This window comes from Miscanthus floridulus, chromosome 14 (assembly GCF_019320115.1).
Source record: "Miscanthus floridulus cultivar M001 chromosome 14, ASM1932011v1, whole genome shotgun sequence".
NCBI lineage: Eukaryota > Viridiplantae > Streptophyta > Magnoliopsida > Poales > Poaceae > Miscanthus > Miscanthus floridulus.
In genome coordinates, this window is record NC_089593.1 from 3873997 (window position 1) to 3946085 (window position 72089).

The window sequence follows — 72089 nt, forward strand, 5'->3', positions numbered from 1 at the left end:
ACTGGCTCACCGGCATGTCCTCCTCTGAAACCTCCTCCACCGCATGTTTGCCTCAGTTGTCCTCGCTGGCCATAGGGTTGATTGGATCTATGAGAAGGGGAAGAAAACTGCTATAGAGTTTGCAAGGGTGGAGAAGTGCAAAGGAGCATGAACAATTGCGAGTATAGATGTGTTCGAGGCCGGAGCCCTCGGCTAGTATTTGTAGCCACAAAGCAAAGTGGGGATGTCTCGGGACATACAAAAGGCAACTGCAATTAATAGGAGGCAAAGCGCCACCGCAGTAATGCGAAAGAGCATGCGGCTAAGGATAGAAGATTGAGGGGTTCTCTTAATAGAAGCTGTGTTTTCAGACTTAATTGGATTAAGGTTAGAAGTCTGGAATCGGCTATTTTCAAATCGTCTCTTTAGCCGAGACAACAAATACAATAAGGCGACAGGAAATATGATTATCACTAGATCTACACAAAACACATGTTGGTTTGCATATTACAAGTTTAGAACATCCTGGATTGCTTTCAATGCTTCTAGCCAGATAGCGATTTGGTGCTTGTCTTCTTCGGCTGATCCAGGAATATCCTCAAGACTGCTATAGATGGCCCTACCTTCTCTAACCTTGGCCAGCAGTTCTTGTTTCTTCTACTTAATGGCATCGGGTATTTGAGCCAGATTGGACTTGTGGCGATCAATGGCAGCCTTCACATTCTCTAGTTCCTTCTCAAGTTCTACACGTCTGGCTTCCAGTTGGGTCAGCTCTAGATCAATCTTGAGAGAGGAGTTCTTTAAATCATCAATTAGCTGTGTCAGCTCTTTGGCCTCTTGCCTATTGAAGTTCTTCTTGGCCAGTAAGGCTTCATGGTTAGACAGTCTCCTTTGAGCCTTCTTCACCTTTGGAGCTTGATCTTCAATGACGGACAAAGATGACAAGACCTTGGTAAGAACCAGGGATGAATTATCCTTAAAGGTCAAGGAGACTCTTTGCATTAAATCCGCATCTTGGACCAAATCAGCTATATTCTTCTCAAGCATTGGTAATATATCCCTTAGCCGATTTCTGGTCTCTTCTGATAGAGCTTCTTTAGAAGAGGTGGCTGATGAGCTGATTTCATCTTCATCTAGATACTCTTCAAGATTGAAAGAGTAGCTCGGAGCTAGAAGATTAAGTACCTATATATAAGAAAATCTTGTTAAGAGGATTGAATCAGTTGATAATAAGATAAATAATGAAGTAAATACGGTACCTTCTTTGAGATAGCTTTCATCTGAGAAGAAAGAACGGCTGATGATGCACCAATGGTATCTGGTTGAATCAGCTCTAAACTCTCAATATTGGTATCTGCAAATATCAAGGAAGATTTTTAGTTCATGATTGTTGCAGAAGCATAAAATGGCTATATTATTTTCTTACCATCAGTTGTGTGCTGAACTGGGGAATCGACAGTCTAGGTGTCGACAACAGCAGGATCATTTTCAATGCTAACATGATCATTTTAATAGGAAGACTGTCAGACTCCTGCTCTTGCGTGAATGTATCCTCAAGGAGTGTCTGGCAAGGTAAATAGTCAGAGAAAGGTGAATATTGAATAAAATTAAGAATCATGAGAAAATACCTTGGCAGCATCAGGGGATGAAATGGAAAGACTCACATCTTCTGTTGTTTCAATCGAAATCGGCTCCTTTTGAGGATCAGCCAATGAAGGATTAGTTGACGCTGACTTAAACACCTAGGATGACAGTTCCGCACCCAGAGCAGGTTGAGATGCAATGGTCGATAACTGCAAGGAAAGAATCAGAATTAGAGATTGAATATCATTTTGGAAAGAGGACGAATTGTTTTACCTGAGCAGTCGATGGTCTCATTTTATGAAGTCTTTTCCCAGTAACGATTTTCTGGGTTGTCCCTTGGGCTGCCTTGCACTTTGAAGATTGATACGTTACAATTGTAGAGGCAGCATGAGTTTTCATCAGCTTCTTTAGTGGAGGTGCAGCTGATCATATTCTTTAGGCTGGGCATGGTGGCTGATAATCTATAGGATGTCCCTTCCTGTCCAAGCTTGGGGGATCGAATTCGGTATCTAAAAATGTCTGTTAGAATAGTTGGCAGGAGAATTCATTGAATAATTTTTCTAAAAAAGAAATAGTAAGTTACCTCTCTGTCGGAACAAATTCTCCATCCAGAGCTATGCATCTAGGATGAACCAACCCACAAAAGAGATGGGAGTGCTATTCTTGCCACCAGGAGTCAAAAAGGTTGTAAGAGAAGTTGACTCTTGTCCAGTCATGTAAGCAAAAAGAAGGAAGATCTGATCCTAATTGGAAGACTCTGGAGGCTTCCATTACTTCACTAATACCTTCCCTTGGCATCAGCATGTTCTTGAAGAACAGTTGAGGGGCAGTTGACCAAGACCAAATTGACGAGCCATGAAAGAGGGGTTGTAAAACTCATAGGTTGGAAGGTTGCCTGGAAGGAAGGAACCCGTAGACATTTTGCCACGACCATGATGAAATTCGGCCGGAAGAACACAAGGTTTGATGAAGGAATTGAATATTGCAGCCGCCGTTTCATCTGAGCAGCCTGATTCAAATCTAAATTTGAATGAGAAGACCAACTCATTGCTCTCATCTTTATCATAGGGTAGCCAAGTTAGGATATCTGCATCAAACCCTCTAAAATTTCTTGAAGAGATGGCCAACATCGATAGCAATTGTTATGGCCGATGCAGCTTCACCATAGTTCATGCACTGACGGGTTCTTCCTTCTTCGCCTCTGTATTCCTCATCAAAGTTGGAGGAGGGAAAGCTCAAATTCTAGAGATTTGGCCTTATAATCTTATGCATATACAAGTTTAACCACATTTGTATTTGCCACCAAGGGCCACTGACGGTGTGCACTGCTTTATTCTTCAGCAGCTGAGTGGCCACCTGATGCATCAAATGGTAAGCTGATCCCAATAGATATTTGTCAAGAGGAATTTCAATGCCTACTGCCAGATGCTCTGCCATGAGTTTATGATTGTAAGTCAGACCACAAGATGACCCATAGAAGATGAATCTTTCTAACCACATGTTCAGGAAGGCAACATATTCTCTTTCGCTAACAGTTGACCCATCTCCAATATGGTTCAGAATGTAGCTTGCCCATCCTGTGTAGTATGATATTTTAGCTAATTTCTTGGATCCGGCACTTAAAAAGTCATAAGGTTGCACTAATCCTGTTATTCTAAGGCCGGTCAACATATAAACATCGGCCAAAGTGATGGTCATTGGGCCTTGACCAAAAACAAAAGCATTTAGGGTGTTAGACCAGAAATAAGATGCATAAATCAGGAGTGAATCATTCCGCTCCATCTCAGACAACGAGAGTGTCAATCATTGATTCAAGTCATAAACCTCTCAATCTCTAGCCTTTTTCTCTGATACCCTGTGGAACCAATCCCTCCATCCCCTAGGCATTTTGGGCCAGTTTCTGAAGGGAGTTTTATTGTTCTAGGAGAACAAATCCACTACAGACTGTTTGAAGGGGATTCGGTTGGTTTCTTGATGGATAAAGTCAGATGGATCAGGATCACCCATAGGCCCAAGAAAATAGACATTGGGAGCAACAGCCGATGGAATCAAGATTTCGTTCCTCATTTCCTAGAAACTAGATAAAATAAATTTGAGAAGAAAGGAAATGCAGGGTAGCGGCTGGTACTTGGAAAACGAGAACTTGGAAGCATACCTCAGGGACGTGGTCATTGGTTGCCATTGCAGCCAACATAGATCTGAACCTAGGAAGGGTTACTTGAAGAACAACTTGATGAAGTAGAGGATTTGCTAGGGTTGAGGACTTAGCGATGGCGGCTTTGGTTGTTAAGATTTGCTCAAGAAAGAAGGGGAAAGCAAATGAGTCGAGTGAGTTGGAAAAGATACTGCTGGGATACTATATAAGACTCGGACTGGGAAGTCAGGAGTCACGCGTATATTTCAGAATAAAACGATTGCGACGTGGTAAACAGGTAAATAGGAATTTTGGAATAAAATCATTTTTATCCCAAAATTAGGGTGCATGTGTTTACACCAAAATTTGGGAAGAAGAACGCGGGAACTCAAAGCTTCCAAGATTGTGTCAATCAAGGAATCGATTGCATAAGGATCGATATTAGCTAATTCAGATGCGGCACTGGAATCGGCTCTCTTCGAATGACGTCAGCCGATAACAACAATGAGCTACGGTTGGCATCGGGAAATACATATCGGACTCTACAAAAGGGAAAGATTAGGGTCCAAGTTATCTTAAGTTAGGAATATTTTCTTTTATACCAAAGATTGTAACGAGTCGTACTTGAGTAGGATTCATGCTTAGGCTCCGGGTATAAATATTGGACCCAGGCTATTGTAAAAAGGACATCCAATCAATCAATGCAAGTTACTTTTTTGTCCATGTTAAATAGTCGATTGTTCACATGATGTAGTCCCTTTTCGACCTGAACCGGCTATTTTAGCCGATTCGCTTGTGCTTTCACACATATAGCATGTCTTTCAGAAAACCTGTCAATGTATAGATGGTTTTACGGATTCTTCGGTTTTAGTTTGTTATTATCATCATAACCACCATCGATCCGATCGAACCTCATTGTTGATGGTAACAGATTATATTTAGAGCGTTTGTAGATCCGTTTGTATTAGACAGTCGATTTGTTCGCATGTTATATCCTTTCTCGTTAGATTCATTGGCTCAATGCTTTACACTGGTAATATCCACCTAGCTGGTGATTTTACTCATATCTGCGTGTATTGTACCTGTCATCATAAAATCAATCGTCGCCCATGAGCTTTACAGTCCTGAATAGCCGATTTCTTCGTGTATCGGCTATTTAGTCAATTTCTCCCGTCTGGCTGCTCCTAAAGCGGCACACTTGGAACTGTCTGGTAAAAACTAGCATGTTCCACCTTAAATTACTGATAAACTTTCTCTCCTTGTCAATTATAGGTCAAATTAACTGACACGCCTCGGGAGGAATTCGTAGGGTCAATGAGTCCTGTGATTGAAGCCAAGCGGATCTCCAGCCTTGCTCCATCAAGCAAATCCTTCTGGCTTGCCGTGTGCTCAGCTCACCCTGGGCATTCGATTAACCAAAACCGATCAATTTGGTTCTTCAGTTTCTTGACAAATTCGGTTCCTTAAGAAATAGTAACCGATCGGTTCTTTTGAAATCTGGGAACCGACCAAATTTGGTTTTGGTTAATTTGGTTTGGTTCCAGTTATGACCAAACTAACCGAGGTGCTAGGAACAGACAAAAAAATTCATAGAATCACACATCCAAGTTACTTGAGCAACACAAATCACTAATTCCAGCAACGATGAAGAACAAAGCATCGGTTTCTAGGTTACAGATCAAAAAACATGTCTCCTTGCTCGCCCATGCCTACTGCCCTATGTGGTGTGCACCACCTCACCTGCAGTCCGCGCCTCACCCTACTCGCCGCTGCGCCGCTTGCCTAGCTCACCGTCGCACGGCTTGCCTAGCCCTACTCGCCACCACGTGGCTCCCTATCTCACGTGCTGCCGTCGAATGCATGACGAAAGAGAGGGAGGCACGGGGCCTTGCCGGAGCCACCGGATCTGAGAGTTGAGAGAAGGAGAGGAAGGGAGATTGGCTGCGCCATGGCCAAGCCGCCCGAGCGCTTCGCCTCCCTGTCCGTGTGATGCGCAGCCGAGGAGCACCACCTCCGCGTGATGCGCCACCGCCATGGCTAGCCTTCGTGCCTTCACAGGCAGGGGAGGGGAGTGGGGAGCGGTGGGATTGGGGGCAGCGAGGAGGGGAGTGGGGAGCGGCATGGCAGTGAGGAGGGGAGTAGGGAGCGGCGTGTTTGGGAGTGGGGAGGGATGCAAGCGGGGTGGGATGTGAGGGGCAGCGGGTGAGGGGAGTAGGAATTTATACCTAGGGTTGTACCTCTGTATTGGGCTAGGCCATATTCTTATGGGCCTTTAGACTTAGTTCGGTTATTTTGGGTATTTCGGTTAACCGAGCACTGGAACCGAAATAACCGTAGTAATTTTGATTCTTCAGAACCTAGAACCGAATCTGGGACCGAATATTTTGGTTTTGGTTACTTCGGTTTTGGTTCTGGTTATTTTGGTTCGGTTCTCGGTTCTTGGTTCTTGGTTATTTTGCCTAGATTGATGCTCCGCACATCGATGCGATTTTGTGCCGACAAGAGGTTTTGCTATGGTTGTAGCCAAACCAGTCACTTCATAGCCGATTGTCCTAATAATAAGAAGAAGCACAAGCATGACAAGGATGAAGACAAGAAGAACAAAGGCAAGAAGAGAGGTGAAGCTCATCTTGGTGAAGAGTGGGAGTCAAATGATAGTGACTCAAGTGATATTGAGAAGAAGAAGGGAGCCACAAACATCGCCATCCACCACTCTTCGTCACCGACCATGATCTTCCCCGACTCAACTTCACCACCAAAACTCTTCCCCAACTTATCTTCATCACCAAGGCTCTTCTCCAACCTCATCGACAACGACTACTACACTCTAACTTGCCTCATGGCTAAGGGGGAGAAGGTACATGTCTCATCCGATCCCTCTAGTGATGAGTATGATAGTTATGATGAGAACATAGAAGAACTTGAAGCAACCATGATAAAGAAATTTGGTAAAAAGGCCTACACTAAAATAAAAACGCTAATGAAGAAATTAGAGAAGAGGGATAGATGCTTGGAGATGCAAGGAGACATAATCACACAAGAGAGAGACAAGAACCTTGCACTTAAAGCATCTATCGCCGAGGAAAAGATGAAGGTTGAAAAGTTAACTATTGAATTGTCTTTAGCCAATGACTCAATTGGGAAATTGACTAAGGAACATTCCTCAGTTAATGATCTAGTAGCTAGCCTCAAGAATGAGAAGAGTATAGCTCAAGAAAGCCTCACAAGCTTGGAAGAAAAATACCAAAATCTTGAGCTAAACTATAGTACTCTTTGGGCTAGCACTTCAACTTCTCCTAAAGCAACCGAAGACTCTAATGTCTCCACTAGTAATGGTTGTAAAAGATGCTATAAAATTGATGTAAATGCATATGCAACTAACCTTATTGAGCTAGAGAAGAAAGACAAGGAGATTCATAGGTTCAAGAAGATCTTAAAGAATGGGTGCAAGTGTCAAGAGCAATCCAACAAGACTATATACAAGTCATCAAGGAACCTATCAATCAAGGAAGGCATTGGCTACAATAGGTATGATCAAAAGGCCAATGGAAGGAACATGATCAATGGCGTGCCTTATGTGAAGTTCAACAAGGGCGTTGCTCTTGATGAGCTTATATGCAAGGCCAACAACAAGGTCTACATTCCCAAGATTCAACCTACAAGTAACAAGACAATCAAGACAAAGTAATCCGAGGCCCTAAGCCACAAGCACCACTTCCACGGTGCTATGCTAGTGACTATATGTGTTGTTGGGGTAAGGATGACAAGATTGTAGTCAAGTATGTTGGTGCCCAAAAGAGGAACAAGATTACGAGGAGTGTTTGAGTGCCTAAGTTTTATGTGACTAACCCCATAGGATCCAAATCTATTTGGGTACCTAAAACAAAAGCTTGATTTGTCTTTGTAGGAATATTCCTCTGGTGGAACAAGTTGGGTGGTGGATGGTGGTTGCACCAATCATATGACTGGAGAGAAGGACATGTTCGCATCATTCCAACCTAGTCATGACCATAAGTGGGAACATTGTGTTCGGTGACAATGGAAAAGGAGAAGTTCTCAGTTTGGGTAAAATTGCTATCTCAAATGATAATTCCATTTTCAATGTTTTACTTGTGAATTTGTTGAGATACAATTTATTGTCCGTTTTGCAACTTTGTGAGATGGGCTACAATTGTCTCTTTATGGATAAGGGTGTGGAAGTCTATAGAAGGGAGGATTCCTCTATTGCATTCATGGGTCATTTAAAAGGGAAACTCTATCTAGTTGATTTCACATCAAATAGAGTAAATCTCGAGACTTGTTTAATGGCAAAATCTAGCATGGGTTGGTTATGGCATCGCTGACTTGCCCATGTTGGGATGAGGAGCTTGGCCAAACTTCAAAAAGGAGAACTCATCCTTGGACTAACAAATATTTCTTTTGAAAAAGATAGGATTTATAGCGCATGCCAAGCGGGAAAGTAAGTTGGAGCTAAACATCCCATCAAGAATGTTGTGACAACTGAAAGGCCATTGGAATTGCTTCACATGGACATATTTGGACCCATTGCTTATATAAGCCTTGGTGGTAACAAATATGGTTTTGTGATTGTTGATGATTATTCTCGTTTCACTTGGGTATTCTTTTTGCGTGACAAGAGTGAAGTATATGGCATCTTCAAGAAGTTTGCAAAAAGAGCCCAAAATGAGTTTGATGTCAAGATCAAGAGAGTTAGAAGTGACAATAGGACAGAGTTCAAGAACACCAACATTGAAGAGTTTCTTGATGAAGAAGGAATCAAGCATGAATTTTTGGTCCCATACACTCCACAACAAAATAGTGTTGTGGAGAGGAAGAACCGAACGCTCATTGAAGCCGCAAGAGTAATGTTGGATGAATACAAGACTCCAACCAACTATTGGGCGGAAGCGGTTAGCACGGCATGTCATGCTATCAACTGCTTATATCTTCACAAGAAAAGGGACAAGATTGCCTATGAACTTCTAACCAGTAAAAAGCCTAAGGTGCACTACTTTAGAGTTTTTGGATCCAAGTGTTTCATACTTAACAAGAAATCCAAAAGCCCAAAGTTTGCACCAAAGGTTGATGAAGGTTTCATGCTTGGTTATGATACTAATGAACATGGATATTGTGTTTTTAATAAAACCACCGGTTTCATTGAAATCGCGGTAGACGTGACTTTTGATGAAACCGACAGCTCTCAAAGGGAGCAAGTCAATGTTGAGATTGTAGGTAATGAAGAAGCTCCACATAAAGCCATCAAGAAGCTTGCAATTGATGAAGTAAAGCCCATCGAAGATGAACATGATGACAATATTGTGCATGTTGATCTTGATCCAACCACTCATCATGTTTCATCCAATGAACATGGTGAAGCTTTCGCAACAAGAAATGATCAAGATGGGAGATCAAATGAAACACAATGTCATTCTCAAGAAGTTTGTGTCAACAATAAGCAAGATCAACCTCAACTCAACAATGAAGAAAGAAGTGAAGACAACACTTCAATCGATCATGACCATGATGAAGAAGATGATGGCCCCATCTAAAGAACAACTCAAGTGCCACATCCTAGAGTGCATCAATCCATTTAATGGGATCATCCCATTGATAACATATTGGGGAGCATCCGACGAGGGGTAATGACACATTCTCGCTTAGCAAGTTTTTGTGAACATTACTCGTTTGTTTCTCCTTTGGAACCTCGTAGGGTGGAAGAGGCACTGGATGATCCAGATTGGATGATAGCCATGCAAGAGGAGTTGAACAACTTCACACGGAATGAAGTCTGGTCCTTAGTGGAAAGGCCCAAGAAAAATGTGATTGGAACCAAGTGGGTCTTCCGCAACAAGCAAGATGAGCATGGCGTGGTGACAAGGAACAAGGCAAGGTTGATGGCTCAAGGATTCACTCAAATTGAAGGCTTAGATTTTGGGGAAACTTATGCACCGGTGGCTAGGCTAGAATCGATTTGTATTCTACTTGCCTATGCCACTCATCATGATTTCAAGCTATATCAAATGGACGTGAAGAGTGTATTTCTCAATGCCCCCCTATCCGAGTTGGTGTATGTAGAGCATCCACCGGGCTTTGAAGACCCCAAGTATCCCAACCACGTCTACAAGCTCAACAAGGCGCTCTTTGGGCTCAAACAAGCCCCTAGAGCTTGGTATGATTGCTTAAAGGTTTTCCTACTCAAACAAGGGTTTGAGATAGGAAAGGCCAATGCTACTTTATTTACTCATAAAGTCAATAATGATATCTTTGTTTGCCAAATATATATCGATGACATAATATTTGGTAGTACTAATGTGGCTTTTTGTGAGAAATTCAGTAGGATTATGACAAATAGGTCCGAGATGTCCTTGATGGGAGAGTTGAAGTTCTTTTTTGGATTTCAAATCAAGCAACTCAAGGATGGCACGCTCATAAGTCAAACCAAGTACACCAACAACATGTTGAAGAAGTTTCACATGGACAAGGCCAAGCCCATCAAGACACCTATGCCAACCAATGGACATCTTGACCTTGATCAAGGAGGAAAGAACGCCGATCAAAAGGTATATCGCTCCATGATTGGATCCCTCCTTTACCTTTGTGCATCTAGGTCTGATATTATGCTTAGTATGTGCATGTGTGAAAGATTTCAAGCTAGTCCGAAAGAATGTCATTTGATGGCCGTTAAGAGAATTTTTTGATATTTAGTCCACACTCCTAATCTTGGCTTGTGGCATCCTAAAGGTTCCACTTTCAAGTTACTTGGCTATTCCGATTCGGATTATGCCGGTTGTAAAGTAAACCAAAAGAGTACCACCAGGACTTGTTGATTTATTGGTAGGTCTTTGGTGTCTTGGAGCTCTAAGAAGCAAAACTCCGTTGCTTTGTCCACCACCGAAGCCGTGTATGTGGCGGCCGGTACATGTTGTGCCCAACTACTTTGGATGAAGCAAACTCTCAAAGACTTTGGTTGTAAGCTAACCAAGATTCCCATTTTGTGTGACAATGAGAGTGCCATTAAGTTGGCAAACAACCCCGTAAGCCACTCTCGAACAAAGCACATAGACATCCGGCATCACTTTTTGAGAGACCACGAAGCCAAAGGAGATATCGCAATTCATCATGTGAGCACCGAAAAGCAACTAGCAGATATCTTCACAAAGCCCCTAGATGAGTCAAGATTTTGTGCTTTGAGGAGTGAGCTAAATATCATTGATTCTCATAACATGGCTTGATGTCTTGCACATACTTTGTTTGAACTAGCTAGGAGAAAAGAATTGAGAAAATATTGTGTGACACTTTCAAAATCTAATTTATAGTTTTCATATGTGACTATTGCTTTGTGTTGAATGTTTGAAACCAAGTCACATGTGAAAATGATGTGTCCATCATTTTTTTGCCCCATATGGCATGGTGAGCTCGAGCTAAGAAGTTTCTAAAGTTTCCTGCATCGGAAGTCCTGGCGTTCGTCGGAAGTTCCGATAGCCGAAAGTCCCGGCTCAGGCCGAAACTCCCGACGTAGATCTGAGTCGATGCCCCTTTGACCGATGTTTGACCTAGGGGTTCACCTTTTTTTACTCAGCCTAGCCCAGTTATCGCCCGGTAACTCCTCATTCCCCACCGCCCCACCCGTCCCACACCGTCGCCCTAGCACCCTCTGTCAGCGCCGCCATCGCCCCAGCACCTCCGGCGGCCGGTGGTCTCACCGGTGGTCCCACCGCTCCTCGGCACCACCACCTCCCTGACCCTCCTCCTCCATTTTCTCGGCATCACCCTTCCTCTCCTCATCGTCGTGTGGCCGTTAAGGTGTGGTGCGTGGTTTTCGTCGATCTGCCCATGGATTTGATTCAAGGATGTCATGCTTGCTACGGTTTTAGACATTTCTTCATTCTCTTCTCTTTCTCAAGGTACAACTTCCATGGCTATGCCTAACCCTAATTCTAATGTACCTTTGTTTTCGTCTCTTTTCTTCCTCTCTCATCCTCTACCTTCCTTGTGTGAATGGTTACGTAGATTTGGAGCCCCATGTATGGATTGCCCACCAAAGTGCGCCGAAAGTCCTGGCTCCAGGGCCAGAACTCCTGACCACCAGGAGTCTCGGTGATAGCCAGAACTTCTAAACCCTTGGTCGCCACTCCATCCATGTTTCTCCATCTCTATGGTCTCATTCAACTTTCTTCTGCCTTGATTCTTAGTTTCTCCTTGTTTTTCTCCATAGCGATGGCTTCTAGTAGTGATGACACTCCTCCGCATCATAGCGAGAAGCGTTCTAAGAAGAATAATGACCCCGCCGTATCCTCTCGGCCGATTGGATGCACCAAGGTGTCCGTCCCTCATGATGCAGCAGGTGGTTGTGGTGCTCGTGCTGCTCATGCTCAAACCCAAGCTCCAGCTCCACCCGTTGGCGCTGCTGCTCGGGAGTTCATTCCTAGTCTTGGTGATGTGCCCGCTGTTGATCCTAATGAGGAAGCTCTTGATCAAGAAGGACGAACTATTGCTGATGATGTGTGCACCATGACCCCTTCATCTTTGGGTTCCTTTGGGATTAGTCGGTTGATTTCGTTCGATGGTCCTACTCCTACCATCCGAGAACCATAGCCCACTCCCAATCTAGCTAGAGGTTACACACCTCATCTGATGGTTGATTATCATCACCATGTGGCTGAGATTCATTGTCGGTGCGCCCAACCTCTCAATGATGAGCCCAAGGATTTGTGGATTGAGTATAGGTTCTGGGAACCGTTCCACTTTGACTTCTATCATCATTTGGTCTATCTTCGCTACATCAACAAGAGAGAGGCCCTAGTGATTCAGATGAAGGCCATTGACACTTTTGAGCTTAGCAAGCTGCCTGGCTTGGACATGATGCAGCTCCTCCGTGACTTGAGGAGGATGGGGTTGTAGCCACTGATGGAGTTCTGTAAGCCATGGAACAACAAGATTATCTGTTAGTTCTATGCCTCCTATCACTTGGACACTTGGGCAGATACACATGTCATTCATTGGACCACCAAAGGCAAGCACTACAAGGTTGATTTCATTACCTTTTCTCATTTTCTTGGCTTGGACCGCAGGGATCGCACCTCCACTGCCATCACTGAGATTTCAGCTCTTGCTATGGATGAGTATCAGTACATGTATTTGGATGGTCATCGTGCTAATGGGAAGACCGTTTGGCTGAAGCCCTATACTATGTGCTCAACAACATTCTTCATCAGATCTTGTATCCCAAGATAGGTGACTCTACTAATCTCCGTGAGGATTCCTAGGTTGTACTTGATTGCTTTGGAGATGAGTTCACCAAGTTATCCATCAGTCGTTATATTTTAGACAAAATCTTCGTGGCTAGTGAGGATGTGGTAAAGCACTACCCCTATGCTTCATTCATCATGCATATCATTGAGCATGTGTCAGGCATTCACTTCCCTTCAGATGCCCCTCACAAAGTTCTCAAGCTGTCCAACAAGACGTCGCTTCAGGCAAAGAGGGAGTTAGAGGAGGCCGCTAAGGGAAAAGGCAAAGGTGCCTTGGGCTCCTTCTCACGTGCCTCTCCACCGCATGCTTCATGCTCTCGCCATGCTCATAGTGAGAAGCCTCAGTCCTCCTCCTCCTCCGGTGGTAAGCCCCAGCAAGTTCAAGTTCTTCATGAAGTATCTGTTTGGAGCTTGTTGTGCGAGTGCTGAGCGTGAGCAAGAGATGCTAGTGAGGATGCATCGCATTGAGCAGAAGCTTGACATCCCCTCAACACCACCTCTAGACTTGGAGCAACTTCGTGATCCTTTCGAGCTTTATGATGAGGATTGCAAGGAATACTATGGAGAGTCGTCCGATCAGCCCTGTCTCCATGGCAAGTCGTAAATGGATATCGACGATGAGGAGTACCATGAGGAAGATGATGACGACGACAATGATGGTGGTGGTGACTGTGATGATGATGATGACTACGACGATGAGTAGTCGTTTCTTTCACACGCCCTACCCCTTTTTTGCAATTGTTGACAAAGGGGGAGTGTTAGGCTTTGATCTATCTATGTAATAAGTTAGTTGGCTTGTGAGACTTTAAAACTTTTAGCTTGTATGAACTATGCCATGTGGTGGCACTATGTGATGGACAACTATATTTGTGTGTGTGATGGGTGATTGTAGGACAAGTAATGTTCATCTACATATCTATTAGTTATATTGCTTGTCTCTACATGTGATTGGTGGATGTTACTTTGGATGGCCATGTGTTGCTTCGAGTTCTACCTTGAGATCTTGGTCATCATATTCTTTTTACTTGTTGAGTGAATATGACATGCCATATTGCATTCTCTTTTTCACGGATATTCACTTGTTCACATACACTCGTTGCACCCCACGGATTGCAAAAATTAGGAGGAGTTTCTACCTTAATATATGCAAGTGATGTGTTGATGATCATCATTGAAATTCAAATTCATTGCATATATTAAGGGGGAGCTCCCTATAAATTTTGGGGTTCAAAAGCTTTAAATTCTTACATTCTTATGAAAGCCTAAGTTGGTTGTCATCAATTACCAAAAAGGGGGAGATTAAAAGTGCATTTGCCCCCTTTGTGGGTTTTGGTGTATTGATGACATGCAAATTAGGGACTAATGAGATCTTAATGAGATATACTGCAACTTTAGTCCCTTGAAAGCTTTAAAAGAGTTGATCTAAGATGAAATGGTATCCCTCAATTCTTCAAGTGCAAAAAGCGGACGAACCCAAAGCGCTCTCCAAAGCCTTTTTATTTTGTTTTGGGTTTAGGCAAGTCGTACTATAAAGAGGGATGCAAGTTTTGGTGATCTGAGGAAGATAGAGTGCTCAAGCATAAAAATAAAATCAAAAGAGACACAAAATCACCTCACGAACACTTGGACATAGTTTGTGGACTTTTGGTAGTCGGAAGTCCCAACGTTTGGTGCTGGAAGTCCTGGTGCTTGCTGACTTAGCCGCAGCCCTCCTGCGCATCTTCGCCCATCGGAAGTCCCGACGAAAGTCGGGAGTTTCGGGTGCCAGAAGTTCTGGCTCCCTCCGGAAGTCCCGACACTACACGATTTAGCCGCTTGCGCATCTTCGCCTGTCGGAAGTCCCAACGGGAGTCAGGAGTTCCGGGTGTCAGAAGTCCCGACACTTTGGGACTTAGTCACCTGGCTCGTCATGTCTGTCGAGAGTCCCAACAGAAGCCAGAAGTCCCGACAGAAGCCGTAAGTCCCGACGACTATCGAGAGTTTCGACGATATGCGAGCAAGCCTAGTGGACTGTCTGTGTGAACGGTGTTTTTGCGTTGAGCCGAAAGTTCTGGCGATCTGTATCAGAACTTCCGACTCAGATCTGAATGGTTGGATTTGCCTTTGAGTATAAATAGCTCTCTCCTCTCTTCTAACCGGGGACTACTCATTCATTGCCCACCAACCTTCGTCCAAAATAGCTCCCAAGCATTCAAGGCACCCCTCTCCTCTCCCCTTTGCTCCAATCTTTGATTCCCCTAGGGTCTTGAGTGAAAAGAGAGTGGATTGAGTGAGAGAATCACTTTGGCAAGCTTGAGCACTTGATTTCTTCATCAAGCCAGTTGGATTTGCGTCTATTACTCTTAGGTTCTTGGAACCCTAGCCGGCTAGGCATCGTCCAAGAGCTTCCATCTTGTGGAAGAGCCTTGAGAAGTTTGTATTACCCTTGATTTCTTAGTGGAAAGCTCGAGTGACCTTTGTGGTTGCTTTGAGAGAGGCAAGGAGGTGGAAGAGACTCCGACCTTTGTGGTCACCTCAACAACGAGGACGTAGGAGCTCCTTTGTGGGGTTGTCGAACCTCGAGATAAATTCTTGTGTCCCGCGTGCTTGTTGTTGTTGTGATTTGTGCTATCATATTTGTTCTTGTTGGTTTGTCTTCCTCCCCAACTCTCCTCGTAGGGTTTGGACTCGATCTACGAAGTGGTGACCTTCCAGCGTCAAAGAAGCAACCCCAACACTTCACCTTACCGCTAGGGAGTGGGGTTGTAAGATATCTTTCACTCAAAGTTCGTTTTAGCACTTGTAGTGCAATTCTCGTAGGTGCCGGAACTCTCGGCTGTTTGCATCGGAACTTTCGGGTGTCGGAAGTTCCGGCCCAAACTGTCGGGACTCTCGACTGTCACTGACATTTGACTTTGAGATTACGCAGAAATTTTTAGATACGCCTATTCACCCCCTCTAGACATTGTTTGGATCCTTTCACTTTCATTCTCTTTATTTTTTATTTTATAAGAGTAACTAAATTGACCTTTAAATCTATCAAAGTTTAACTCATTTTTAAGAGCCAGCCTCACTAAAGAAAGAAAGCAGCGATGCCCTCTCGAAGGAAAACGTTTGGGCCGATTAGAGCTTGACACGGAGAAAAATGTAGATGATCTCAGCAAATGGGCGAGGTAGGAGGACGTCGTGTCAAGCCCATGGGATCAAGAGGGAGTCACACAAAGCTACTATTTTCAGCTCCTCTCTCTCTCTCCTGGCTCCTCTTAGCGCGACTCGGAACTTCTTCGGCGAAGCGGAGCGGTGGGGGGCCATTTGGTTGCCGCTAACATGAAGCTGCTCACGGAGTTTACCAAAGGCGCCCTAGCAAGTTGCATTTGAAGAAAATTGTGACATTTTTTTTATTTTGCACACAATAATAATTAATCTTTGTGAACCCGTTCCCAATCAACAAAAAGTAGAAGGCTCAACTCAAATTCTTGGATGACAAGGATAGTGTTGGTTGGTAGCTAAAGAAAAGTAACAGGTCCTGCTGTTAATAAATCTGTATATTTGTAATGGTCTCACGGTGAATGGTGATGATGGTCCTTCCTACAAACAAATGTGGAATGGAAAAGTCCCGCCAAGATTAAAATATTTTTGTGGCTGATGATGGCTAAGAAATGCCGTGTTGATCGAAGATGATATAATCTTCTCAAAAGTAAGTGGGAGGGCAACCCCACGTGCTACTTTTGTGATTAGGACGAAAATATCCCTCACTTTGTTCTTTTCATGCCCAGTTGCCAAAGGTGTATGGTCCATCGTTGCATTATTGCATACAACCTTGGCCCTACTGATAGAGATGACCATGCAGTTTGACTCAGGTTTAGGAATATGCCAATGAACTGCCTCAAACTCTAACAAAGTTCATGTTTTTGGGACTACAACAGTATGTCGGGAAATTTGGAAAACAAGAAACAAGTCTTGTTTTGAGAGGAAGTGGTGAAGCAGCCTACTGAAATCACCAGCCTCGCCGCGCTCACACACACACGGCCGGCCGGCACACATCTTGAACGCACGCACTTCGGCCCTGGGGTGCCAGCAGGTACCCGCGCCGCGCCGGACATCGCCACAGCCACGCGCGCGGCCAGCGCACCACGGACGCGCCGTGGCCGTAGGACATGGTGATCACGCCGAACCATCGCAGCACACACCCACACAAGCGCGTGCTCATGCCCCGCGGCTGCGAGACGCGCGCCAGGCACGTACGCCGCCGATGCCGGCATTTTGCCGAATGGCTGGTATGCCCCCTAACGCTCGTTTTCATGGCCTGGACCGCGCCACAAGCCGGAGCTAGAGCTACCAGTGAGCGGCCTGGTCACGTATCCGGGGTAGGCTAGCCCAACCCAGGCCATGGCCCTACCATTGCTTGCTCTGGTTCAACATAGGCGAATCCAATCAACATTGACCCTTGACTAGTCAACATAGACTGTTGACCAAAGACCCTATCTGACATCCTCTCTGGAGCAGCTCCAGTGTTGTGTTGCTCACAAATGAACCGAGGGAAGAAGAGAACGAACCATGAACATTAAGGCCCCGTTCGCGTGCCCTTAAACCCGGCTTGATCTGCTTCTTTTTTCATCCGGAACAGTGTTTTTCTCTCACAAATTCCTCCAGCATTCCTCCAAACCATCCAAATTTCTCCAAAATTTCTCCAAGTGAACAGCATTCCGGACTTTGTCAGAACCAAAAGCGGTTTTTGCAGATGAGCCACACCGTACCGAGAGTGGTGGCTCCTGGTTAAGTCAGCTCTTTAATTATTTTCTCAAATTTGAAAAAATGATTGTTTATCTTTAAAAATCATAAGGAATTCACATGGGCTCCGAAAATCATTGTATCAATTTTTTCCCTAAAAATGAGTTCTACACAAATAAAATATGGTTATACTGGTGCCATGGATCATGTGATGTGATGATTGCATAGTGTAGACTTGTTTGTATGTGGAGTAGGCATGCACTTGATGCCGATGAAATATGGTTATACTGGTTGAAAGATTCCAAGCACACTCCTGGTTGCTTCGTGAGAGCGTTTTGGCCAGGTAGGACAGTGTGACTAGTTTTCAAAGAGAACCGGGAAGGTGTGACTTGAGTGCCTTCTAAGGGTACCTATGGCAGGTTCGATGATTACACGAGTTTGTGGCATGGAGCTCTGTGTGTGGGTGGAGTCCCAGGTGTAAGGAACTAGGATGGATAGAGAAGACTGAGTAGCCTATAAAAATTTCTCCTTCAAAGACAAAGACACTAGGCAAGAATGATTAACAAAATAAACAATCCTAATAGACATTACTTTACCTAGACTATTTCACCACAAAACAAGTCTAGCCTACACAAGTCCAGTAGCAAGAGATACACTACTACCAGAGCACACAATCTACTTGAGGCAAGCTAGTACTAGTCGAGCTAAACGAGTTATACTACTCGAAGTACTCTACTCGACAAGAGAGCTGCTGCTACTACTACAACTATGCAAGAACAAGTAAGCGAATGTAAATACACGAGTGTAGGGAGGGAAACCACAAAGGACAAGAGATGCAATGATTTACCTGAGAGGTTCGGTTGCTTGCCGGCACCTATGTCTCTGTTGAGGTGAGGTAAGTCTTTGGACTGCTGCTCCTCCACAAGCCTAGCAACTCCTCAAGCTTGGCCTCGACATGGGCGCTTGTATATGAGCCGGCTAAGTCAACAAAGCACCCCAACTCACGAATGTAGTTTCAAATGGAGAAGGTACCTACAATGGGTGTGCCGACAACCCTATTAAGCAGACATACAATTCTCATTTTGAGGAGTCAAACAGTTTAAACTTTAACTAAAGTTATATAAAAAAATACTAACACTCATAAGACAAAATAAGTACCATTAGATTAGTTATAGAAATATATTTTTATAATAAATTTATTTAAAAACATAAATGCTAATATTGTTTACTATAATCTTGATCAAACTTAAACTAATTTGACTGGCATGGTTCCATTGCATTCTTCTGTGGCCGGAGGGACAGCCTGGAGAAGTGACTGATTGTAGCGTATCAAGGAGTGCGTTAAAACCACTTGTTTTGCAAAACAAAAAGGGCAGAGGCTTTACAATATTTCTATCCAATTAGTATGGGCAGATGCATACGTACCCAAATCTATATCTTTATAACCTATATATATATCGGAAATATTGGGCTACAACCGTGTGTAGCTGCGCACGCACTGGATGCCGTTGGATGTGATGCTCTGTAGCAACACTGTGCTGCCGGCAGCGTCCAATTCCGAAGTGTATTAGCTGCTAATCCACTGCGCGTGCCGTACCTTTTTTTGACACCCGAACAGGAGCAAACAGCGCCCTTTGTCAGGGCAACTCGTTCACCGAGGCGTTCACGTTAAAAATGTTCACCAAGGCGTGGGGACTGGGGAGGTAACCAGACTACTAGTACATGGGATATTTAACTTTTTACTGTCATAACGGATGACGCCTCGTTAAATAGCAGCTTTAGTTTGACGTTATGCTTTTAGCAGCAGAGAGAGAAACGATACACATTTACTATTTTTACTCACGCGGCACACTAGCTCCGCTGTCCAGCTTAGATCCGAGTCAGCAGGCTCAGGTAAAAAGACCTCCCCTGCCCCTGGCGTCTTTATCCTCCCAGCGCGGCTCGGTCCACTCCACTCTCCCTCCCTCCTCCGTCTTTCTCTGCTCCGCGCAACGCCCGCCCGTCACCGCCGCCGCCCGCCCCCCACCTCGAGCTATGTCCCAGTCGCCCCCGAGCACTTTTGCGATGGAGTAAAGGTATGTGCCTGCTTCGAGCCCTATCCGCGGTCTGCATTCCACTGTGTTTTTTGGATTAGGGTTAGGGTTCGTCGATCTGATTCGGTTTTTCTCCATCTGTGCTATGTAGTACTACTCCTTGCAATGGATTCTAGCGGGTGCCCCATTTGGTAAGTTCAATCTTTGACTGCACTGAAAATAGTAGACTTGTTTAGAACCGTGCCGTATAGGATATTTGTTCTAACTCGTTGGTTGTTTTGTTGTTGATTTATTCTGTCAGGATTGATCCTGGCAATGCGTTTAGATCGAGTAGTTCGTCTCCGGTCCCTGCAGTCTCCGTATTGCTTTATTTCTTCATTCGAGGAGATGAGGATCGTACGTCCAGTCATCTGTAGTGCAGCTAGTAGATCGATCGAGTTGTAATGCTAATGCATGACATCTTCTTGCTTGCGCTTGCAGGTGGTGTCCGTGACCTTCATCAGATCGCCACGAAGCTTCCAATGGCAGGTGATAGAAGGGCAGGCCGCCGTGGGGCGGTGCACGGCAGCCGTCGACTGCATGAGATGAGGCCGGTTACGCCCACCGTCAACAACAAGGTGCTACACGGCGACGCCAAGGTGGTGGCCAAGAGCAAGATCGGGGAAAGCTGCTAGATTTAGGATTCGAGTTGGCCTGTTATTAGTTGGTGATTAAATGCCATGTTATAAAAATGGCTCATGAAATTTATGAGGACGTAGAAATGATTTATTTTTCAAAAAAAAAGAGATGAACAAAATGAATGAACCCTCTAAATGTGGGTACATATCAACGATCATGGGTAGAACATGAGTAATTATTGCTATTGAGATGCATGCATGAGGCCTGGCCAAGAGTTCGTCTAAAACTAATAGCCAAATTTCTTATTTTAGGCATTGTGTAAAATAGAAAAGTCTAAAAAAAAGACTCTACAACAGGCTAGCTATTTTGCCTCTTGTATAATTGAAAAGATGCTATTTCTAGATAGCAAGAACAGAAATTCATGCAGAAAGGTGACCACCGAACAAAAATCGACACATACATGGAAGAGGAATAGCGAGCGGCCACGGCGTGCTATTTCTAGATAACGGCTTCTTATTTTGAATTACGGGATACAGTACCTGTCGGAGTCCTGTTTTTCTAAAACAATCTAAATTTAGACTCGAAGACAAATATACATCATCTGTTAGAGCCGAACGTCGCGTCCGTCTAGCTGCACTGCATGCACGGGATCGGATCGGAGCCGACGATCGAGTCCAGCGAAACTCGCTCCTCTATCTCCTCGCTCATGCGCTAAAATAAATGTGAGCCTGCCTGCCCTGTTCAGGACAGTCAACAGTGAGAGAAGAAAACGGTTAGCAGGCCACGCCACGACGGCCACCCCATCGAACCTACGTACGCCTCGTGAAGACATGCATGCTCAACTACCCCAACTACCGCCGGGCAGGCGGCAGCCGGCGGCGCGTTATATATCCTCCGTGGCCAACACCTTAGCCTATCCAATCCCATCTCCTCTCGCGCTACTATACGTACTAGCTAGACATCTGAGCAACATTAGCCTATCCCATCTCCTCTCGCGCTACTACTAGACATCTGAGCGAGCAACATGGCCGATGCTACTTTTCTCCTCTTCCTTCCAAGCCAGATATGTCAATCGCCCTAGCGGCCAGGCCTCACCCCTGTTCTTCATAGGGACGGCGATCTCATCACCCCACTCCACATCCCCAACCAGCCGTCAACCCACCTCCTGTCAACCGTTGCATCTTTCGTCTGGCGAGGTACCAAATTTCAATGCTGCTTGGCCCCCACCACATGCCTACACTAGGTCACCAGCTCGGAGCGATTCATCTCTGTGCTCTGGCCTCCACGACTCTTTCTCCTCCACCGACTCGCTGCGGCCTCGCAGGGCGGCGAGAAGGGCGAGGTTCAATCCCTAATAGGGAAGTGCGGTGGCATCGGCCTTCTAGCGGGCCCGAGGAGCGAAAACTCTAGCGGGCGCATCCCGACACAGCCTTTAGAAGATGATCTGCCGTGGAGGTTGAGAGCAATCGTGCAAAGAGCGCCTCCCAAAAATCTTATTCGTCCTCTTCCAGTGCAGGATCACAAGGACGAGGGTTCCGAAGACCTTCTCTTCCGAACGCTGGTGCACGCAAACGCTGGAATGGGCAAGCTTCCGAATGCCGGTGCACATAGACGCTGGAATGGACAAGCTTCCTAACGCCGGTGCACACAGACGCTGGAATGGACAAGTTACGATGGCAACTGCATCAGCGAGAAGAGAAAAATACTAATTGACTACCTTATGATTTTCATTCATAACTAGAAACCCCCAATAGTAGTTCCTGATTTGTCTTTCCCAAGAGGATTTGTGTGTGTGTGTGTATATATATATATAGAGGGAGGAAAACCCCTACCTCCACCTCAACTAGCAATGGGCTTAAGAAAACTAAACCATATTCGGCATGTTCGCTGGTTGGTTTCTGGGCTGGTTTGGGCTGGCTGGTGCTGGTTTATTGTGAGAGGAAAACACTGTTGGCTGGCTGGTTTGGGCTGGCTGAAACCAACAAGCGAACAGGGTGATTAAATTCTAACATGCTAGCTTGGCTTATATTAATTACCTCCGCATGTAAATATTGGTGCCAAGCAACACGGAGTCGAGGACCGTAGCGACGATGAGGGGGAACCTGGGAGTGTAGATGTGCCCATTTCGGCTGATGGCCCATGAGTACGAACGTGACGCCTGTATTATTCATCACACTCGATCTGGAAGTCTGAAGTCTGAACGTACGTACGTATGTACTGTACGTATTAATGCATGTATGGAAGACACAAAGGACATGGGAGTAACAACTTTTTTTTCCTAGCTTGCATTGTTACCCACCGATCGCGTAGATAACGGTTAGGAGCTGGAGGTCCCGGCCACTTGATCAGCATCCATTATTCTGCAAGGTCGTCATGGCTGACGCACATGCCCACAACAAATTAAAGGACTGATGCATGCTTCCTACCAGGCAGATCAGCATCAAGAAGCTGACGAGTCGGTGACCCATGCTGCTGCTGTGGTGACCCATGTAAGATGGTTCGGTTACAGACAGAGAGAGCGTGCACAGAAGCTGACGAGTCCAGTACTACTGAGCCTCAGTGTCACTATAAATATGCTGCATCGGAGCCGCATCTCATCTTCATATCTCCTCACACTGCTAGTGCTAGACCATCTGAGTAACATCATGCTCTTTCTCCTTTGAAGCCCGATGGCAATTGCCATCCACATCCATAAGATTCATCATCGGCCGGAGCGCCACGTATAAAAGCACATCGAAATTCATAAAGAGATTGAATATTTTTTCTCAAATTAAAAGTGATGGAATAGAGAAAGGTTGTACATCTACATGCATGTATGCGCGTGTCGTGGGATCTCGGACGGAGGAGGTCCAAAAGACATAGAAAAAAAACGCGACTGGTGGGCTGACCACAATCCCTGGCTGCTGAGCACGTGCTTGTTTCACTGCAGTAGTTAGTAGTATGCAAGGAAATCAGAAGCCGTAACAGAGAGATCTCAAGTGCACAACGCACGGCCCAGCACCCTCGCACGCGGCCTTTGAGGGTGTCGACGCAGAGCTCCGCCGCCACGCACCACATCCACATGACCCCCGTGGGCCAGTGGTGGGCCTAGCGCCTGCCGGCCCACATCACCTCGCCTCCATGCGAGCACGGCAGCAGAAGCGCCGAAGGCCGAACCCGTCCGCCATGCCGCCACGACCGGCCCACGCCTCCAAAGGGCTTAAAGAAACCCGGCTTAAAAATGGGACATCAACTAGTACAATTCCTCCATACAACTCGTAGCAAGAGAAGAGGAAATAAACCTAATCTCAAAGAAACCAATTTTCCTTTTGTACTATTTGTGGTAGCTCCTTAGAACTAGGTGACATGTGTTTTTGAGCGGTGCTGTGCATAAAAAAAAACTGCCTAAGAGAAGGGCATACCCGCCTAGCTCTTCTCCGTGTGTGTATGTGTTGGGTGGGGGACCGAAACGGTCGGAAACGGTATTACAATAAAAAAAAAGGGAACGGTGGAGATGTTTTCTACATTGTAATAATTAAAGAGTAAAAAAATGGTTGAAAACAATTGTGAAAAACCAATTGAAAATGATAATTTTTTATGTTTAGCTAAATTTGGAAACAGTGTCATAATATAGAAAACGGAAACCGCCCGAACTTGATTTTTTTTCCATCCATTTTCATCTCCCACTGTGTTAGCCACTATGTTTGTGTTTGTGGTTTCGATTTTGTTGCTGTGAGCAGTCGTTTGCTGGTTGATAGAGGCTCCGTTCGGATTACCCCATATTCGACTTGTTCGGCTTATTTTTTCAGTCGTAACAGTGTTTTTCTCTCACAACAATTCAGCCAGAACAGTGTTTTCAGCCAGTTTCAGCCAAGATTCAGACCAGCGAACGGGGCCAGAGTTGTCTTAATTAGGCCCTGTTTGTTTTCCATAGCAAATCTTTTGCTCTGCACTTTTAGTCTATTTTTTGGCAAATGGATCCAAACAGGTAAGCTAAAAGTGAGCAAAAGGGGAGGCTAAAGTTTAGTCCATTTACACCTCAAAAAGTGCAAAACTGAGCTAAAAGCATTTAGGGGTGTGAATGACACCTCATTTTGCACTTTTAGCCCTTTTTTTTTTTGCCATGGATCCAAACAGACCTAGCAAGGATTAAAATTTAGCAGCAAAAGTTTAGGGGCTAAGGTGGTGTTTAAATCCAGGGGCTAAAGTTTAGGGGTGTCACATCGGAGTGTTCGGATAGTAATAATAAGTCCCCAGTAATCCGCGAGACTAATTTATTACGCCTAATTAATTCATCATTAGCACATGTTTACGGTAGCACTACGTTGTCAAATCATAGACTAATTATGTTTAAAAAATTCGTCTCGCAAATTAGTCGCAATATGTACGATTAATTATTTTTTAATATATATTTAATACTCCATACACTTTTGCCATGATCAGTCTCCGTAGGTGTGATCTCCTTTTGCAAATCTCTCGTGGGGTTAGGTTAGGCCCCGTTCGCTTGGAGAAATTTAGAGGAATCTGGAGGAATTTGTGAAAGGGAAACACTGTTCCAGATAAAAAAAGAATTGGATCAAGTCGGATTTAAGGGCACGCGAACGGGGCCTTACAATCTGCAGCTATCATGCTCGGCCCGTTTAAAAACTTCACTAAAAAAAGGGAAATTAGAGAACCCCTAGATCACAGATGTGCCGAAAAAGGAAAGAGAAGAACTCTCCTGTCCGGTGGCCAACGTGACAACCGACAAGAACCCCCCGTTGCCTTCTCCACTTCCCCCTTTCCCTGCTCAGCTCAGCTCAGCTCAGCTCTGCTCCTCCCTTCCCTTCGCCTCCCCAGCCAAGCAAAGCGAAAAAGCACAGCAAAGCAAAGCCGATCCCCACCCCAGTCAGGAATCGCCACCGGCGGAAGCAAGCCAAGCATCACCCCCCCCCCCCCCCCCCCCCCCCCCCCCCCCCCCGGATCACCCACCCGTCCATGGATCCGGCGGCCGAGCCGCCAGCGGCGGCGTGGCCGCCATGGACATCACTCCTTCTGCGGGCGCTAAGACGGCGTCGGACCTGGGTAGCGCTCTTCCTCGCCGTGTACGCGGCGCTGCTCTCCTCCTCCTGGTCCCTACTCGCCTCCGTCCGCGCCTGGTACTACTCCTCCGCCTCGGCGCCCGCGTGGCCCGCCGCGCTGTACGCCTCGGTCATGTACGGCGCGGTGTTCGGGCTGCTCTCCATGGGGGCGGCGCTGGCCGTGGCCGCGCCCGCCATGCTCGTCACCTGGACCACCGTCCTCGTGCTGCTCGCCTTCGCGGGCCGCCCGCCCCGGTCGCTCGTCGCCGAGGGCCGACGCGCCACCAGGGACATCGCGGGGCTCGCGCTCCGCGTGCTACTACGCGAGGGCAACGCCGTCGCCGCGCTCTGCGCCGCCGCCAGCTTCGCCGCGCTCCTACTCGGCCGCCGCGACGACGACGCTTCCTAATCAGTAGCTGTAGCTGTAGCCCGTCCCCCTCTTCTTCTTCTGAAGCTAGATTTCCCCACCTCCACTCGACAGTCCTGTCCTGTCCTTCTCCGTCTGGACGCAGTCGCCTGCGCAAGCCAAGATTGTGATGTGATATGATTTGGGGGCGGGCGTCTCGGCGTGGTGTTTTCCGGTCTCTCTTCTTGGCCTGCGCTGATTTGTTTACTACTCCACTTACTAGGTGTAAATTAGTATCACACCAAGTTGTTTCAGTTACTCCACAAATTGGACAGTGATGGCATCTGTAATGAATGTAGCTTGTCTTTAGCTCTTGGCCATGAAATTGATTCGGGGGATCATATATACAGTACCGAAATTGGTTCTTGTACCTATGTGCTCAAGTTAAAAAGATTGTTTGGATGACAGAATTGATTTCAAGGCTAAGGCCCTGTTTAGTTCCATCCAAAAGCCAAAAATTTTTGCATAGTAACCGTCACATCGAATCTTGCGGCACATGCATGGAGTACTAAATGTAGACGAAAAAAAAAACTAATTACACAGTTAGTCGAGAAATCGTGAGACGAATCTTTTAAGCCTAAATAGTCCATAATTGGACAATTTTTACCAAATACAAACGAAAGTGCTACAGTAGCCAAAAGCCAAAAATTTTCGGAACTAAACACGCCCTAACTAAGCTTGCAGAAGGCATACAACATCTGTTAGCGCAACAAATCTTCGAGTAGCGCTTTCTTTCAGATGATGTCATCTTTTGGTAGGGAGAATATTGGCCGCTCTGGTGGAAGCCATCTCTACAAAATGGGCACGCATCTGTGAAGGTCCAGTTGGACCCAGCTATTACAGATGAAACTGTAAGTGTTCTTTTCTTCCTTTCTTTCACAGACTCCATGATTTTAATTAGCACAACAAATATTTGATTCGACTAGCACTTTATTCGAAATGATGAGTTGTATCTTTGTGAAATTTCTTAGTTCTTAGCTAATTGTGTGGCTTATCTGTCATGCACAATATTTATCCTCGAAATATTTTATTTAACTTGTATTGTTGTGTTACTATCTGAGTTGTGCCTCGAAATTGTGAAATGGCAGTTCCCTTAGAGTTGTCAGTCACTGTACAATTATGATGCATGCCCATTACTACTTCATTTAGCTTGGAAACAAAATTAGGAGGGGCCAACACAATGGCAATGGTGACAAATTTGAAGACTGATCAAGACAATGACATAAACATTCCGACTTTAAATATAGGGTTATTCTCAATCTTTTTATGGGCTCAACCGTACATAGAAAATGTGTGAGCTCCCCTTTGTTACGAGTACCATCATAAAGCCCCTGCCCGGGATATTGAATGAAGATTCCTCATATGCTGATTTGGTGGGGAAAAGCATGTTAAATTGGCTTGATGCAACCATCTCTTGTCCGTCATCCAGCCTCCAACCTGAGGAAAGTACCAGTGCAAGGTAGGCTTCATTGTAATTCTAGGTAGATAACTCTGGTATAATATTGCCTTTACTATGTGTTCGAGAAAAAAAATGCCTTTGCAGTCATGTAATATGATCGATTACTTTGTCAGGTATTGAGGACTTTATGCAAGTGGCACTGGCATGTTTCCCATTGAGCATGACTGGAAGAATTTAAACAGATGAGTGAGAGATCAGTGATGCAGAAAGATCATTAGTGTTGGCTCTCTTCAGAAATGCCAGATTTTCTAATGGCGCAGCTTTGTCATTGTCCAGTACTGAAACTCTGATATTTAAGTATTTTTAGTCACCTGTTTTACTAGTGGAAGAAATGACAGATGGCATAAATGATTCAGTAAAGATGACTGACCAAGGGTTCAGTTAGTGGACTGTATTTGATTCTTGTCTCCTCACAAGTCACAGCCAATATTTCACGTACAGTTTACCGCCCTATTTCCCAGCCCTTCTGTCAATTTTCATTGGTCAAAGATTCTTCTTTGGGAGAGAATTGCTCATCTGCTCAATATGACACAATCCAAAGTGCTGAGTTGATGCCAGATTCAGAGCAGGCCTTATGTCTCAGAGATGAACTCTCAGCCTTAATTGAGTCTCCAAATTTCAACTCCTGAAAACAGAGCTGACAGCATGAGATAAGGTATAGTATATTTACAACAACAACAACAACAAAGCCTTAAGTCCCAAACAAGTTGGGGTAGGCTAGAGTTGAAACCCAGCAGAAGCCATCAAGGTTCAGGCACGTGAATAGCTGTTTTCCAAGCACTCCTATCAAGGTTAAGTCTCTTTGGGTATATTCCATCCTTTCAAGTCTCCTTTTATTGCCTCTACCCAAGTCAACTTCGGTCTTCATCTGCCTCTCTTCACGTTACTATCCTGGCTTAGGATTCCACTGCGCACTAGTGCCTCTGGAGGTCTCCGTTGGACATGTCCAAACCATCTCAACCGGTGTTGGACAAGCTTTTTTTCAATTGGTGCTACCCCTAATCTATCACGTATATCTCGTTCCGAATTCGATCCCTTCTTGTATGACAGCAAATCCAACGCAACATACGCATTTCCGCAACACTTATCTGTTGAACATGTCGTCTTTTCGTAGGCCAACATTCTGCACCATACAACATAGCAGGTCTAATCGTCGTCCTATAAAACTGTCCTTTTAGCTTCTGTGGTACCCTTTTGTCACATATGACGTCAGATGCTTGGCGCCACTTCATCCACCCTGCTTTGATTCTATGGCTAACATCTTTATCAATATCCTCGTCTCTCTGTAGCATTGATCCTAAATATCGAAAGGTATCCTTCCTAGGCACTACTTGACCTTCCAAACTAATATCTTCCTCCTCCCGAGTAGTAGTGCCGAAGTCACGTCATATACTCAGTTTTAGTTCTACCAAGTCTAAAACCTTTGGACTCCAAAGTCTCCCGCCATAACTCCAATTTCTGATTCACTCCTGTCCGACTTTCATCAACTAGCACTACATCGTCCGCGAAAAGCATACACCAAGGGATGTCCCCTTGTATATCCCTTGTGACCTCATCCATCGCTAAGGCAAACAGATAAGGGCTCAAAGCTGACCCTTGATGTAGTCCTATCATAATCGGAAAGTCATCCGTGTTTCCATCACTTGTTCGAACACTAGTTACAACATTGTTGTACATGTCCTTAATGAGCCCGACATACTTTGTTGGGACTTTATGTTTGTCCAAAGCCTACCACATAACATTCATTGGTATTTTATCATAAGCCTTCTCCAAGTCAATAAAAACCATGTGTAGGTCCTTCTTCTTCTCCTTATACCGCTCCATAACTTGTCTTATTAAGAAAATGGCTTTCATGGTTGGTCTTCCGGGCATGAAACCAAATTGGTTCATAAAGACTCGTGTTTTCCTTGTCTTATGCGTAATGGTTCTTTGGTGTTTTCTCATAGAGGTTGACGTCTTAGTTACATAAGAATTGTTGTTGTCACACCTGCAATCACTATCATCATCTTCCATTATTAGGGAAATTGTAGTTATCAATATATATACAAGAGAAGGTCAGCCCATGCATATTGGATTGCATTTTTCAAAACATCCTAGTACGAAAAATGCCGCATCTAGTGGGGAGAAAAAGGATGCTGAAATACCCTGTGAAAGCATTTCTCATAGAGGTTGATGTCTGAATGTTTATGTATTCAGCACTTGTTTTACTAGTATTCAGTCATGTGTTACGATATAAGATGAGAAAGAGAGCAGAGTAATGGGTGGATTAGCCAATGTATGGCTTTTATGGTCTCCTGTAATCATTTTTAATTAATTAATTTTAGCAAACAAGTGATTATACTAGTTATAGTTGTACTATGTATCCTCTGAAATACCCTGTGAAAGCAATATGATCAAGCCTGTCCATATATCCTTTTAAATTGCAATATGTAAATTTATTTAGTTCGTGTAATGTCAATACTTTTCTCATGCTATTATTGCTTCCATTTTAAATACAACTAGCTCCTGAACTGAAATATAATTCGTCCCAAATGTATGGATTGCTATGTGTTATAAGATGCACACTGAAAACTACAATAATGTACTGTTTTGAAAAACCACATTTGGTCATCTCTTTATGTTTTGCTAAATCTTGTTTGTATTTCAGCCATTGGACAAGTTGTAAGCAAAGAAACTGATGATACAATCATGCCAATGAAGAAGCGCAAGTTGAATATTAGAATAGATTGGCTATACAAGCAAATTACGTGGTTGTAAAGTCTATCTGTTTACTTATCTATTATATGAAATGAAACTAGTAGCTATATGCTTCAGTAATAGCTATATCTATCAGGCACACTGACCTGAGATTGAGAAAAGGGCATGGTTTCTTGGTTCATATAGTTTCAGAGAACACAACAACTCTTCAGGTTTTCGGTGGATTTGTTGTATTGGCCATTCAGTTTCAGCACTCAACACTTATCTAGTTATCATCTTTATCTCTGTTGTTGTTTGCATGGAGTTACAGTTTATCATACAAACCAATGTGGTCTTAAGTTGTTGAAAAAAACAGTACTAGCAAAGCTTTGAATTTCTTGTACATGAGTTTTTTTTCCTTTGAAGAGGTCTGCACGTTCCACTTACATTTGCTTTTTCTTGCATTGGCGTCGGCGTTGCACCGTTGTTTTGCATTAGATATGGTATTCCCAGACTCCCAGTGACTATCCGCCACCACTACACCACTACAGAGCTACCCATATCCACTGATTATTACTCCCTCCATTCCAAATTATAACACATTTTGGCTTTTCTACATTCATAATCTTTACTATGCATTTAGATATATATTATATCTAGATACATAGTAAAAGCTATGAATTTAGAAATACTAAAACGGCTTATAATTTATGATAGAGGAAGTACACATTACTCATTGGATATGGATAATTAAAACACATTGGATAGGGATATAATTAAAATTTGAATGGGTTGGATATAATTAAAACGTGGACAAACGGTAATGCTCTCAATGCTCGCTTGCTGGGCACGTGGATCAGCCCGGGCGACCGGCCTGTCTTCTTTGCTTCGGTGCAGTTGCTCTCCCAAATCTCTCTACTATGCATCAGCCATTCAGAATATTCCCCACTCAGCTCTGACCGTCGTGGCGGCCACCGCACCATCCACCTGCCGTAGCCGCCTCCACCGAGCCGGCGAGCCTCCACGACGGATGCTCCAACAAGCAAGCGAGGGGAGGAGCTTCGTGTGACGCCGCCCCGCTAGCGAGTTGCCCGCGTCGTTGCCACATCGGTGAGCTCTGCGCCATCACCGACCTCCACGCTGCTGTCGAGCTTTGCAACGACGAGTCTCCATTTGTCCAAGCAGGAAGGTGACATTGCGCTGAAAATCGCATGTTGCAAGCGTATGTTTTAACTGTTTTAGATGTTTCAGAGGTCAGGTATGTTGCAAGTGTTTTATATCGATGTTGCAAAAGTAGATCAAGATGTTGCACATGTTGCAATGGCTAAACATGTATGTTTCAAGTGTATATTTCCAAATGTTTTATTTGTTTCAGATGTATGTTGTAAGTGTTTCATCTGGATGTTGCAAAAGTAAATCTGAATGTTGCATATACAAGCATGTTGCAAGGGTATGTTCTAAGTGTTTCAGGTGCTTCATATGTATGTTGTATGTGTTTCATCTTGATGTTGCATATATTTGCAATGGCTACACGTGTTTTCATGTTTTTCTGGTGTTTTTCAAATGTTTCAGATGTATGTTGCAATTGTTTCATTAGTTTTGGACATATGTTGCAAGTGTTTCATTTGAATGTTGCAAAAGTAGACCGAGTGTTGCACATATACGTCAGAGCGGCGCGTGCCCTGTGTGGGCGCGCAAAATGGGGTGTAGGCGTGGGTACCATCCGATGGATCGATATTCGATCGGACGTCCGGGCGCTAGTAATTGCCTCGGACAAAGCATGGGTGTGCCCAAACTTTGCCAACGGCATCGTTTGATGTGTGAAAATGCTAAAATACCGTAGGTTTTTAAAATGACTTGTGTGCAGTTTGCGCTTGCCGTGTATCTGTTGGAATTGTCAGAGAAAAGCACCAAGACATATGTAGTCCGCACGACAAAAAACTACAACAGTAGACATATGTAGTCCTCACGACAAAAACTAACAGTACTTTGATAACCAACGACAACAGTTAACACAAGGTAAGTACATAAAAAGCAAAGTCACTGCAGCATTTGTCGTCCAATTTAACCCCTAATAAGCACCTCTGAACCTACTTCTGAAAAAGCATGGATAAATTAGAATTGGAATCGATGGGCTCAGCTCAGAGCACAGCCTCGAATTCAGTTCTGAAACGCTTGGACTTGTGCTTGACCATGCGGATCACCGGGCAGCACCTCCACGCCGGTGAAGACAGTCACCGGGATCCAGGGACGTCTTACCTCACCAAAGTTAAGAACGAACTTATTGGCAATGCAAAACCTCCCTGAGCCAAGGTTCACCAGGGCGTGCACTAACTGCGACCAGTTCTCCGGCAGCTCAGATTCCTCCTCCCCAATGTGCTGCATCGTCGGTGGCGGAGAGCCCGCGGCAGTGGAGAGGATGTCCAGCGTGCTGCGTGCACAAGTCATAGGGGCCTGAATCTGGTAATAAGCCGAGCCACAGGCCCAGCTCAGGGATGTACTCAGCTCTGAAGGGCAGCACCCAGTCGCCCACCTTGTTCCACTCATGGGTCACCGTGTCGAATGAGTAGGTTGATGTGGTGGTTGACACACATATCCTGGTGCCGTCGACCACCGTGGAGTCAGTCATGAGAGGGACCTCGTACTCTCGGTCCTCCAAGAATGGCGGCGGTGGGAGCTCACTCCAGCGCCACTTCCCCATAGAGTCGTAGCCAAGAACCTCGAAACAGGACGTGCAACGGTGCATATCCAACACGAACAGGTTGTCCCAGTGATCGTCTGAGTCAGGCATGGCACGGGCAGCAGCAGCACCTGGGATGGAGACCGCCACACAATAGGAATCCTTGAGCGAATTCAGGATGGGTGTTGGAGTCAGGGAGCACAGCTCAGTGTTGTAGATGCTGGTGTTGCCGGCCTCGTCCGAGAAGAGGACCTTGTTCTTGCACTTGCCAAGGAGAGCGAGCACACCAATGGAACGATCAGGTTCAATTGGCAGAAATGATTGGTAGTGAATGCTCGGTGTAGGCATTCGGCTGATCTTCAACTTACTGATGCAAGTCTTCTTCTTCATCTTAGCTTGAGCCTCTGCGTCCAGTGCTTCACCTGTTGACGGGTAGAAGAGCTTCGACACGTCCATGAGCCTCAGCGAGGAAATTTTTTAAATGATTAACTGCGAATCTAGAAGCTGTTATAGGAGATTATACATATAGCACCCTGCAGGTCATCGTGGCCATGATGTGGCAGCCGACGATCGCCAGATGGAGCTGTCGGCGGCGATAGGGGGACTGTCGGTCTCTTGAACGCCGACAGGGGCAATCGGCATCTGGACAGCCGTCTAGGCCTGTCGGCTTCCCGGTTACCGACATGGACGTCGCCCAGAAGCTGACTGGTTTATTCCATGTGTCATCCTGCAATGTCGCGACCAACCTTCATCACCCAACAATATATATATATATATATATATATATATATATATATATATATATATATAACTTTATAAAAACTTTTGAAGGAATAAACACGTTCTTATTAACCGAGCGCTACATGAATATTACTTGCAACAATAAATGACATGTGTGGAGCTCTAGGTAGCTAAGATAAATAGTCCAACAACTAATCCTAACATGCCTTAGGGAATTTAACTAAAGCATGACATGCAATGGCATATGTAGACTCTATGTTACTAAATAGGTTCAGAACTCCATCGCTAATCCTAAAATGCCTTAGAGAATTTAACTTGCTGGGTATATTACATTTCGTCTACTGGGTGTAGTGTGGCTATTTGCCCTTTCTCTTGCACCCAGAAGATGGTTCCGCTACATCCTTTTTCCTGTCACTTTTGGACTTGAGGGCTGCCCCACCAGCTTGAAGCTCTTCCTCCTAACGCTTGATGGCTGCCTCACGCACAACTAACTGCTCCCGCCTCCTTTGTAGCTCATCCTCCTTGCCCTTCAGACAATTTGATCCGCCCTCAAGCATTGCTCTTGCTCGAGTCGCATCTGTCATTTCACTTCGCGAGCTTGATGCATCTTCACAAAGTATTGACCTTTGGTTTCCCTATCGCTTGGCCATCGTTGTGGCCATGTAGACACTACCCAATCCACCCATTTGATGAACTTGCAAGGCTATGTGTAGAGTGGTAGATGTCATGGATTATGTAGAAAAATGAGAATGAGAAACAAATGATTTAGTTGTCGTTGTTACCATAAAGTCGTTATCCAGGTCTGGACACTTGGAGAATCTACGGTCATAGTTGGCTCAAGGCACTTGATCCATCCAGACGCACAACATCGTCCGCCAGCCACAATGGCACTTTGGACGCTCATGCCACTCAGGCACTCCTATTGGGTCCGACATCCCTGAAGACATTGTTGTCTAGTAGAAGTGTGATGGCTTGAGGAGGAGATGTGGTATGGAATACATAGGAGGCATATTTGTAGGCAGGTTATTTGGTGCAGTGGGCATGGTCCATGGAGAGGACGATATGAAAAGCTTCTTTTCAAGATTCGAGTTGAGCAATAAAAGTCCCTACATGTAGCCTTTTCAGAGCTTGAAGTCTTGTAATAAATTACTAGTTCGTGGCCTTTCAAATCTTCGTTTGCAGGCAACAGTATGTTCCATGAATTAAATGTTACAACAAAGCCTTCTCAGAGGTAACTCATCATAATTTCTGAAACAACAACATACGGTACATTGTAGGAATAAAAGAAACACAAACTACATACTATGGATTCAAAGGCATACGATACAATTGTATTTAAGCTTAAACCATCACATATGTTAGGTCCTAATCAAACTCCCATCCAGAGAACATAGAATACAACGAGGAATATTGTGATGAACCTTGTCCATAGTATGATCCACCACTGTACGGAGGAGAAGGACCCATGTTCCCATGGCAGGGTGCACTTGCAATACGAATCAGTGCATACCAGTGTATCTTCCATTGGAGCAGGTAACACTTCTTCTTCTTGAGTATTTTCATCTTTGGGTGTGGGCATGTTTCGAACCTCCCTTTCTAGGTCAAAGACACGGTTCTGTAGGTATTGGATCTAATCTTGAAATGGGTAAAGGGATGGTGGATCAACCCATCTAGTGATGTAGTACTACACAAAACAAAACAAAAATTGTCAGCATTCACACAAAATGACTACAACGATGGAATGGTTAGTATGAATTACTCATCCTTGAGAGCATCTGAAGAACTGTCGTCCTCCATCAATCCCGCCATCATACACCCGCACTACGCAATTTTCATCGTGGCAGCATTTTGACCACTCTTCTTTCCTATTATCATATGATGGCAACCTACTTGGTGGATGAAAATTACTCTTACCCTGCAATGGGAAGTTCTCTAGTGCATATTTGTACCAATCATTACCATACGAACCTGCCACACCATGGTATCACCTCCCTTTCCTTTCCCTGATACACCCGACATTGGTCTAAACTTTTTGCTCTCTTTGTTCACAAAAACTATGACCCGTCAACTTATAGAAAGTGGCATGGAGGTGGGGCATTCACCCTGATCCGATAGGTATGTGAAAAGGCTATGTTCTTACCATTTACTATTGATATGAACACTCACTATAAAGGCTAAATAACAATGAAGTGACAACTCACTTTAAGGCTACAAACCTTTGAAGTGAAAACAACTACAAAGGCTATGCAGGAACCTACAAAGGCTATGTCCCTATATGTGTACTAGGATTCCTTTGTTGAAGCGATGGTACCGTGAAAAGCCTATGAAGTTGTGCTATGTGTGTCGATTTTATGTTGAATTGTCCTTTACCTCGATGCAGGCATGGGACCGTATTGGAGCGTTGCTTCTATTCATCGATTATAGATCGACAAAAAGACACTTGGAGGCATAAGGAAGAGTAGATTAGTTCACATCCAAGCAAACATTCAAGTATACAACCCCACAACTCAACCTCCATGATACGAGCACGTTTGATGGTTTGCGTTCCTCGGTGATAAATCTAGGCTATAGGGAAAGTGAACTGGACTAGAGGGTGGCGCTGGCATGCCGATAGGGACGACTATTGAGGCTGAGTACCCTAAGTTAGCTGAGGTACACCAGAAAGCTATGAGAGCCCTAAACAACTACAACATTGAATCCAACGTCCATGATAAGACAATTTTGATATGAAAAAGAGACTTTACTCGATGTGGGTACCAATTGCCAATAAGAACTCCAAAAGAACTGAAATAAGAACTCCGTAAGACCTAATCCACTATCCTAACAGGTTCAGCAGACCAGATGACATGTAGATGATGCAATATCACTTAGCAAAGGGTTAAACTAGAGTTTGGTCCTTTAGCTTCCTTCACAGTCACAAAAGATCTTTGCCTCCATACATATTCTCACACGTTCTCTAATTTCTCCATTCAACGGAATCAAGTTCAGCAGCTAGATATGAATTGTGGCTTCTGGTTTCTAGGGTTTCAGGATCTACCTGGAGGAAGGGGTACATGCAGGTATATATAAGGGCCTTCAAACATCCTAGACCCTCGAATCAAACAGACTTAAAAGACCGGCGTAGATGCAATCCTTAAGGAGGTGGAGAACCGACATAGTGAGGAGGGCTGCCAAGTGGGGCCTATTGGTCGGCCGGCCTGCAAGTGGGCTGGCCAGCCCCACATGTCAGTGGCTGAAAGGTCCTAATGGCTAGAGGGGGTGGATAGCCTAATAAAAATTTCTACAACAACACTTAGCAAACCGGTTAGACAATTATGAGGTGAAGCAAGTGTTACGCTAGCCTACTAAAAATGCAAGCCACCTACCACAATTCTACTTGATATAGTTTTTATCCACACAATAGCTATGTCACTACACTAAGTTAGTGTGCTCTCAAAGGCTAACTAAAGAGTCACACTAACCAAACTAAAAAGCTCTCACAACTAGCTACACTAAAGAGCTTGACAACTAGTTTGCGGTAATATAAAGAGAGTGAGCAAGAAGGTTATACCAACGTGTCAAGAAAGGAGCCAATCAATCACAAGAATGAATAACAATGAAAACCAATCACCTCGGAATAAAATAATAACACAATGATTTTTTTACCGAGGTTCACTTGCTTGCCGGCAAGCTAGTCCTCGTTGTGGCGATTCACTCACTTGGAGGTTCACGCGCTAATTGGCATCACATGCCAAACCCTCAATAGGGTGCCGCACAACCAACACAAGATGAGGATCACAACAAGCCACGAGCAATCTACTAGAGTACATTTTGGCTCTTCGCTGGGGAAAGGTCAAAAACCCCTCACAATCACCACGATCGGAGCTAGAGACAATCACCAACCTCTGCTCAACGATCCTCACTGCTCCAAGCCATCTAGGTGGCGGCAACCACCAAGAGTAACAAGTGAATCCCACAGTGAAACACGAACACCAAGTGCCTCTAGATGTAAACACTCAAGTAATGCACTTGGATTCTCTCCCAATCTCACAAAGATGATGAATCAATGATGGAGATGAGTTGGAGGACTTTGGCTAAGCTCACAAGGTTGCTATGTCAATGCAAATGGCCAAGAGAGTGAGCTTGAGTCGGTCATGGGGCTTAAATAGAAGCCCCCACAAAATAGAGCCGTTGTACCCCTTCACTGGGCACAACACGGGGTGACCGAACGCTCCAGTCATATTGATCGGACGCTGGACCTTAGCGTTCGATCACATGATGTGTCCCACGTGTCCCTCTCTTCAATTACAGAACGCCCGATCTTAACGGTCATATGACGACCGAACGCTGTAGCTCAAAGTGATCGGACGCTGAACCCCAGCGTCTGGTCGTTTCCAGTAAGCATCTAGAGACGACTTTTCACAACCGGACGTGTCCGGTCATGCTCGATCGAACACAGCCATCGTCTGGTCAGTCACCCTCAACACTGTGTGTTGCCATGTCAGCAGGACGGGACACACCCTGTCAGCATCCAGTCACTAAGTGACCCAGCATCCGGTCAGAGATCGACGCCAGTGTCTTCGCGGCTTCCACTGACCGGACGCGCCGGTCCAACCGAGGCCAGCGTCCGGTCACTTCCAGTGACCTCTGTCTTTTCTGTATAGGGTGCCGGTGAAGTTCCTAACCCTTGCTCAAATGTGTCAACCACCAAGTGTATCACTGTCGGGTACCATAAAAAGGGGTCCCCTAAGCAAGAGTCGAAAAGATCGCTTAGACCTCGTAAAAATCAAAACTAAGAAATAACCACCGGCAAACCCCCACCTCATCCAAGGCTCGACTGGACCGCCCGGCCCACCTCAATCAATATCCAGGCTCACCCAAAGCAGGCTTGGCCTAGAGCGAAACCACGAGGCCCCGGACAAGGAACCAATTCTCCGCCTCGCTCGAGGCCCCGCCCGTCAGGCCTCGGATGAGGAACCGATTCTCCACCTCGCCCGAGGCCCTGAACCGCAAGGCCTCGGACGAGGTACCAATTCTCTGACTCGCCCGAGGCCCCGCCCGTCAGGCATCGGACGAGGTACCGATTCTTCGCCTCGCCCGAGGCCCCGCCCGTTAGGCCTCGGACGAGGTACCAATTCTTCGCCTCTCCCAAGGCCCCGCCCGTCAGGCCTCGGATGAGGTACCGATTCTCCGCCTCACTCAAGGCCCCGCCTGTTAGGCCTCGGACGAGGTACTGATTCTTCGACTCGCCCGAGGCCCCGCCCGTAAGGCCTCAGACGAGGTACCAATTCTCTGACTCGCCCGAGGCCCCGCGCCACGAGGCCTCGGACGAGGACGTCACATCCAACCAACGTGTTCAACCACTCCCGTGACATCAGCCAAACGACGGCTTGATATAGTGGAGTGGCCGACGAGATGGGAGTCACATCAACGCCACGCTGTTCGGGACAAGACGGGGCGGGGGTTACCGGTCGCTATGCTCGGCGCTGTTCCCACGATCGACACCCGTGCTGCACTGTGCTGCCTAACCCCACCTACTCCAAGGACAGCGCGGCGTGGAGAGTGAAGTCTGGGTCTCTGTAGTCTCGGAATCAGCGTACAAGACCAACTGCTCCCTCCGAGCCTCGGCTATCCGCTTTTGGGCCCCTGTAGCCTTGGGACTCGCGCCCACCGAGCCCCCCATGATGGTTCAGCCTCTGCACTGACTGGGCCTTGCTCCGCGCACTGATCAAACATACAGCGACCAGCACGTCTCGAAGAAGGCGCGCATGTCATCACAGGAGCTCCCATGTCTCACAGGATCAGGCATGATCGGCGCGTCGCTCCAGTGCACCGAGGACAAGGCCGCTCCACCGACCACGCCACCACAGTGACAAGCTACAGGGCTCGGACATGCTGCCTCTGCTCACAAAACGCCACGTAGCAAATCCATGTACCACCCCCGTGCCTCCCTTCGACTATAAAAGGGAGTGACTGGGGCCGCTTCTAGGAGATCGGAGACAGACAGACACCACGCATGCAAGCAACGCACAATGCTCTATAACACACACTCTTCCTCACTGCGTGAGATCAACATCTCAAGCAACTCACGCTGCTCCACGTAGAGACCTGGGACAAGCTCCCTCTCTCGCCCAGCTTGTAAACCCCTACTACAAGCACCTCGGTGCAAGGAATACAAGATCACTCTCTCAGACTGGACATAGGGCACCTATTGCCTGAACCAGTATAAACCTTGTGTCTCTTTGTATCAACATCTAGGATTAGGGGCACACAATACACTTTCACTAGTCGGTTGAGGGCCTGCCGGTCCAAAACACCGACAGTTGGCGCGCCAGGTAGGGGAGATACTATGTGTTAGCTTAATCATCCCAACAAGTTTCGGATGGCAGACCCCGTGCGACCACTGTGTCTCGGCATGGTGATCTGGTTCGGGAGCCTAGAGTTCATGCCTCTAGGATGTGAGTATGATATGGTACTCCTCACACCCAGAGCCCCACCAACCGATGAAAACATCACCCACCAGCAGCCCAGGCGCAGGCGGCGCCCGGGCCGCCGCTCTCATCGTGGTCGCCAGGCAAGACGCGGGCGGGACCACCCTAACACCACGCAAGCTTAGGGTGACGCACCGTGCTCCGCCAGTATCCCACACCTAGCTGTTGGTACAGAGTCCCTGGTTGGGGACCTGTCTAGCTTAAGCCTAGGCAAGGGAAAGACACCGGTGGCGCATAGCGACGCCCCATCATCAAGCTCTACCCCGCCACCTCCTGAGGAGTCAACTCCGGTGGAGCGGAGCCCGATGATGGCACCATCCCCGTACCCCTTCGGGTTGGGCAATACCACCGCCGCCTATGCTTTCGCCTGTGCTTCCGCTCACGTGGAGCCCCTAGGACGCCACCAACGCTTCACCCTCGACCTCATCTCCACAACCTCGACCCACACCCACACTGACTCCTCGGAGGAGGACGAGGCGTGGGCTGGAGCGGACTTCTCCGGGCTTCGTGACCCTGAAGCCATGCGCCGCTTCATGGCCGCAAGCGACTACTGCTTTGGCTACTCCGACTCCGATGACGAAGGCACTTACGATCCCACTCATGAGTGCTTCAACGTCGAGCTCGGGATGCCGAGAGCGAGCGATGAGGACAAACGGGCAAGCAATCGCTCCCCGCCCTACAAGGGGGCAGGCGACGCCACACCTCCACACATTGAGCCCCCAGCGGCACGGAACAAGAACCCTACCCCCGAGGAACTTCGACATCTTGACTTGGAGCAGCTCCGTGAGCTTCAGGCCAAGGTCGAACAAGACCGACTCCTTCTACAGTAGCTCCGAGACACTCTTGAGCGAGAGCAGCAGGGTCACAGTGATGGCGGAGCAGCCCGGCGGAGGGCTCACGACGTCAACCACCGCATCAACAACGACGAAGGGGGTGAGCAACCCCCTATCTTCAATCGCGCTAGCCAGAATGTCGTGGCAGCTATGATGCTACTTCGGACAATGCCCAAGCCCTCTACCTTGGAGGGACAACAGGCCCACGGTGAGCTCTGAGACCTCCTTGAGACCACCGTGGTACAGCAGGCCAAAAGTTCCACCTCTCGACGGCGCAGGGGCGCCTCAGACCTACCCACGGCACCGGCTTGGTAGGATAGAGAGGCCTCGGTTCGTCCCGAGCCTGCTTGGGCACCAGGAGCCAACAAGGCCCCCTCGGTGCATGACCGCCTCGGCGATCGACCCGAGGCACAAGGCGACCATGATGTGGTTAGCAGGCGATGGCGCCACGACAACGATGGGCCCGCCCGAGGCTACCACCTACACCGAGGCGGTCGCTACGACAGTGGGGAGGACCGCGGTCCTTCTCCTAGGCCACCTGTCCCTCAAGTCTTCAGCAAGGCCATCCGCGGCACCCACTTCTTGGCCCAGTTTCAGCAACCGGCCAACCTCTCGAAGTACAGCGGCGAGACCAACCCCGAGCGGTAGATGGCCAATTACCGCCTGGCTTGTCATCTAGGCAGCGCGGATGATGACCTGCTCATCATTTGCAACCTCTCCTTGTTCCTGTTAGACTCAGCACGAGCCTGGCTCGAACACCTCCCTCCCTTGTAGATCCACAGCTGGCGCGACTTGGTAAAGGTCTTTGTCAGGAATTTCCAGGGCACATACGTGCACCCTGGGAACTCCTGGGACCTCAAGAGTTGTCGCCAGATGCTGGACAAGTCTCTCTGAGACTTCATCCGACGCTTCTCCAAGCAATGCACTGAGTTGCCCCGCGTCGGCGACTCAGAAATTGTCCAGGCATTCCTCTCCGGCACCTCCCGCCGAGACCTGGTCCGGGAGTGAGGCCAGAACATACCGACCATGGCGGCCGCACTCCTCAACATTGCCACCAACTTTGCCTCGGGCGAAGAGGCTGTCGAGGCCATCTTCCTCGACAACGACACCAAGGGGAAGCGGAGGGACGAGGCCCTTAGGGCCTTGGCCCCCCACCTCCCCAAGAAAAAGAAAAAGGGTCACCAGGGGAAGCAGGAGATCATCAAGGTCGGTCTAGTCACAGCCGCATAACGTAAGAATCACTGAGGCCCTGCCAGAGGACCCGGGCTCTTCGACAACATGCTTAAGAAGCCCTGCCCTTACCACCAGGGCCCGGTGAAGCACACCCTCAAAGAGTGCACCATGCTCTGGCGTTACTACACCAAGCTCGGACTCCCCAACGATGAGGCCAAGAAGAGGGACGCCGGCAATAGGGACAACGACAAGGACAACGGGTTCCCCGAGGTGTACAATGCCTTCATGATCTTTGGCGGGCCTTCAGCGTGCCTCACGGTGCGTCACCAAAAGAAGGAGCACCGGGAGGTCTTCTCGGTTAAGGTGGCCACTCCCTGGTATCTTGACTGGTCTCGGGAGGCGATCACCTTTGATCGGGATGACCACCCCGATTACGTCCCAAACCCCAGGCAGTACCCACTCGTCGTCGACCCGATCATCGGCAACACCCGGCTCACCAAGGTGTTGATGGACGGAGGCAGCGGTCTCAACATCCTCTATGCCAACACCCTGGAACTCCTGGGGCTCGACCAGTCACGGCTCCGAGGCGATGCCGCGCCCTTCCACGGCATCGTGCCGGGGACACGCACGCGACCCCTCGGGCGCATCGACTTGCCCGTCTGCTTTGGCACTCCCTCCAACTACCGCAAGGAGGTCCTCACCTTCGAGGTGGTTGGGTTCAAGGGGACCTATCACGCCATCCTGGGGCGCCCGTGCTACACCAAGTTCATGGCAATCCCCAACTACACCTACCTCAAGCTCAAGATGCCGGGCCCCAACGGCGTCATCACTGTCGAGTCCACGTATGAGCATGCATACGACTGCGACGTCGAATGCATCGAGTACGCCGAGGCTCCCATGGAGGCCGAGACCCTCATCGTCAACCTCAACCAACTTGGTAGCGAGGCACCTGACTCCAAGCGTCGTGCCGGGACTTTTGAGCCCACAGAGGCCGTCAAGCTCGTCCCGGTCGACCCCATTGGCGCCAATGACCAGGCGCTGAGGATCAGTGCCACCCTCGACAGCAAATAGGAAGCCATGCTCATTGACTTTCTCCGCGCAAATGGCGATGTATTCGCGTGGAGTCCCTCAGACATGCCGAGCATACCAAGGGAGGTCGCCGAGCACACCTTGGACATCCAGGCCGGCTCTAGACCGGTGAAGCAGCGCTTGTGCTGATTCGACGAGGAAAAGCGCAGGGCCATCGGTGAGGAGGTGCAGAAGCTTTTGGTGGCTGGATTCATCAAGGAAGTGTCCCATCCAGAGTGGTTAGCTAATCCTGTATTAGTTAAGATGAAAAATGGGAAGTGGAGGATATGTGTAGACTACATCGGTTTGAATAAGGCGTGTCCAAAAGTCCCATTCCCATTACCTCGAATCGGCTAGATCATCGACTCCACTACGTGATGCGAAACCCTGTCTTTCCTTGATGCTTATTCCGGTTACCATCAAATCAAGATGAAAGAATCTGACCAACTCGTGACTTCTTTCATCATCCCATTCGGCATGTACTGCTATGTGACTATGCCGTTCGGCCTCAGAAACGCAGGGGCCACATACCAGCGGTGCATGACCCAGGTCTTTGGCGAGCACATCGGGCGAACCATCGAGGCCTACGTGGATGACATAGTGGTCAAGTCTAGAAAGGCCAGTGATCTCATCGATGACTTGGAGATAGCCTTCAAATGCCTCAGAGAGAAGGGCATCAAGCTCAACCCCAAGAAGTGTGTCTTCGGGGTCCCCTGAGGCATGCTCTTGGGATTCATAGTCTCGGAGCGTGGCATTGAGGCCAACCCAGAGAAGGTCTCGGTTGTGACCAACATGGGACCAATCTGAGACCTCAAGGGAGTGCAGAGGGTTATGGGATGCCTTGCGGCCCTGAGCCGCTTCATCTCGCGCCTTGGCGAAAAAGGCTTGCCTCTGTACCGCCTCCTGAGAAAATCCGAATGCTTTTCCTGGACCCCTAAGGCCGAACAAGCCCTCACCAAGCTCAAGGCACTGCTCTCCAACCCTCCTGTCTTGGTGCCGCCAACCAAGGGCGAGGCCCTCTTGCTCTATGTCGCCGCAACGACCCAAGTGGTCAGCACGGCCGTAGTGGTCGAGGGGCAGGAAGAGGGGCATGCTTTACCCATCCAATGACCTATTTACTTCATCAGCGAGGTGCTCTTCGAGACTAAGACATGCTACCCCCACATCCAGAAGTTGATCTACGCCATAGTCTTGGCTCGACGCAAGCTGCGTCACTACTTCGAGTCCCACCCGATGACCGTGGTGTCGTCTTTCCCTCTGGGAGAGATAATCTAGAACCAAGAGGCCTCGGGTAGAATAGCCAAGTGGGCCATGGAACTCATGGGGGAAGCCCTGTCTTTTGCGCCTTGGAAAGCAATCAAATCCCAGGTCTTGGCCGATTTTGTGGCTGAGTGGATCGACACCCAACTGCCACCTGCTCAAATCCAGGTGGAATGCTGGACCATGTACTTTGATGGGTCCCTGATGAAGACCGGGGCAGGCGTGGGTCTGCTCTTCATCTCACCCCTTGGAGTGCACATGTACTACATGATCCGTCTCTACTTCGCCGCCTCCAATAATGCAGCCGAGTATGAAGCCCTCGTCAACGGCTTGTAGATCGCCATCGAACTTGGAGTACGGCGTCTCGACATATGGGGCGATTCGCAGCTCATCGTCGATCAAGTGATGAAGGAGTCAAACTGCCATGACCCCAAAATGGAGGCGTACTACAAGTCGGTACGTCACCTAGAAGACAAGTTCGATGGCCTCGAACTCAACCACATTCCGCAAAAATTCAATGAGGCCACGGATGAACTAGCCAAGATGGCATCGGCATGGGCCCCGGTCCCCCCGAACATCTTCGCTAGAGACCTCCACAAGCCTTCCATCGACTACGCCTCGATGGCGGAAGAGGGCCCACCAGTCGAGCCCACCGCAGGGCCCGAGGCCCCCTCAATCACCGAGACCCCTACGGCCGAGCTTGAGGCCATGGAAATCAACACGGAGCCTTCCGAGGCCGACCAGGGCACGGACTGGCGAGTCCTGTTCCTTGATTGCCTCGTTCGGGGAGAGCTTCCTGTAGAAAGGACCGAAGCCCGATGGCTTGCGCGATGAGCCAAAACTTACGTTCTCAGCAACGGCGAGTTGTTCAGGCGAAGCCCATCTGGCATCCTCCAACGGTGCATCACCACCGAGGCAGGCCAAGCCCTACTTTGGGACTTGCACGCGGGGGCCTGCGGGCACCGTGTAGCGCCTCGGACGCTCGTCGGAAACGCCTTCCACCAAGGGTTCTACTGGCCAACGGCGGTTGCTGACACCACCAAGCTAGTACGCTCCTACGAGGGATGCCAGTACTATGTGCGGTAGACACACCTCCCGGCCCAAGCCCTCCAACCATCCCCATTACATGGGCATTCGCCGTGTGGGGGCTAGACATGGTTGGGCCTCTGTAGAAGGCCCCTGGGGGCTATACCCATTTGCTGGTAGTGATCGACAAGTTCTCCAAGTGGATCGAGGCTCGTCCGATCACTCAAATCAAATCTGAGCAAGCGGTGTTGTTCTTCACTGATATCATCCACAGGTTCGGGGTTCCAAACACCATCATCACTGACAATGGGACACAATTCACCGGCCACAAGTTCCTGACGTTCTACGACAACCACCACATCCGCATGGCTTGGTCGGCCGTAGGACACCCTAGGACAAACGGCCAAGTAGAACATGCCAACGGCATGATCCTATAGGGCCTCAAGCCAAGAATATACAACCAGTTGAAGAAATTTGGCAAGAAATGGCTTGCCAAACTCCCGTCGATCATCTGGAGCCTGAGGAACACTCCGAGCCGAGCCACGGGGTTCACACCATTCTTCCTGGTCTATGGAGCCGAGGTCATCCTCCCCACTAACTTGGAGTATGGTTCCCCGAGGCTATAGGCCTACAACGAGCAAAGCAACCGCACTACCCGCAAAGACGCCCTCGACCAACTAGAGGAAGCCCGAGACGTTGCGCTGCTACATTTGGCCAAGTACCAGCAAGCCCTACGATGCTATCAAGCCCGGCGCATTCAAAGCCGAGACCTGAAAGTGGGCAACCTGGTGCTGAGACTAAGGCACAGCAACAAGGGCCGCCACAAGCTGACCCCACCGTGGGAAGGGCCGTACATCATCGCCCAAGTGCTAAAGCCTGGGACCTACAAGCTAGCCAATGAGAAGGGCGAAATCCTCACCAATGCTTGGAACATAGAACAGCTACGTCGCTTTTATCCTTAAATTTCCAAGCATTGTACACATTGTTTCTCGAAATACATTAAAGAAGCGTTCTTTAGTTGTTCTAATTTTTCGAGAAACCCTGCCCCCCCCCCCATCGGTGGGGGAGCGACGTTACGATAACGCTATAAGGGAGACTCAGCTCTACCTCTGTAGAGGTGCCCACCGTAGGGCTCGAACAAGACTCAGCTCTACCTATGTAACCCTCAGGGGCTACAAGGGGGGACCCCCCCTAAGTCCCATACACCATTTTTAGTCGTTTTTCGAAATTGTTTTTCGAAAAAAATTTCTACGCCAAACTCTCTCACGTGCTCTAACAAATCGATTGTAAAAAACCTAAGGACTGAAAGTCTGTCTCAGAGCCAAAAGGCGGGCCGAGTCACGAGACGGCCTACGCCTCTGGGCTATGGCAACTCCCTCACCACCTTTTGCCCGAAGGGCAGCTTAGGCTCCGAGGAAATTCTTTGCAAGAGATATGTTCGAAGACAAGACAGAGAGTAGAGGCTCGGAAATACAATAAAAAAAGATTAATATGCGTATACACATAAGTACTTTAAAAAGGCCTCGATGGCCACAAGCATCATGATACAATGATGTAAAGTCCTAATCTATTTACATGGCCCCTTTGGCCTAGGTCAAAACTCTGGGTCACCAGCGTCGGCGGTCGGCGTAGGAGGAACCACCTCCTCTTCGAACAAACTGGCCAGCGCCATGCCAGGGGCCTCAGCCGCCTCCACCAGCTTCATGACCTCCTCTTCAGCCTTCTCGTCATCCTCAGCCACGATGTAACCGTCGCTGACGGCCTCGAGGTCGATGTCGGCGTAGTGCAAGGAGACGATGGCCAGGGCGCGCTTGACGCCCGTGTGTAGCGCCCCCGGAGCCACTCGTAGACTCGGCTGCTCAACGCGATCAAGCGGCTCCCGAGGGAGCTGCCCGACTCGACCCCCCAACCTCTAGGGCCTCGCAGGTGGTACGAGCAGCGCTCTGCAGCGTGTTATGCTCCCAGATCTCGGCCTTGAGCACTGCCTACACTTCAACGGAGGCCTCAGCTACCCGAGAGACCTCCTTCTCCAACCTTGCTCCAAGACAGGCGGGATGGGGTTAGGCACGAAAGAAAAACAAGCTAAATAGGGGTGCGAGCCTATGAGACTCACCCTCAGCTTTCTCCTTCTAGTTTTGGACCTCAACCCGAGAGGCCTCGGCCGCCCTAGAAGCCTCCTTCTCCAGCTCTACGTCGCATCAGGGAGTTAGGAGTCGAACGCAAGAAAAACAAATAAAGCAAGGGGTGCGGCTCAACAGGACTCACCCTCGGCCTTTTCCTTTCAGGCTATGGCCTCGACTTGGGAGGCCTCGGACACCTTGAGGGCCTCCGCCAAGGCACCTTTCATCAGCAGGTGCGCGCCCTGCTCCGCCCCAGCTGCCTGGCGACGGCCTTGGCAGAGACCTCCACTTGTTCGGCCTAGGACCTGAAGGTGTCCCACTCGCCAGCCACCTGGGTCAACTCCTCCTCTAGCTCCTTGATCCGCTCCACCAAAGGGGTGGCCTGCTCCTGAGCCATGGTCGCCTCAGCCTTCATGTCAGCACAGCGAAGGTGGAGGTCCTCCACCTCCGCGCTCCGCGCCGACAGAAGCTCGTTGGCACCGGTGAGTAGGTCCTTCTGCTGCCGGAGCTGGTCCCAGATGTCCCTCTCCCGTTGGAGGAACATCAACTTCCCAAGGGACTAGGCCTCGAGCTCCTCGATAGGCAGAATAAACATCAAGCACTGCGAGAAAACTTGGGAAAAAGACAACACGGCACAAGGAAAGAAAGCGCGCACTTGGGCAATGCCGGGCAGATCATCAGCCATGACGAATAGTGTTGTCCACAGCGACCACTCCGCCAGCTGGCGAAATTGCTCGAAGGAGCCCCAGCGCCCCCTCGGCCGCGTCCTCAAGGGCGAATAGAGGCTCCCCCTTAGGGTCATCCTAGCTCCACCACAAGACACGCGGGCTATCCCACCCGTGGAGCTCGGGTTGTACCCAGACGAGGGCCGAGCTCCCCTCGCCAGAGGTCGGAGCCGGCTGCTCCACGGTGCTGGCCGCCTCGGCGTCCGCCACCTCCTTCCCCCAGGAAGTATCGTCGGAGGAGATTGAATGAACCTCCACATCCTGAGCGCTCTCCTGCGACGATGGTGGGTCTTGGACCAGGGGTGGTACTGAAGCTTGCCCCGCCTTCATCTCTGCATCCTGGGCCACCGGCTTTGCTGCGCCTAAGCCGGCCTCCGCCACCTCGGCCTCGGTGGTCCCGGGAGCTCTAGCATCCACCACCGTGGCCTTAGAGGTCCTAGGGGCCTCGACCTCACCCTCGGTGGCCTCAGCGACTGAAGGCGCCTCGGCTTCATCTGACTCGCGGGCCTCGGCCTCATGGGGCTTAGGCGCCTCCTCCCCTGCTTGCTTCGTGGCTGCCTCGGTAGCCTCTTCTTGGGCGACCGGCTCCTTCGGGTCGGCCCTCGCCGATGCCGTGCCACGCTGTATGGCGGCCTGCGCCTCCACCACCCATTGAGTGGTGGAGCTGGTGCTCACCTTGAGCGCCTTACGTGGCGCCAGGGTGGGCGCTTCCGCCTGACGCTTCTGGCTGAAGGCAAAGCACTCACAAGGTCAGTATACGACCAAGGAACGAGTGGGAGATGCTGCAAACTCCACTGACAAAACACTTACCTCGAACGGGGACACAATAGCTTCCGTACTGTGTCCCTCATCCTATGCAACGGTGGTGGTGGCGGCGGTGGCATGGCCCCCATGTCCGCCGGTGTCGGCCGGCCCTCACCGGACTCCGACGTCCCCTCGACCCTCTACGGAGGCTGTTGGGTCGCCCCCGCCGTCACCCGTTCCACCTCCACCGTCGAGCCCATCGGGATGACGGCATGCTTCCCCAATGCCTGTGTCTCGGGCGTGTCGGCCTCGGTCCTGGGGCGGGCGATCGCCAGCCCCGAGGTGTCCTCTCCTCCTCCTCCTAGAGACGCTAGGCTACTCGCCGACGCCTCAGGCGCCGTCCCCCTGACATTAGGGAGATGGTCCAGAGGACCCCGCCCCACCTCGCTCTCGTCGTCATCGCTCAAAGAATCCGTCGACGATGGTGACAGAGATGGCTCCACCAAGAGACCGTCGCGCCTCTGCTGCCAGCGATGTTTCTCCAGCTTGTCACACTCGAGGCCCTTCCTCTTGCGCCTTGCCTCCTTGGCATCCTTCCACTCCTTGTACGCCTCGGCATGCGCCCTGTTCACCACCCGCCGTTCTGCGTCCTCAGGAACGGGCAGCGGGGAGGCTTGCACATCCCTCATCCCCTGCAGGAACAGCAAACGCAAATAAGGAATAGATCAAAAATGTAAGGAGCAAGGAGGCCTCAAGGGCCACAGCGGCGCGTGACTCACCAGAGAGAGGTACCCCCGTGATGGGCGCATCAGGAACATGGTTAGACCACTCCTCCTCAGCCGCCCCTCCACCATCTCTCTCACCTGACGTAGAATCTCCTCGTCGGAGAGGGCAACGGCGGACAACCGGACGCCGTCGATCGGCTCATCCGGTGTCATCTTGAACAGGCGCTGCCACCGAGCCATCAACGGTAGTACCCTCCGGCGCAGCTTGGGCTGATCAGCCAATCGGACACCATACCTCCACCTCTCCGGCTGGCTCTCTATGACCCGCCCGGTATAGGGGGGAACTAGCTATTGTACCAGCGACGGTTGGACGACGCGAGCTGGGCTAGGATATAGAGGGGCTACCGGTCTTGGCGCACTTGGAGAGTGCAGCCGCTGGCCCTTAATGCCTTCCGTGTGCCCGTCGTGCCCGCCGGCTTGGTGGTGAGCCCCGCCCAAAAGAGGTGGAGCCACAGCTCCCAGTGGGGGGCAATGCCCAGGTACCCCTCGTAGACGGTGACGAAGATGGCCGCCTACGCGATGGAGTTGGGGTTGAAGTTGTGGAGCTCCATGCCATAGTAATGCGGGAGCGCCCGCATGAACTGATCCACTGGCAGGCCGAGACCGCGCTCGTGGAAGGCCACGAAGCTCATGATGTAGCCATCGTGTGGCCTCGGCTCCGGCTCGCCCCCCGGAGCAATCCACTCTGGTCTGGTGGTGTCGGTAACCGGGCGGAGGAGACCATCATCGACGAGCGACTACAGCGTCGCTGTGGACATGTTGGACGGACCCCAAGGATCTGCCTGGACAATAACAGCGCTGCCAGCCATGGGTGCAATGGAGAATGCGGCTACGGCGGTAAGGCGTGCTCTCGCTATCCCTCTCTCTCTCTCGCCTTTTCTCCCCCTTCTCCCTTCTTCTCCCCAGCGCTCTCTTCCTCTGTTCTTAGCAACCGCTCGAGGGCAGAAAGGGCGAACGCAGGCAGGCAAGGTAAGGAGGGGTGAGGCGAGGCTCGTCACGTATTTATGAGGGAGGGAAGGGGGCGAAATGGATGGACGATGAAACCGGGGAAGTTTCCCTCAGATCTAGCGTGGTTAATCCGGATCCAACCAAACCACCCACGCGTCCACCTTTTCCTTATTAATCGCGCGCACACAGTAACGTCCCATCCGCAGACATCGTGTCACATCTGACCACAGCAATGGCAGGTGTTTTTCCGTCTCCCCAAGGAACCACCTCAAAAGGCACACCTGCCTCAAAAGGCGCACCCACCGTTGTCAGCCGATGGGAAGGGAATATCCCCCGCCCGATTCCTTTCAGACTAAGGAACTAGGCACCGAGCCCGTTACGATCCAGGGGTTCAAAGGCTGGGCCCCCAAGGGTCTCGACAGCTGCCCCAGGACAAACAGAGTCAGGGATGACTATGGGTGAGACCGTACATGGCCGAGGCCCAAGCAAGCAATTGCTTGGGATGCCCTAAGTCGTGTCCGAGACCGGCAGGGAGGTCTCTGAATGGGATCCCACCGTAGGGAGGCACCGAGCCCCCGAGACCAATCGAACGGCCCTAGGACCCACTAGAGAAGCCCTCTAGTACTTTTGGAGTGCGTCTCTAGACCGCTAGCCAACCCCTATCAAATGGGGCACGGGCCACCACTCGGACTTACCCGGTAACAGCTCACCGGAGGTGTCACTGCTCGTGCCTACCGAGGGTAGCCTGGCATACTCCACCCCTCCTTCCGAATGAAAAGGATGTGCGAGGGCCACACAAAAAAGACAGGGAAACTCCTAATCGCCCTCTTGCTCCGAGTAGAGGCTCGGGGGCTCTTCCTGCAACCAAGCCAAGACCCAGTGACCCGAACTTGCACTCGAGGGCTCGACAAACGTGATAAACACCCCTCCTTCCGAACGAAAAGGATGTGCGAGGACCACGCAAAAAAGATAGGGAAACTCCTAATCGCCCTCTTGCACCGAGCAGAGGCTCGGGGGCTCTTCCTGCAACCAAACCGAGGCCCAGCGACCTGAGCTCACACTCGTGGGCTCGGCAAACGCGATAAAACCCCTCGCTCAACATGAAAAAAGTCCCTGGAGTAATAAATCCACTCCTCTAGGGCCTCGGGGGCTACACCCGGCGAGTGCGCTCGCGCGCACCCACCGAGGCCTCGAGTATGAAATACCATCCCGTCAGGAGCTACCGCAAGCCAAGTCTCGTCAAAACCTCAGGAAGAGCACTCACACTCTCCCCGAGGCTCGAGGGCTACTCTCGGGTACCATAAAAAGGGCTACTCTCGGGTACCATAAAAAAGGGCCCCGCCCGTAAGGCCTCGGATGAGGTACAGATTCTCCAACTTGCCTGAGGCCCCACGCCATAAGGCCTCGGACGAGGACGTCACATCCAACCAATGCGTCCAACCACTCTCACGAGGTCAGCCGAACGACGGCTCGATACAGTGGAGTGGCCGATGAGATGGGAGTCACATCGACGCCACGCCATCCGGGACAAGACGGGGCGGGGGTTACCGGTCGCTGTGCTCAGCGCTGTGCCCACTACCGACACTCGTGTTGCACTGTGCTACCTAACCCCACCTGCTCCAAGGACAGCGCGGCGTGGAGAGTCAAGTCCGAGTCTCTGTAGTCTCAGAATTAGCGTACAAGACCAACTGCTCCCTTCGAGCCTCGGCTATCCGCTTCCGGGCCCCTATAGCCTCGGGACTCACGCCCGCCGAGCCCCCCATGATGGTTCAGCCTCTGCACTGACTGGGCCTCAGCTCCCTGCGCCGATCAAACATACAGCGACCAGCACGTCTCGAAGAAGGCACGCATGTCATCACAGGAGCTCCCACGTCGCACAGGATCAGGCGTGACTGGCGTGTCGCTCCAGTGCACTGAGGACAAGGCCGCTCCACCGACCATGCTGCCACAGTGACAAGCTACAGGGCTCGGACATGCCGCCTCTGCTCACAAAACGCCATGTAGCGAATCTATGTACTGCCCTCATGCCTCCCTTTGACTATAAAAGGGAGTGACTAGGGCCACTTCTAGGAGATCGGAGACAGATAGACACCACGCATGCAAGCAACACACAATGCTCTGTAACACACACTCTTCCTCACTGCATGAGATCAACATCTCAAGCAACCCACGCCGCTCCACGCAGAGACCTGAGACCAGCTCCCTCTCTCGCCCAGCTTGTAAACCCCTACTACAAGCACCTCGGTGCAAGGAATATAAGATCGCTCTCTTAGACTAGACATAGGGCACCTATTGCCTGAACCAGTATAAACCTTGTGTCTCTTTACATCACCATCCAGGATTAGGGGCACGTAGTACACTTTCACTAGTCGGTTGAGCGCCTGCCGGTCCAAAACACCGACAATCACCTTGTGCACATGTGTTAGCATATTTTCACAAACATTTTCAAGGGTGTTAGCACTCCACTAGATCCTAAATGCATATGCAATGAGTTAGAGCATCTAGTGGCACTTTGATAACCGCATTTTGATATGAGTTTCATCCCTCTTAATAGTACGGCTATCAAACCTAAATGTGATCACACTTGCTAAGTGTCTAGATCACCAAAATAAAATGGCTCCTACCATTTATACCTTTGCCTTGAGCCTTTTATTTTTCTCTTTCTTCTTTTTAAGTCCAAGCACTTGATCATTACCATGGCATCACCATCATCATGTCATGATCTTTATTTGCTTCACCACTTGGAGTGTGCTACCTATATTATGATCACTTGATAAACTAGGTTAGCACTTAGGGTTCCATCAATTCACCAAAACCAAACTAGAGCTTTCAGTGGCACATGCTTTGCTTCGGGTGATTTGACTTCTAGGGTCTTCCCATGTAGGTATCATCGTGGATAAGCATGATTTTCTTTGATGAATAGGTCCTCCTTGATGGTTTTCTGATTAAATCCTGCTGAAACACATATTCACCGAAACTCATAGAAATTGTCAGTTTAAACCCCTAAATCTATGTTGATGATCCATTTTAGTCATTTATGCAAGGTATATTGATGGTTTATAATTGTCATTAACTACCATCAACAGTCGTGCCAACAGTGTGGTCACGACCAACACTGTAGCATCATGCCACGCCATGATGTGGCATGGGGAGCAAGATCACAATGACCATGAAGACAACCATGCCTGAACATGCGAAGATGCTAGGACAAGACAGGATGGATTGCCAGCCAAGTTTACTAGCTTCTCCCTCCCTCGGGCTCTCGACCACTCGGGTCGAAAGAACCCATCTCTCCACTGTAACCTGGCGCTCGAACTCTATATAACGGTGGCCAAGCCTCCCTTTAGAGGGGATGAAATCTCTAAGACTTTACCTTAAATCCCTTAACTTACACATCGCCATTGTAAGTCCTCAGAGCACTTGAACCGAGGAACATGAACCCACAACCATCTCTCAGAGTGGACGTAGGGCTCCTGCCTCAACCAGTATAATTTCCTTGTGTCTTGAGTGCTACCATTGTCTTTCTATAGCAGCGCGACACTCAGAAATTCACTCATCAGTTTACGAAACACTGACACATATGTACTAATACATAGAGTAACACCCTAATTTATATGTGCTTATGGATTGCCATGTTGCAACCTTCCACACTCTTCTACTTTTATAGATTTTAGTTTGATGTCTATCTACTTCCTAGATTTTTTATATCATGCAAAATATCTATATCTAGAGTATTCTATACTTAATAATGAAAGCATGACAACCATGACTCATGCATGATCAATGTAATATCTCAATTTTTGTGGGATATTATTTCTATAAAAAATCTTATTTTTTAAAAAAAATTAACATTTGATGTGATGCCTTGAATTTGTTATTTAATCAAACCCTCATCTTTCCATGAATTCTTAATTAAATTAATTCCTTTCATATAGATGTTAGAGTTGCATAATAATGTGATTTATAGTTAAATGATTTATTCGAGTTTTAACTTGTCAAGCGAGGCCCCAAAGACAGTCGTGCATCCGCGTGGTCTCCTACGCATTGCTGAAGTACCAATACCTCGTTCATCACCATTGTTGCCCTAGCCAGCTTTTCCGGCAGTTATGAAAGTTTTGTATCCACTCATGGCATATTGGCTTTATGATCCTAGCTCCAGCCAACTCATGGAGATACTATTCTCTTTGGTGGATTTGGCTTCAATGATAATGGACCTACCATTTTCTAACCTATCTCACCATAGCAAAGATAAAATGAAGAGACTATGATAAGCCATATGACATTGGGGCAATTGTATTTACAAATTATATGTAAGGAAACTATCTCCAGAATAACCTAGATGTGTGACTTTTAAGTTATTAATTAAATAGTTGAGTGGGCAAGGATATATTCTTTTAAGGTTAAGAGGTAAAGTGTGTTGACACAAAAATGTGACGATGTTATCAATACACAGCAAGCCAGAAGATCTGAGTGGAACGAGATCAGAGATCTGCTTGGCTTCAACACAGAACTAGTCGTTTATGAAAACCCAACGACGTGCCAGTCAATTTGACCTGCAATTGACAAGCAGAGAAAATCTTATCAGTAATTTAAGGTGGAACATGTCGGTGTTACACCAAACAGTTCTAAATGTACGTCTAGATAGCTGATTCAATGAGGCTATAGACTAAATAGTAGATATCCAGCGTATCCATGAAAAGAGTATAACATGCGAACAAATCGACTGTCTAATATAAATGAATCTACAAATAGTTTGATCTAATCTATTATCATCAACAGTGAGGTTCGATCGGATCGATGCAACTATGATAATGATAACAAACTAAAACCAAAGAATCTATAAAACCATCTATATATTGACAGATTCATAAAAATATGCTATATGCATGAGAGTATAGGCAAATCGACTAAAATAGCCGATGCAGCCATAGCAAACAAACATAGTACATATCTTGATCATGAACAAGACCACTAATCAATAATTTCTAATCTAAAGTCTTACCAGTGAGGTTCGACCGGATCGATGCAGCTATGGTAGCATCATTAGATTAGATCGCATTAACTAATGAGTTTATTCAAGATTGAAACATGTCTTTGAATGCATACTATGTTTGATTAGAATAGAAATAGAACAGCCGATCTAGCGGAATTAAGCCATCAATCATAAGATTTAAAGTATGACCAGACTAGAAGACGACCAATTAAGATGATATGATGCCGATCTATCTCTATCTCAATTCAGTGATTTTCTTATAATTAAGAAAATATTAATTATAACAAGATCGATAGCTGGTGAATCAACAAAAAACAGCAAGGAAATCATACTAATCTTAGCAGATTCGATAACCGGTGATATTATATTAAACAACAAGTTATTTAACACAAGATCGATAACTTTGATCTATATTATGATTTGTAAGAGATTAATCAGCTGATGCAGCCTTACAAACTACGATACAGATCGATAACTAACTTATATTATGGCTCATAAAAGATCAATCAGCTGATGCAGCTTTACAAGCACAATACAAGTCGTGAAGGTACTCACAAGCAAGCTGGAGGTCGATCAGTCGATGTAACCATATTTGCTGAAGAACTCGCCGAGATCTACAATACTCCTACTCCTAATGCGATGGCGAAAGCTGGAAAGATTGTATTGATTGAATGTTCATCCCCTTTTACAATAACCAGGGTCTAATATTTATACCCAGAACCTAAACATGAATCCTACTCAAATACAACTCATTACAATTCTTGGAATAAAAGAAAACTTCCTAACTTAATAATAACTTGGACCCCAATTTTCCTTATTCGTAGAGTCCGACACATCTCCCTGGCGTCACTCAAGTATAGCCCATTGACGCCGTCTGCTGACGTCAGCCATAAACATTACATCTAAATCAACTGATACAGATTCTCATCCAATCGATTCCTTGATGACACAATCCTGGAAGCTTCGAGTTCCCTCGTTCTTCTTCCCAAATTTTGGTGTAAACAAGTTGATCATATCAATAGTTGAGCGAGGCAAAAATGGATCTTTCCCACCTAAAACTACCAAAACCATTAACAGGTTTGATTTGCATGGTATGTATTGAATAGTTGAAACTTGAAAGAGTAATGATATATGGATTTTGTGGTTGAGGGAGCACAATCTAACTAGGTTAATAGTTGAACTAGATTGATAGTTGGGGACCTATTGAAACCAAAGAGTAGATGATCCTAAATAACCTCATTAGTCGACTACCTAGCTGAAAACAACAAGGAAAAAGTCCATCTTTCCTCCCTAAACTATCGTTGTAGCCTAATTTTTCTCCTCAAAGTCTAAAACTAAACATCTTGCCCCCATGTACACTTAAAACCATTCAAATTACCTCCTTCCCTTGGCTTGAAGTCTCAAAGGCGGTTTTGTATTTTTTTCATAGTTACAAAATTCAATAAATATTTGATAAGATTTTTAAACCACATAAAATGTCTTTAACCTTCTAAAACTTCTAAGAAAAATATTAGAGATAGGCTAGGATACGATGAACCCAAGTAATATATTTAGAGCTCATGGAATTATATTTAGAAGCTTCGAAATTTTAATTTAGCTATTTGAGAATAGGGAAATATCTAAAAATATTTAAAAAAATCCCAAACCGTTGAATTCGACATCTAAATTTGGTGTAAAAACTTTTCACAGCAAAAGTAAGAGATGCAACCCAACATGTATGCAACATAGATTAATGGTGAAAGCATTCATGCTAATTGCATCTTATGTTTTTGTTGAGGAAAGTTTTTAAAACACGCTTTGTGGGGGTATTAACCCCTATACCCTTATGGCTAAGCTTGGGCCGGCCCGGATCGGTGGGTCCGGTCCACCAAAAGACGGCGTGCGGCCCAGCCAACCTGATCGGAGTCCCGCACAAGGAGTCAAGGCGGATTTGGCGATCAAGCAAGATCCTGGTCGGTTAGAATAGGAATCCTTATCCGGCCACATATGGCAGGTGTAACTGGCTAGGATTAGTTTCTAGATCTATAACCCTGCCCCCCCCCCGGACTATATAAGGCGGGCAGGGGATCCCTCTAAAAAATATCTCTCATTGACATACAGCAATATAAATCAGACGCAGGACGTAGGTATTACGCCTTCTTGGCGGCCAAACCTGGATAAAACCTCGTGTTTGTCTTGCGTCACCATCTTGTTTGTGGCTTGCGCATCTATCTACCGACAATCTACTACCTTGGGCATACCCCTAGGTAGACTGCCGACCATATTTCGTCGATAGTGGCACGCCAGGTAGGGGGTGTGCGTACTGCTCTCCAAGCAAACAAGATGGTCATCATCTCCGGCTCCATGGCTACGCCGAACGGCCTCACGTTCACCGTCGGCCAGATCACCTGGACCACAGGCTCCGACGACTTCATCGCCATGACCACGGAGGAGGCGTGGATTCAGTCTGCGCCGACCACTGCTTCACCTGCATCGGCTATGGCTCCGACCACGACGGATACAGCTCCGACCATGATGGATCTGGCTCCGACCACGGTACATCTGGCTCCGACTACGCCTGCATCATCTTTAGCCACGCCGACAACTCATCATCTGCTTCCCCGCTACAAAGGGAAGCAGATCGACAACACCGACCTGCTCGACTCCATCGATCGGGTCGGCACCAAACTCGCTGAAACCCTAGCTCTGGTAAGTACGATTCAAAGTCAACCTAATGAGTAGGTAACCGCTCCCCACAATAGATCTACCTGACCAGCTCGGACCAGTCGTCCTGCACGACTTGGTACAGATCTCGTGGTCATATCTACTCCTGAAGGGCGCTCCGCTCGTCGCCGGCTAGCCTCCGCGACGGGTCTCCGGCTCTCCGAGTACGAAGCCCCGACGGAGAACCACCAGGTCCAGCCCTATGGCCTGCGAAACGCTACCTCCAGCTATGCGTATAACCTACAATGCCGCTTGGATCTGTGTTTTATGCACCGACCTCGGCCAAAGCCACTCAACTTCGTCAACATGATCCGGATGGAAGATTATCAAGAAGGATCCGTCCACACAGTCCAAGAGGGCGACTCCAGCTCCTCGTCTGGCATCGCATCTAATGCATCTATCCACACCGAGCTTCAGCATCATGAAGACGACGGCATCAAGTACGATCTAGATCTGCCAGACCACGCCCCGGGGTTTTCTCAATTCCCGTCTTTTCCGCCAAGACGAGGGGATTTGATCCATGTTGTCAGCAATGACGAACCGCCAGCAGTTGGTGAAATAGAGCAAGAAAGGACTACACGCAAAGCACGCAATATTGACCGGTTTAATCGTCGACAAATCGAAGCCGAAGCAGACCAGGAGGCGCGATGTATAAGGGTCCAGCCACGTGACCTCAACGATGCTTTCGACAGGGTGGGGGACAAACAGGTCTTCAGGACTCCCAGTGCCAACGTAGCCATCGCCATGGCAACAATGCAACGGCTACCCAACACCCTGGAAACCCAAGCGGTTCATGATGAAATACAAGCCTATCTAACGGCTACCATGGCCCAGACCGTAGAGATTGTAAATCAAGTCCGGGCTCTATCCATCTCAGTCGAGTCAAGCCACAGCCGCCAGCACCCAAGTCGCTCATAGCCACTCAACCAACGTGGTTCGCGCAACAATGACCCATCAGACAACCATCAAGGCAGAAATAGTGGCCATGATGGTGGTCAGGATGACAACCACCATCGGGAGGACAACCGCCGCGACGTCCAGGACGATAATCGTCGAGATAACCGCGGCAATCGCCGCGATAACCACGGTCGCAGGGCTAATCCAGATGGCAATCGAGATCGCCGCGATGACAATAACAATCTCCGCCATTACCTCGGTGGACGTGATCTGCGCGCTCGCATCAACCAGAGAGCCGACGATCGAGCATCCTATGAAAGCTATCACCGTATGGAGTATGACACTACCCACGGCCTGCCGGGTTTGAAGCAGTTTACTCCACACCTTCGCCAAGTCATATGGCCTAAGAATTTCAAGCTCGAGAAACTTTAGAAGTACGACGGCAAGGAAAACCCCAAATTATGGGTCATGCTCTACGAAACTGCGTGCAGATCAGCCATGGCTGACGAGCACGTCATGTCTAACTACTTCCCAGTCGCTATTGGCCATGCAGGTCACCAATGGCTGGTCAGCTTGCTGGCGAACTACTTTGATTCTTGGTAGGAGCTCAAGCAAGCCTTCATCGACAATTTCATTGCTACTTGTGAACAACTGGGCAACAAGTACGATCTGCAATGGATCCGAGATCGGAAAGATGAGCCACTGCGCGAGTATGTCTGGCATTTCTCGGAGATGCGCATCAAGGTCCCATCAATCTCCGACAACGAGGCAATCGAGGCTTTCATCACTGGCCTCCGCTTCCACAACGCCCTAAGAGACAAGCTCCTCTGAAAGAGACCTGAATCGGTCACGGCACTCCTGGCCACCGCTAAGAAATATGTGGACGCCGATGACGCTAAGAAGATAATTATTGAAGAAGCAGCAAGGGTTCCACGCTCCGACCACCCCCCACACCGCGATGACTACCGCGACAACCGTGGTCGGAACGACAATTTTGACCGCCGCAACCAACGCAACGACTCCCATGACCACCGCGACCAACGTAATCAGTAGCGTAGCCGCCGTGACGATTACAGGAGCAAGCGTGCTCGGGAAGACGACGGTAAGGTCAATACCGTTAAAAAGGGTGGCGGACGTCGTAATTACGAAGACGACTACGCCAAGGCATTGAAAGGGCCCTTCCAGCTCCATCCTAAGTCAAACCATACCATGGAGAATTGCCGCGTTCTCAAGTCTATCTATACGCGTCAACAGGCTCTGGATACATCCGACAAGCCTAACGACGCAGGGGAACAGCGCAACGAGGATAACAACGACGACAACGCAGACCCTCGTCACAAGTACGTTAAGCCAACCGATCGCGTGCACACCATCATTGGAGGCAAAGTGTCCATCAAGACCAAGCGAGAACGCAAGCTGCTCGCCCGTGCTTGCTTGAACATGGCCAACGCCGACAACCTCCTCGCCGATCCGTGACTCCCTCCATGGTCTCACCGCGAAATCTCTTTCAGCAGAAAGGACCAATGGGCTGCAATACCTGAGCCAGGACATTTTCCCCTGGTCCTCGATCCTTGTATCAACAAGGTCCAGTTCGACAGAGTACTGATCGACGGCGGCAGCTCCATCGATATACTGTTCAAGAACAGTCTGCCCGCCCTAAAGATAGCTCAGGCGGATCTCAAGCCATACGAGGCATAGTTCTGGGGTGTTCTCCCCGGATAGAGCTCTACACCTCTCGGGCAGATCACGCTACCTATGCAGTTTGAAACCCCAGACCACTTCTGCACCGACTACGTCAACTTTGTGGTCGCTGACTTTGACGGCACCTACCATGCTATTCTTGGTCGACCATCGCTCACCAAGTTCATGGCCATACCTCATTACAGGTATCTGGTGCTCAAGATGCCTACTGAGAAAGGAGTCCTAACCCTCCGAGGCAACGTGTACGTAGCTTATACCTGCGAGGACAATAGTTTCAAAATAGCAGAGGCTCACGACCTCTCTATTCGCATGGCCAAAACCATGCTCGACGCCAAGAAGACCTCGGCTGACCACCTAGAGATCCCAAAGCTCGAGGCTCCATGCAAGAACATCAAGTCCAAGGAGCACAAGGTGATCCAGCTGGTCAACGGCAATCCCAGCAGAACGGCCCTTATCGGGGCCAACTTGGATCCCAAATAGGAAGACGCGCTCATTAGGTTCCTGAGGAGCAACGTGGATGTGTTCGTATGGAAACCTGCTGACATGCCCGGTGTACCTCGGAATTTGATCGAGCACTCCTTGAATGTCAATGGCAAGGCCAAACCTATCAAGCAGAAGCTACGACGGTTCGCTCGCGACAAAAAGGAGGCGATTAGGGTAGAAGTTACACGGCTTTTGGCAGCCGGATTTATCAAAGAAGTGTATCATCCGGAGTGGTTAGTCAACCCAGTTCTTGTACGCAAAAAGAATAATGAATGGAGAATGTGCGTTGATTACACTGATCTCAACAAACACTGCCCTAAGGACCCCTTCGGCTTACCTCGCATAGACGAGGTCGTAGATTCAACCGCCGGTTGCGAGCTCCTTTCCTTTCTCGATTGTACTCTGGTTATCACCAGATCGCTCTCAAAAAGGATGACCAGATCAAGACATCTTTTATCATGCCTTTCGGCGCCTACTGCTACATGACTATGTCGTTCGGGCTTAAGAACGTCGGGGCTACCTACCAACGCGCTATACAAGCCTGCCTCAAAGATGAGATAAAAGACGACCTCGTCAAGGCTTATGTTGATGATATAGTCGTCAAAACCAAGGAAGCACATACCCTTGTTGACAACCTGGAACACACCTTTGCAGCCTTTAACACATTCCAGTGGAAATTAAACCCAAAGAAGTGCATCTTTGGTGTTCCCTCTGGCATACTACTTGGCAACGTCGTCAGTCACGACGGCATACGCCCTAACCCGGAAAAAGTCAAAGTTGTCTTGGACATGAAGCCGCCCAAGAAGGTGAAGGATGTTCAGAAGCTCACCGGGTGCATGGCCGCCCTCAGCCATTTCATATCAAGATTAGGCGAAAAAGGATTATCGTTCTTCAAACTACTCAAAGCATCTGAAAAATTTGAGTGGTCGGAGGAAGCAGACGCTGCCTTCACACAGCTGAAACAATACCTTACGTCACCTCCGGTCCTCACTGCTCCAAGAGAAGACGAAACACTGCTGCTTTACATTACGGCTACTAATCGAGTAGTCTCCACGGCCATGGTGGTCGAGCGAGACGAGCCCAGCCACGTCTACAAGGTACATCGACCAATCTATTTCATTAGTGAGGTACACAATGAGTCCAAGACTAGGTACCCGTAGATTCAGAAGTTGATCTACGCCATACTGATAACATCCCGAAAGTTGAAACACTACTTCGATGGATATCGTGTGGTGGTCATGACCGAGTACCCTCTGCGAGACATCATTAGCAACAAGGATGCGAACGGGCACATCGTTAAATGGGCAATGGAACTATGCCCCTTTTCCTTAGAGTTTGCAAGCCGCACTACAATCAAGTCTCAGGCACTTGTCGATTTCATCGTCGAGTGGACAGACTTAAGCACGCCTGCCTCTACCGGAACCGACGAGTATTGGACAATGTACTTCGACGGCTCTCTCAACATCGACGGTGCGGGAGCAGGAGTCCTTTTCATGTCACCATCCAAGGAGCAGCTCCATTACGTCCTCAGGATTTATTTCCCAGCATCTAATAATGCCGCCGAGTACGAAGCATGCCTACATGGTTTGCGCATTGCGGTTGAGCTTGGCGTTAAATGTCTCTACATCTACGGAGACTCTGCTTTGGTCATCAACCAACTCAACAAGGACTGGGACACAACCAGCGAGAAGATGGACGCATACTGCAAATTGATCAGAAAGCTAGAAGCGCAGGTTCTATGGCATCGAGTACATACACGTGGTCCGGGACAAGAATCAAGCAGCGGATGCACTGTCAAAGTTAGGATCATCCTGAGCTAAAATCCCACATGGTGTATTCGTCCAAGACCTGCTCACGCCCTCCATCGAAGAGGAAGATTCCACGGTAGACAAGCCTCCAGACCAGCAATTGGTGGCTACGGTTCCGGCGTCGAGCACCATCGAGCCGCCTCCGACCACTCATGAGCCCGACTGGAGAATACCTTTCATCAAGTACTTAACAGATGGCAGCGGTTATACTGATCGGATAGAAAATGAGCGCCTGATATGTCACAGTAAGCAGTATCTGCTCGTCGATGGCAAGTTATGGCGCAAAAACGCAAAGGACGAAATCTTGATGAAGTGTATAACCCAGGAAGAAGGCGAACATCTCCTAGACCAAATCCACTCTGGCTCCTGCGGCAACCACGCGGCCTCAAGAACACTGGTCGGCAAGGCTTTCTGAGCAGGGTTCTATTGGCCGTCAGCAGTAGCCGACGCAGAAAAGCTAGTCCGCCACTGTGAGGGTTGTCAGTTCTTCGCTAAGAGAATCCACGTACCAGCACATGAGACCCAGACAATACCAGCCTCTTGGCCCTTCGCATGCTGGGGACTGGATATGATCGGGCCCTTCAAGCCGGCTCCTAGGAAATTTACATGCGTCTTTGTGCTGATCGATAAATTTTCTAAGTGGATAGAATACATGCCTTTGGTACAGGCATCCTCAGAGAAGGCTGTCATGTTCCTCGACTAGGTCATCCACCGTTTTGGCATACCCAACAGCATCATCACTGATCTGGGTACTCAGTTCACCGAGAACGCTTTTTGGGACTTCTGCGATGAAAGGAGCATAGTGGTAAAATACGTCTTGGTGGCACACCCTAGAGCTAATGGACAAGTCGAGCGGGCAAATGGCATGATCTTGGACGCATTGAAGAAGAGGATGTATAGAGAAAATGACAAAGCTCTCGGAAGATGGCTCAAAGAGTTACCAGCTGTGGTCTGGGGCCTCAGAACTCAGCCCAGTCGTAACACCGGCGTCTCACCGTACTTTATGGTTTATGGCGCTGAGGCAGTCCTTCCAGCAGATATAGCTTTTAGATCAGCATGGGTAGAGAACTTCGATGAAGGAAGGGTCAATGAAATACGGGAACTAGAAGTGAACAGCGCAGAAGAGAAACGGCTCGATTCTTGTGTACGTACGGCCAAATACCTTGCTATTTTGCGCAGGTATTACAACAAGAACGTTAAAGAGCAGTTCTTCATGGTCGGGGACCTGGTCCTAAAGTGGAAGACAAATTAGGCTGGTGTCCATAAACTCGCAACTCCATGGGAGGGTCCTTTCATGATCAAGGAGGTCACACGACCAACGTCTTACAGGTTAGCTCACCTGGACGGTACTGACGTACCAAACTCGTGGCACATTGACAAGCTTAGACGTTTCTATGCTTAACTACTGAGATATGTACCCCTCTTATACTTTCGATTTACTTCAATAAAGTTATTATGATTTCTCCAACCACTCTAATGCATCACTTCGAATTTTATGGTTATTCTAACTTAGCCAGTAAAAGCCGACCACCACTCCTTCTACGGTTTTCGGAGCAGGCCCTGTCTCCGGTTCCTCCCAACATGTGCATGGGATCCGCTCTCTATGTTATGGGTGATCAGTAGGTCCCCCTTGGTTTGACTTATCCGCGTCTACGTGTGCATAGGTCACGAACCTCACACTCCGACCACATGGCAAACTAGGGCCGCACAAACTTTTTGGGATGATGTGTCGAGCAAAATGGTACAACTAAACAGAACGTTAACATGTTCTCACTTAGTTACACCAGCATAAGTTTCAAGCTTAAAATGTTTAATACAAGGCAAACAAGCTTATAATGATATACAGTTACGTTATTACAAGCTTGCCTGAAGAGGCCCAAGTTTACAATAACACAACTATTCCCCCCTTCTACAGCTCTAAGCCTATTACATTGGCTGGTCGGGGCGCGTGGCACCTGCTGCTCGCTGCTTCCGATACCCTACTCGGGTCTTGATGACTCTTGTGCTGGTCGAGCTAAAGGGGATGGCCCCGCCGATGCCTGGCTGGTCGAGACCGCAGGCTTCGTCGGTTGGCTTGCAACTGATGGTGTTTCCAGCTGACTTGTCGATGGCGTTCCCTGTACAGGTGATGTCCCACCTCCACACAGGTTAATGTCGCCAATTATCTTTAATGACAGGTCTAGCTGGGCCATCCGAAGCTCCTCCGCCTTATCTGGGTCTACCTCCTTCGGGTATCCAGCTTCTAGGTGCTTGAGATCGATCAGGGGGTAGTGGACATGTACCATGCTTAGCACATGGGCACCCGTGTACTCACCCGCCTCCTTCACGAACTCTTGGAACCATCCCCATGCTTGTCTGCATCTCTCGACCAGTCCGAGCTAGGGCGTCCTTGGCTCTTCCTCTGTGAGCACCGGGTCGATAAGGTCGAGGACAGGCACAATGCCAGTGGCCACTTCCTGGCACCGGTTCTTCCATGTGTCCTGATCCTCGGTGGCCTCGAGGCATCTTGCTTTCCAGCCGTCACGCTCTTTGATCACGGCTTCTAGATGCCTCTTGGCATTGACTTTTAAAACTGAACACTGTACAAGACATCAAATGTAATGGCATGACAAGACAAGGCGGGCAACAAAATGAGAAAGGTGGTCTAGAATACTTACTTTTCAGTTCCTCCTTCATTTTGGTGGTGTGGTCCTGGAGTTGAGACTAGGTGCGTGCTAGTTTCTCGTTGTCCTCCTTCAGACGACCACACTCTGCGGTCACGCGGTTATTCCCCTCTTGGAGGCGGGTTACTTCAGCTTCTAAGCCTGCATTACAGCTGTCACTACCAACAACGCAACAACACGTTACACACCTGCTATGATAAAATGACAACTTACTTGTTTTTCCCGCTCTTTGTTATTAAGCTGGCCGACCAGGTTCTGGTTTTGTGCCTCTAGCTCTGCCCTCTCCTGGTCGGCGGTTTCAAGTTGGCGGCGCAAGTGTTCCACCTTGGCCGCCAGTTCTTTATTATTCACCGTGATTCCCTCAATCTGGTCGAAGCACCTCTTTTGGTACTTCGCGGTCTTCATCAAGTCCTGCATATAAACAAGCTAAGTCAGACAGATCGACTACATAACAGGGTCAAGTGGTCAAGCCAAACATACCTGGACTTCTGTCACCAGACGCTTTGCTGCCCGTTCGACTCTTAAGGTCTCTTCGACCTCTGGGATTTCTTCGTGCATAACCCACTCGTCGTTCCGCCAGCGCGACACATATACATGTTGTCGTTTATCTTGGGGACGCCCCAGGATTTCTTCTACTTCGTCCTCTTCGGCCTCTTGTTCAGGGGGCGGCGCCGGTCTGGAGTCTGCAGTCACCGTGACCACCATGGCTTTCCCATGAGCCGTAGCATCGGCTAGCGTGCTCTGTGCCAACCCCAGTTGCTGCTCCTCGGCTTGGACTGGTTCCTTTGGTGCCAAGGTACCTGCTTTAGCAGGGTTTGTGCTCGGAGCACTTGTACTTTGCTCGGCTATCTTCTCGACCAGCTGCTCGGGGACTGATGTCTGGTCGCCCGTCTACTGAGGCTCCGGTGGAATTTCTTCTTCAGGTTCCTCCACAACTGACCGCTGAGCAGCTCTTTCCGCCAGTACTGGTGAAGCCATGCCGCATTCGGCTAGCTGGTCGGGATTTTCGGTGGACGCCGACCTGATACACCACGGAAAAGTTCAGAAGACAATAATATTCAATACAAATTATAAGCTTATATCAAAGTTACAGATACTTACAGCTTGGAGGCATGGAATGACGTGGCGAAGGAGCGTCTCTTCGATCACGCCTGCTCCACGTGCTCGGCGGGTTCCACCGGGTCTTTTCCGATGACCGGTACTGGCGCCGGGGTTTGATGCTCGACACTTCCCTCACTTGTCCTCTGTGTTGCAGTGGTCGGTGATGCGATCACTGCTGGCACAGAGGAGCCACCCTGCTCCATCGACCCCATCTGTCTCCTCCTCTTTCGAGGGATGAGCTAGAAGATGTCCGCATCCTTGGCTTCGTCGTCTGAAAGGGGGAAGATGGCTTGGCGTCGTTTGTTGGTAGCCGGCCGCTTGCCAGCAGCTCTGGTCGATGCATCCTCCACAACCTCGAGTGCCGCCCAGTGGACGTCTTCAGTCCTGGCGCTGGTCTGGGCGGCTGGGCCAGCAACTTGCGGCCAATCCACACCAGGGGGCGGAGACATGAACACTGCTGCCCGGTCACGACCATTACTCTGAGAAACATAAAGGAGACAACAGTCAATTTCTTGTTACAACATGATTCTACAGTTACAAGGAAGCATCATTTACCTTTGGGGGAGGTCGGGCCAGCTTGAAGGCGTGCTCGATGTCGTTTAACCTGACATAATTGGGATCGGCCAGGTTGAATAGCTCCCCAATCCTGGCCTTGACTTCTATCTTGTCGAGCGCCTCTTTCCTGGTCCTCGTTGGATCTGCGCTCCCCTGGTACTCGAAGCCAGGATGTACCCTCCTCTGGCAAGGCTGGATCCTTCAGCTGATGAAGTTCCCGACCACGCTTGGACCATCCAGCTTTCCCCATGGGATCATCCCAAGCAGTTCTGCGATCTGCTCCAAGTTCTCGGGCTTCTCCGACCAGCTATTTTTCTTCTCCGGAATCAGCCCCACGTCGCACAGGGTGATTGTGTTCGGCTCTTCGTGGATGTAGAAGCACTTCTTGTACCATTCGTCCAGCGAGGTGTTTCAAGGGCAGTGCAGGTACTGGGCCTTCATACCGTCACACAGATTGAAGTAGACGCCTCCGGCTATCTTCGAGCCGCCGCTCCCTTTCTTCCGTAGACAGAACAAGTGGCGAAAGAGGTCGAAATGGGGCTGGAAGCCACCATAGGCCTCGCAGAGATGGATGAAGGTGGAGACAAGAAGAATCGAGTTGGGATGCAGATTGCAAATCCCAATCTCGTAATACAAGCAGAGACCCTGAAGGAAAGGGTGCACTGGAACCCCAAAACCCCGCTTGAAGAAATCCTCGAAAACCACAATCTCACCTGGTTGTGGATCGGGGAAGCTTTCTCCTTCCGGCGCATGCCATCCCGCGAGTGCCTTGTTGTGGAGCACTCCCATGGCGATGAGGTCTTCGATGGTCTGCTCATTGCTCCTTGACTTCCACCACTCCTTCGCCATGACTCCGCCTTTCTTCTGGGCGTCTCTCTTCGCCATTAGTCTGTCCTTACTAAGGGGGTGGATGCGATGGCGAGGGGATTGGTGATGATTTTTGGAGGAATAGGGTTCGGCAAGAGGAAGAAGAAGATTGCGGCAGCGAATGATAATGGGGATCGGTAAAAGTAACTTACCAGATCTATATTATAAATAACAAAGAGCTCCATCGTTTCATCTGCCCGAGATTCTTGGGAGACGTGCGCACGCGCCGCAGACAGTTGTTCACACAACCTCGAGATCTACGCCAATAAACGCGCCCCTTCATTACCAGTGTACGCGCCTCTTCGTTGATAGTGTAAGAGGGCCCACACTGACGCACCTCCATACAGGTGCCACACGACTGTTTGCCAGAAAAGAGCAAGAAGACAGAGTGACGTACTATACCCATCTGCTTTTTTTGACCAGGCGTGTCAGACTGGACTTGACAAAGAAAGGAGATAAATAAATACACCAAATAATATTACAAGTGGCGTTCGTTTTTTCGCTTCATGTTTTGTGCTCAAGGATAGATCAGACTACTACAATGCTCGGGGACTGCCCAGACCACTGCCATGCTCGGGGACTGCCCAGACCACTGCCGTGCTCGTGGACTGCCCAGACCACTACTATGCTCGGGGATTGCTCCGACCACTGCCGTGCTCGGGGACTGCTCCGACAACTTATGTGCTCGGGGACTGTACCGACCACTGCTCAGAGAATGGTTCTCCTCGGCTACATGTGATTTGTACTCACATACAGTTGAGAGACATTTATTTAGACCTTGCTTCAAGGCTCATACTTCGCCTTCCAGCAAGCTCGGGGACTAAGTGGGCACACTTCACCTTGCGGTGAATGTATTCTAATCGACCCCTGTGCTTTGAATGATTGTAAGGATTATTAATATGCTCGGGGACTGTCCCGACCACTGCTCGGAGGATGGTTCTCCTCGGCTACATGTGATTTGTACTCACATACAGTTGAGAGACATTTATTTAGACCTTGCTACAAGGCTCATACCTCGCCTTCCAGCAAGCTCGGGGACTACGTCGGTACGATGCACCTGCCGGTGCATCTCGTTTTTGTTTGTACGATAATTGGGTTCTCAACTTAACTAGGAATTTGTTTTAGACCCTGGCACCACGTGCCTGCGTCGCCTACTACCAGGCTCGGGGACTAAGTGGGCACACTTCACCTTGCGGTGAATGTGTTTGTTTTTCGACTCCTACGCCTCTGACGTTCAAGGACGCTATGCTTCAAGACCACTTACATTTCTTTTCAGAAATACAAGTGGGCACACTTCTCAGGACGGAAATCTTTTTCTTTTTTCTTAAGAACACCATACATTCTTCGAACAACTTACTTCTCCGGCGATGACGGTGGTCAGAAATGTCAAGGACTCAAGCCTTACTTGTCGGAGAAGGTTAAAATGGCGTGTCGCAGCATAATACATGGCGCTCGGGGACTAGCTGTGGGGGTATTAACCCCTATACCCTTACGGCTAAGCTTGGGCCGGCCTGGATCGGTGGGTCTGGTCCACCAAAAGACGACGTGCGGCCCAGCCAACCTGATCGGAGTCCCGCACAAGGAGTCAAGGCGGATTTGACGATCAAGCAAGATCCTGGTCGGTTAGAATAGGAATCCTTATCCGACCACATATGGCAGGTGTAACTGGCTAGGATTAGTTTCCAGATCTGTAACCCTGCCCCCCGGACTATATAAGGCGGGCAGGGGATCCCTCTAAAAAACATCTCTCATTGACATATAGCAATACAAATCAGATGCAGGACGTAGGTATTACGCCTTCTTGGCGGCCGAACCTGGATAAAACCTCGTGTCTGTCTTGCGTCACCGTCTTGTTTGTGGCTTGCGCATCTGTCTGCCGACAATCTACTATCTTGGGCATACCCCTAGATAGACTACCGACCATATTTCGTCGACACGCTTATACATCATTAGAATGTTTTGGGGATTTTCTAGATTTTTCTAGATATTTTTCCCATCTTACTAGAGTTTTGAGATATTTTCATGAACTCTAGAAGACTAACCTATGCACCCTGTCCTTTATAGATACCAAAAATGATAAAAAAAAAAGGGGGGTGCCACATAAATCACATACTTTAAGGGTTCCATTACATATATAATATTTTTACTAACCCATCTTGCACCTAAAAACAATTAGGATGACTAACCTATGCACACAGTCCTCTATAGATATGCTCAAACAGCTTCCAAAAAAATAATACACCTCAACAGCCGCAGATCGCAACGACACCACCAAATCCCACATCCTACAGACCTCGGCCAAAGTATCAGTTTTATGCAAGCACTGACAGAGATATGTTTCCAGCACTTTAATCCATCGATGAAAAAATATCTGCTCCAGCCAACATCCGTCCACAAAATCAGTCCCATCATCCACGATGCCCAAAGCAGAGAGCTCAAAACAAAGTACCAAATCCAACAGTCACAAGACAAATAAAAAATTCCCATAGAAACCCCCAAGGTTGTAGCCAATACACGGCCAATCAAGCCTACCAACGAAGAACACGCTCACAGAAAACCGAGAGCTGTGAATTTGTCTGCCTAAAACCACGAACAAAGCAAATTCATGTCAAAACTAACCTTGCCGAGCCCAGTCCCACACACATGTTCAACAACACATCCAAATAACAACTGCGTCAAAAGATCATATGATAAACAATACATCTAAACAACTGAACCAAAAGATGCGTGCAATACTTCGGGTGTTTAAAAACACGACATCACAAAAAGGTTTAGCTGGAGTTTGCTCCTCATCAGCTTTCATCACAAATCTCGCCTCCATTCATATTCTCACCCATGGCATCCTTGAGCACATATGTACACCTTGTCCCTTGTCACCAGCAGTTTATGAACCTTGCCTGCGATACATGTTGAAAATCATTTACCGGAAGTTGGATTGACAAAGCTATGGAGAATGGTGAAAATACTTTACCATGCAGTTGTTACAACTTCCTACCCCCACCTAACACACACAAGAATGCTTTTTTCACGATGGATTCCAACGCTCTATAGTGTAGCTAACAGCTAATATTCATATCAGACTTTTAAACGATGGTTGGATTAGTTTGTGTATTCATACAAAATTAATACTTTCCTATCATAAACAGGACATCTAGCACAGTACAGCTAACAACTAATCACATAATAATAGGAAATCCCTCGTGTATTTCAAATCAGCACAAAATTAATACTTTCTATCATAAATAATGGATCTAGCATACTACAGCTAACAGGTAGTCACACAAAAAATATCAGATTTTACCTCTGTGTTCGTCAATCAAATTTCCTTGCATTCAGTCTCCTCCTTCCATAGCTTTCCACTATTTCAATAGCACTCTTTTCTTCTTCAGAAGGTGCTGGAACCCCTGCTATCCAAGTCCGATCTCTGGACCAGAAACTATCAATGTTCAGATGCTTCCAGAGATTGAAGCTCATAAACACCTCTTGTGACTTAATCAGGTGCAGCAGCATTACTGATCTTAAAAAAATCCACTACTTGATGAAGTGAGTATGGCCACAGTTTCTTGCGAGAGGCTTGGTTGCTTTGTACTTGCTTTGCATATTTGTCAAACGCATGTCCCATAGTATGCCTATGCAATGCCATAATCTTCCTACCAAGTATTTCTCTTTTTCTCGCTTTCTTGGTCTGTCTTCAGGTCTTTCATCTGTTTCATCAGGATCAGTAGGTGTTGCACTTTCAATATGGCAAAGCAGTGGATGTGACTTGATAATATCAGTGGCCAAAAGATTTCCACGAGTGTATGCCAAGTCAGCAACTAGTGCGTTTGCATTCAACCTGAATTTTGAATTCTTAAAA

At 48.3% G+C, this 72089-nt stretch overlaps 3 protein-coding genes across 3 annotated transcripts; 2 read left to right on the forward strand and 1 right to left on the reverse strand.

Moving 5' to 3' along the window:
* Positions 1-19641: 19641 nt before the first annotated feature.
* Positions 19642-20515, forward strand: LOC136504108 (uncharacterized). Its single transcript, XM_066498969.1, has 4 exons — positions 19642-19733; positions 19843-19882; positions 19993-20087; positions 20172-20515. The coding sequence occupies exons 2-4, from the start codon at positions 19857-19859 to the stop codon at positions 20363-20365; spliced, it is 315 nt and encodes a 104-aa protein (XP_066355066.1). The 5' UTR covers positions 19642-19733; positions 19843-19856; the 3' UTR covers positions 20366-20515.
* A 4561-nt stretch (positions 20516-25076) lies between these two features.
* LOC136506007 (uncharacterized) lies at positions 25077-26144 on the forward strand. Its single transcript, XM_066501133.1, has one exon. It carries the CDS (start codon positions 25266-25268, stop codon positions 25755-25757), a length of 492 nt encoding a protein of 163 aa, XP_066357230.1. The 5' UTR covers positions 25077-25265; the 3' UTR covers positions 25758-26144.
* Positions 26145-47558: 21414 nt separating this feature from the next.
* On the reverse strand, positions 47559-48878 carry LOC136502910 (uncharacterized). The gene is made up of 4 exons (XM_066498160.1): positions 48796-48878; positions 48661-48712; positions 48238-48618; positions 47559-47768 (listed from the first exon to the last, which is right to left on the reverse strand). Exons 1-4 carry the CDS (start codon positions 48876-48878, stop codon positions 47559-47561), a joined length of 726 nt encoding a protein of 241 aa, XP_066354257.1.
* Positions 48879-72089: the final 23211 nt, after the last annotated feature.

Coding starts and splice junctions, on each gene's coding strand:
- LOC136504108 (XM_066498969.1), top strand. CDS start 19,857: ATGGATTCTAGCGGGTGCCCCATTTG. Junction 19,883..19,992: donor TCTAGCGGGTGCCCCATTTG/GTAAGTTCAATC, acceptor TTATTCTGTCAG/GATTGATCCTGGCAATGCGT. Junction 20,088..20,171: donor CATTCGAGGAGATGAGGATC/GTACGTCCAGTC, acceptor TTGCGCTTGCAG/GTGGTGTCCGTGACCTTCAT.
- LOC136506007 (XM_066501133.1), top strand. CDS start 25,266: ATGGATCCGGCGGCCGAGCCGCCAGCGGCGGCGTGGCCGCCATGGACA.
- LOC136502910 (XM_066498160.1), bottom strand. CDS start 48,878: ATGGGGGCCATGCCACCGCCGCCACCACCACCGTTGCATAGGATGAGG. Junction 48,619..48,660: donor CGCCACGTAAGGCGCTCAAG/GTGAGCACCAGC, acceptor GTGGAGGCGCAG/GCCGCCATACAGCGTGGCAC. Junction 47,769..48,237: donor AGAGCGCTCAGGATGTGGAG/GTTCATTCAATC, acceptor ATCTGGGACCAG/CTCCGGCAGCAGAAGGACCT.